Here is a 72,089-nt window from a genome sequence, read left to right as displayed (position 1 = left end):
CATTTCCTCTTCTCCCACTCCCTTCTATGTCATCCATGCTCATGGATTTGCATCCTTTATTCACCCCTCCCTCAGCCCCACAGCACTGATGTCCATATCCATCATTTAATTATTAATTCATATTAACATCGGTTTCCCTGTCTAGACTGTAAGCTCATTGTGGGCAGGGAACATATTTACCAACTCTCTTATATTTTATCCTCCCAATAGCTTAATGCAGTGTTCTGCATACAATGTGCTCAATAAATATGATTGATTGATTGGCAGTGACATCAATACACACATGAGGGTTTGGTTAGTGTGATGTCTTCTTAAGACTATTTTCAGATATTCATTTTAATAGCTTTACCACTTCTTACCCAAATCCCATCTTGTATAAGTAATATTATCATTATTATAAGAAATGTAATGAGAGGTAGTTACAACAAAATAACATGGGACACAGTCCTTTGTTCCACATGCACTCTCAGCTAAAAGAGAGAACAAGTATGTTATGCACATTTTACAGATGACAAAACTGAGGCACACAATCAGCAAGTGGTAGAGCTGGGATTAGAACCCAGGTCTCCTGGCACCCAGTTCTGATTTCCACTAGGCCTCTTTCAGAATACATCAAAAATGGTGTAAAAGAGTTCAAAAAATAAAGGAGTGGATTTGAAAGTTGACTATCTTGGGCTCTTGGGGATCTGCATGTTGAGAAATCTTCAGGAAAAGATATCCATCCCTCTGGTGGTCCTCTGCAATACAACTCGTGATACTTTTTCCATTTTCTCTGGCTCATTGCCATTCTGTTTCCCTGTTGCTACCTTGAGTCACACAGTCTGATGACCTGACCCAGATATTCTGCAATGTTCTGGCATGTCTGCTGGCTCACTGGCTCTTAAGCAGGCCTTTACTGGACACGTAGTTCATATTTGGGAAGAATCTTTTATCAGGTTTTAAGTGAAAGGCTGAAGTGATACAACCAGTATGGAATAGTTTGCAGATAACCTCTCTGGAGTTTACAGAAATGAGTGGGAATGGGAAACAAGGGGCAGATACAAGAACAGTCAGCAGCATGACCTATTGGAAGGAGCCCAGGCCTAGGAGTCAGAGGTCCTAATAATAATAATAATAATAATAATAATAATAATAATAATAATGTCATTTATTAAGCTCTTCCTTTGTACTAGGCACTGTACTAAGTGTTGGGGGTGGATACAAGCCAATTGGGTTGGACACAATCCCTTCCCATGTGGGGCTCATGGGCTTAATTGCCACCTTACAGATGAGGTAACAGGCACAGAGAAGTCAAGTGACCATAATCCTTTCCCATGTGGAGCTCATGGGATTAATTGCCACTTTACAGATTAGGTAACTGAGGCACAGAGAAGTCATGTGACTTGCCCAAGGTCACACAGCAAACAAGTGGCCAACCTGGGATTAGAACCCAGGTCCTTTGAGTCCCAGTCCTGGGTTCTAATCTCAGCTCTGCCACTTGTCTGTGGTGTGACCTTGGGCAAATCAATTCACTCCTCTGTACCTCAGCTGCCTCATCTGCAAAATGGGGATTCAATACTTGTTCTCTCTTCTACTTACTCTGTGAGCTCCATTTGAGACCTGATATCCTGCATCTACCTTAGTGCAATGCTTGACCTATAGCAATAACTTAAATTCCATAATTATATGAGATTATTGGACCATTAACAGCCTCTGTCCCACATGGGACTCACCGTTTAAGAGGGAGGGAAAGAAAGGTACCTATTGCCTGTTACATGATTAGCTTCTCTACCAACATCTATCCCCATACACATCTTCTATCATCCCTTCCCCTGAGTCTCATTCTTCACTCCACTTTGTTACCCATTCTCCGTGGTATCCAACTTCATCGAAGAAACTGGCAAAGCCTACCTACGCTTATTCAATTCTTTTTCCCAGCCCATCTCTGGGAGGACGGGCACCCAATCATTTGGGTTCTATGAGGATCTGCACCTTCCCAATCATCAGCCAATGGGCAAGACTTGTGCCAATAGCACAGAGTTAGAAAATAAAGAAATGAAGGAAAAAATACATGCACACAAACACCAAAGATGATAAAATATCCTAAAACCAAGGCAGTCCATGGATATATGATTATATATTTATCACGTTTCCCCTCATCCTGAAACTAAGACTAGCATTTGTTTCCCACAGTCGTGCCCAGAGTAAGCTCAAGAAATGGATTGATTAAATGATCTTAGAATTGACAACCTCAAACCACTGCTGTTACTGGCACAACTTGTTTCTGGGATGCTATTTCTGCCTTTGCCCCTTACTTATCTATGTGAATCCATGTCTCCCCCTGGGCCTGTTAATGTGGTTCTCTGATGTCTTGTATAGTTCAAAGTCTTCTTCTTTAGAGCAATTATTTTTTGTTTACCTGTAGTCCAAGGACATTTTTCATCTCTGTTGCTGTGGCTACTGCTGTGATTTTAGAGAGAGAAGACTAGAAAGCAAGGTTACTCTGTGACTGTGTATGGGTCTGGGTATGAGAGAGTGACTAAGTGAGTGAGTGTGTGTGTGCATATAAGAGAGAGGGGGAGGGAGAGAAAGAGAGAGAGAGAGAGAGAGAGGAGAGAGAGAATCTAAGAGAACAAAAAAGGAGAAAAAATAGGGTGAGTATGGTTTGCCAAAGAAAATTATTCCTCCATTCTGTTGCATCACATTTTAAAGTATCTGGTGCCATCTTGATTTTGTAACAAAATTGTTGATTGGTGTGACGTACTGGATGCTGGCCTCCTTGGCACATATTAAACAATACCAAAAGGCAGAGGAAAGCAGCTCAGTAGGCTCCTCTCCAAGAGTCACAAATAAGACCCTTGTTTTGGGTTTTTTTTCCCCCGCAACATTTGCATTCTCTTGTCCTTGCCAGACATGTTCCTGTTGGAGCAGGGTGCCACAATCCTGTGTGTGTGCAGCTGTGCAACACATTGTAAAGTGCACATGGGAATATTACCTAAAAAACCCAATGCTGTGCTGAAATGCCATAGGCTAGTAGGGTCACTATAACCACTGGGTAAGTACTTAGTATAGTGTTCTGCACACAGTTAAGTGCTCAATAAATACAATTGAATGAATGAATAAACTGGGGATTTCCCCATGCCCTGCCCCCTTAACTGGGGCTTTCCTTAACAGCTCAGGGGATCTCACCTCACACCCTCCTTGTTCTTATCCTTGACTTGATATTGTTCCAATATAAAAATTGCCCAGTATCAGCAAGGAGGAAGCATATATACAGAAATAAGGAATGTGTTGACTTAAGAGGAAGGGCCAGACTTTGGCCTGCAGGTTCCCTAATCACCATGAGCCCGTGCTGTAAATCTCTCTGGAGACCAAAGGTGTCCCTTTTTTGGCTTCTTATTTTTGGCTTCTTAGATGGGCCCGTTCTGCCCATCTACCTCCCAAGCACTCCATCCCAGGAAAGAGTGTTTAGGTTAACTTACCAAATGAGCCATGTTGTGCCATGTTGTGGCAAGAGTGCTGCTCTGGGAATCAGGACACCTTGGTCTTCATCCTGGTCTTGTCTACTGATCCTAGAAAGCTGACTACTGTTAACCTGTAATCAAGGAACCATGCATGGCACTACATGAGATAAAGGGGGCAAAGCAGGGATCCTGAAATTTGGCTGTCTCACATGGGTTGAGGAAGCCAAATCAGTTACCAAGGCGACTCTGCCAGCTGCCTGCTGTGTGACCTTGGGCAAGTCACTTAACTTCTCTGTGTCTTAGTCACCTCATCTATAAAATGGGAGTTGTGCCTGGATGCCCCATGTGGGACAGGGACTGGGCTTGTATTTGCTTCTATCCAACCCAGTGCTTAGTACAGTGTCTGACACATAGTAAGCACTTAAATACTACAATTATTATTAGCTTCCTGCCTGAGTCCTAATGCTACTGCACAACATTGGTCCTATGCTGCAGTTACTTTGGCCATTTGTGGATTAAAAACCTTTCAAGTGCACTTTTTTTAAGTACACTTCTTTGCACAGATTAAGTAGTAGTAATAATCATCATCATCATCAGTCGTATTTACTGAGCGCTTACTGTGTGTAGATCACTGTACTAAGTGCTTGGGAAGTACAAGTTGGCAACATATAGAGACAGTCCCTACCCAACAGAGGGCTCACAGTCTAGAAGGGGGAGACAGAGAACAAAACCAAACATACTAACAAAATAAAATAAATAGAATAGATATGTACAAGTAAAATAAATAAATAGAGTAATAAATATGTACAAACATATATACATATATACAGGTGCTGTGGGGAAGGGAAGGAGGTAAGATGGGGGGATGGAGAGGGGGACGAGGGGAAGAGGAAGGAAGGGGCTCAGTCTGGGAAGGCCTCCTGGAGGAGGTGAGCTCTCAGTAGGGCCTTGAAGGGAGGAAGAGAGCTAGCTTGGCGGGTGGGCAGAGGGAGGGCATTCCAGGCCCGGGGGATGATGTGGGCCGGGGGTCGATGGCGGGACAGGCGAGAATAAGGTATGTTGAGGAGATTAGCGGCAGAGGAGCGGAGGGTGCGGGCTGGGCTGGAGAAGGAGAGAAGGGAGGTGAGGTAGGAGGGGGCGAGGTGATGGAGAGCCTTGAAGCCCAGGGTGAGGAGTTTCTGCCTGATGCGCAGATTGATTGGTAGCCACTGGAGATTTTTGAGGAAGGGAGTAACATGCCCAGAGTGTTTCTGGACAAAGACAATCCGGGCAGCAGCATGAAGTATGGATTGAAGTAGGGAGAGACACGAGGATGGGAGATCAGAGAGAAGGCTGATGCAGTAGTCCAGACGGGATAGGATGAGAGCTTGAACGAGCAGGGTAGCGGTTTGGATGGAGAGGAAAGGGCGGATCTTGGCAATGTTGCGGAACTGAGACGGGCAGGTTTTGGTGATGGCTTGGATGTGAGGGGTGAATGAGAGAGCCGAGTCCAGGATGACACCAAGGTTGCGGGCTTGTGAGACGGGAAGGATGGTAGTGCCGTCAACATAGATGGGAAAGTCAGAGAGAAGGCAAGGTTTGGCAGGGAAGACAAGGAGTTCAGTCTTGGACATGTTGAGTTTTAGGTGGTGGTCAGACATCCAGATAGAGATGTCCTGAAGGCAGGAGGAGATGCGAGCCTGGAAAGAGGGGGAGAGAGAAGGGGCAGAGATGTAGATCTGGGTGTCATCAGCGTTGAGATGATAGTTGAAGCCGTGGGAGCGAATGAGGTTACCAAGGGAGTGCGTGTAGATCAAGAACAGAAGGGGAACAAGCACTGAACCTTGGGGAACCCCCACAGTAAGGGGATGGGAGGGGGAGGAGGCGCCTGCAAAAGAGACTGAGAATGAACGACCGAAGAGATAAGAGGAGAACCAGGAGAGGACGGAGTCTGTGAAGCCAAGGTCAGATAGCGTGTTGAGGAGAAGGGGGTGGTCGACAGTGTCGAAGGCAGCTGAGAGGTCGAGGAGGATTAGGACAGAGTATGAGCCGTTGGATTTGGCAAGGAGGAGGTCATTGGTGACCTTTGAGGGGGCAGTTTCCGTGGAATGTAGGGGACGGAAGCCAGACTGGAGGGGGTCGAGGAGATTGTTGTTGTTGAGGAATTCGAGGCAGCGCATGTAGACAGTTCGTTCAAGGAGTTTGGAAAGGAATGGTAGGAGGGATATGGGGCGATAACTAGAAGGTGAGGTGGGGTCAAGAGAGGGTTTTTTTTAGGGTGGGAGAGACATGGGCATGTTTGAAGGCAGAGGGGAAGGAACCAGTGGAGAGTGAGTGGTTGAACATGGAGGTTAAGGAGGGGAGAAGGGATGGAGCGAGAGATTTAATGGTATTTAATAATAATTTAATTTAATATAATGTAATTTAATTATAATTATTTAATTAATTTAATATAATATAATATAATTTAATAATAATGGTATTTGTTAAGCACTTACTTTGTGCCAGGCACTGTACTAAGCACTAGAGTAGGTACTAGAGAAGCAGCGGGGCTCAGTGGAAAGAGCATGGGCTTTGGTGTTAGAGGTCATGGGTTCAAATCCCGGCTCTGCCAATTGTCAGCTGTGTGACTTTGGACAAGTCACTTAACTTCTCTGTGCCTCAGTTACCTCATCTGGAAAATGGAGATTAAGACTGTGAGCCCCCCATGGGACAACCTACTCACCTTGTAACCTCCCCAGTGCTTAGAACAGTGCTTTACACATAGTAAGTGCTTAATAAATGCCATTATTATTATTAAAAGCTAATCAGGTTTAACACTGTTCATATCCCTCGTGGGGCTCACATTCTTAATCCCCATTTTACAGATGAGATAATAGGCACAGAGAAGTTAAGTGACTTGTCCAAAGTCACACAGCTGACAATTGGCAGAGCCGGAATTTAGAACCCAGGTCCTTCTGACTCCCGGGCCCGCGCTCAATCCACTAGGCCATGCTGCTTCTCTCTCTGTGGTGTGCTACACCCCCGGGCTCACCTCCTTGTTCACTGTATTCCTTGCAATGTGACAGTCAGGGATGAGAAAGAGTGGGTAGCACAGTGCAAATCCTTACCCATACTGTCAATTCCTCCATATAATTTTGCAGTCCTGAAGTCTAAGGACCTTCTGAGGAGTCTTGCCCCATTGTTTGTGATGGGAAATTCCACCTCCAATGCAATAGCAGTAGTGGCAGCAGTCAATCAATTGTCAATCATATTTGAGTGCTTCCTATGTGCAAAGCACTGTACTAAGAGCTTGGGAGAGTTCAATACAACAGAATTAGCAGATCTGTTCCCTGTCCATAATGAGTTTACTGTATAGGGAATGTTCTTGATAGACTAAATCCACTTCATTCCCTAACTCAGAAAGAATTGGTCAAGAAAGTCTTTCATCAGCTCCTGAAATATTACTTCAGTTTTTTTGCCGTATTTCCCAACTGTGAACTTGAAATGTTACCCCATGGTTCAATGTCTTTTATAGGATTTTTGATTGAAATGTGCCTTTGCACAAGTGGAAAGATAAAACCATCGAAAGGTTCTCCTGTCTCCTCCCCTTTTTTAGTGGGTATGGGTTGCAGTGTTGCAATGTGCCAGCAGAACTTTGACACGTGTTAAGTTTGTGTTTGCTTTTTGACCTCCTACCTGAAATACAATCACATATCTGAGTCTGACTGCAATGAGACTAAGAAAGTCCCTTGCATATTTTGTGTTCTTTGAATAAGCATGGAGATACTAGAGTCTGTCCAAAAGGGCAATGTATAAACAATGCAAGACTATAGATCCTGATGACAGAAGGTGAATAAAGCAGTGTGGCTCAGTGGAAAGAGCACGGGCTTTGGAGTCAGAGGTCATGGGTTCGAATCCCGGCCCCTACACATGTCTGCTGTGTGACCTTGGGCAAGTCACAACTTCTCTGAGCCTCAGTTACCTCATCTGTAAAATGGGGATTAAGACTGTGAGACCCACGTGGGACAACCTGATCACCTTGTATCCCCCCACCAGCTCTTAGAACAGTGCTTTGCACATAGTAAGCACTTAACAAATGCCATCATCATCATTAATATTATTATTAATAATAAAACCTAGTTGAGGGAGGTAGGAGAGATAGAAGGAGGTGGCCTAGGGAACTCTGGCAGACTGAGAAGCAGGAGCGGTGAAGAGAGATGACCATTGAGACACAATTTCCTAAGTCTGGGAGCTCTCTCTCTCTCATTAAAATTATAAATTAAAATTTTCTTTATTAAAATTGATGCAAGTTTTTTTTAATATCAAGGTGTTGAAAGAGATACCATAAATTCTTCATCTATTTTGGCACCCTGCAATTATGTATTGGATTTAAGACACTGCCAATTTTCAACAAGGTACTCCTTGGATGACAATTCTTCTGAATGCAGTGAAACTAACTCAAGGACACGAGCATCATCCACTTCAAAATTAAGTTGCCTCCCAAGTTCTAAAATTTCTATGTGAATCTGCTAGTGGTGATGTGTGTTTTTGTATATATATATATGTAGGGGGGGAGGGTCCTTTGTTACTAAAAATCTGACACAAATCATGCATAGAGTTTCCTCCAAGATTTGTTCACTCAGCTTCACAATCTGGGCTACGCTCTGTTCTAATCCCTTGGCCTCTGATCTCAAAGGGAAAACAGGCAGAGATGAATCATTTACAAATTACAGGAGACGTTAGAAAATAGATAATAGGTAGGAGCAAGACTATTTCAGGACAAAAGTGAATAAATACATATTCCTATTTGTATAAATACAGAGGATGGGGATGAACACACAACTTTTTTATGGTATTGTTTAAGTGCTGACTATGTGTCAAGCACTGTTCTAAGTGGTGGGGTAGACAAAAGTTAATCAGGTTGGACACAGTACCTAGCCCACATAAGGAACACAGTCTAAATAGGAAGGAGAACAGTTATTGAATCCCCATTTTGCAGTAGAGAAAACTGAGGAACAAAGAAGTTAAGTGACTTGCCCAAGGTCCACATAGAAGTCAAGTGATGTAGCCAGGCTTAGAGTCCAGGTATTCTGGCTCTGTGCCAACAACAAACCTCTCCAGGTATATAATAGCCTCTTGTTCATGCCCTTCTTCCTTCCTGGAATCCACCCTCCCTTTGTAGCTAGCAGATCACTGCTCTCCTAATCCCCAAGCCCTTCTTAAATCATATCTCCTCCAGGAGACCTTCCCTAATTCCTCACCTTTCCACCCTATCTTTTCCCAATTGCAATTTCAACACAGGTGCCAAGCCCATAGAGGTTATGGCTCCCCTTGATTTCAACAAAATTAGGGGAGGGAGGGAGGGAGGGAGTGGGAGAGAGGGAGGCAGAGAGAGAGAGAGAGAGAAGAGAGAGAGAGAGAGAGAGAGAGAGAGAGATATGCAGGCGTAGTGGGTAGAGCATGGGCCTGAGATTCAGCGGGACCTGGGTTCCAATCCCAGCTCCACCACTTGTCTGCTCTGTGACCTTGGGCAAGTTACTTAACTCCTCTGTGCCTCAGCTTCCCGTACTGAAAAATGGGGATTCAGTAACTGCTCTCCTTCCTATTTAGACTGTGTACCCTGAGGGGCTACACAGGGCTTTATGACTTAGCCCCATGTGGGACAGGAACTGTGTCTAACCCATTTTGCTTGTATCTACCTCAGCATTTAGTACAGTGCCTGGCACATAGTAAGTGCTTACTAATAACCACAGTTCTTATTACTAATGAGAGAGATGAATATACCTGTGTGGCTCAGTGAGTAGGAGAGTGTAAAAGTGGGTGCCAGTGGCTGAGTGTGTTGGTTGAATGCATGTCCTGGGCCCCAAGGGTGTATGTTAGGAAAGGCTATTTCACAACCCTGGATGAGGCTGAACAGCTGATTCTACTCAATCAAAATCTTGAAGCTCATCACTCTGAAAACTTCCTCACATTTGAGGTATTGAGAGAGGAAAGTGTTGGAATTCATTTACTGGCCTGATCAGATCAGGATTTGACCAAGTCTCCTAGGTCTTTATGAGGCAATGTATTTTCTTTAGCAATACTTTCTGTTAGACACCACCCCCTACTTTAGTCTCTGCCTTCTGGAACCTAGGCTAAACTGTGTGACCCAACTTAAAGATTGAGACAATTACAATAATGATTCCATGGACCAAGAGGTAAGAGCATACATTGGCCACAAAATAACCATTTTTCAAAACCTCTAGCACAATTTTCTCTCACTGGAGGAGTCAGTATTCAATTGATTCACCATTCACTTGAAAATAGGATAAAGAGAGGAGTGCAAGAAACCTCAGAATAATAGAACAATGGTATTTGAGGACTTAACCTTGTGCAAGACTCTGTGCAAGGTGGCTTGGGAGAGGACAATATAGTTGATACACAATCCCTGCTCTAAGGTAACTTAAAAATCTAATGGAAGGAGGTAAACACTAAAATAAAAAGGAAAAAGATGCAAATGAACATAAGTGCTGTGAGGTTGGGATGAGGAGGTGGAGAGGATACCTAAGAATTTAGGGGTTGGGATTAAGTGCTTGGGAGAGGCAGTGGGGAGGGCAGAGAACTTTGTCTGGGAAGACTTCCTGGAAGCAATGTGATTTCAATGGGCTTCTGAAGATGGGAAGACTGTTTTATATAGAGCAAACAAAGGAACAGGAATTTATGCTGGTCTTTTTTGGGGAAGTGTTTATCTTTGGAGACAGTGCATTTAAAACTCACATTCAGATTTGGATTTACAGAAAACTGTTGATCCAAAAGTAAGAGAAGGGCTCCTAAGGAATAAACTTTGTATTTCCATACCTATTTTAGATCCCTCCAACTCCTTCCTACCAGAGGCCTAGTGGAAAGAGCACAGGCCTGAGCCTCAGAGGATCTGCGTTCTAATCCCAGTTCTGCCGGTTCCTTGCTCTGTGACCTTGGGCAAGTCACTTAACTTCTCTTTTCCTCAGTTGCCTCATAGGAAAAATTGAACAAGGATTCAATACCTGTTCTCATTCCTACTTAGACCGTGAGCCCCATGTGGGACAGTGACTATGTCCAACTTGCTTGCCTTGAATCTACCCCAGCCCTTAGAATAGTACTTGACACATAGGAAGCGCTTAAAGAATATCATCAACATGTAGAGAGAGTGAAGGCAGTCCAGGATTTCCATTGGCCAGTCGTGTTGAAGGAGATATCAGGCAGGGTTCATTCTGGGGCTGGGAAAGCAAAGGTGAACTTTGAGCCACTGAAACAGTCTTTCGGTCCCAGTGAATCTTGGGGCCCTGAGTGGAGTGGTTCACTGATGAGCCAAAAAACCTGCAGAGTTAGCAGTTGCAGGCAAACAGGCAGGAAACAGCTGGTTGACCTGACCTTTCCTCTTGATTTCAACTGAGCAGTGGAATGTTACGAGCTGGATATTACTGAGCCAGATTCTACTAAGATGAACAATCCACAGGCAGGGAAGAAAAGGGGCTGTTACTATAGATTCCCCTTTTCCAGTTGTCGCTGTTGTTATAATGAGTCCTTTCATGGACGGACCCAAGGAACAGGGAACACTTTGAAGCCCTCGACTACTGGAACCCTGGGATGGGTGTAAGAAGGGAAATTTGACATGTTCTCAGGGACTCTCTAGGCTGAGAGGAAGTACCCCAGTTGAAAAGGACCATGGGAGATTCCTGAGAGGTGTGCGTGGGAGGCAGTCTCAGGGATGTTGATGGGCCCACAGGAAGGGGACAAGAGATTTCAGGGTGCAGAAATAATTTTCCACGCAGCGGCTCAACCCAAAAATCACTTCCCCCACCCCAGGACCTCGTGCTCATCGAGAGAGGTGGAGGCTGAAGGACATGTGGCCTGGGACCTTTTCCCTGTCCTAGACCCAGCTGAATCCTGGGAAATGGGGTTACAGGCCATTGACCCAGCTAGCATCTTTGTATGATCTTTATTTGTGGTTTCTAGTAGGTTCCCCTTTCTAAGTGAGTCATAAGCATGGATGTGACTGTTTCCTACTGCCATTTCCTGGATGAAAAGAATTTGAGTCCCTCACGCATGGAGCCGTTGTACCACCACAAGCTCTAGGGCTAGCCAACAGCTGCCCGGTGTCTGGAATAGCCTCCTCTCTTGGCCACCGCCAAGGGGAGACAGGCCCCTCTTCCACAGGCAGAGTGGAGCCCCCAGCAGTCTACCAGAATAGAGAGATTGCTGTGTAGCCCTAATCTTTCATAACCACGGAGTGTAGCCAGGAGCCACTATGCTCCCTTCTCACTGTCTTCTGTCACTATCTTCTTAATTTCAGAGATTCATTCATTCATTCAATCGTATTTATTGAGCACTCACTGTGTGCAGAGCACTGTACTAAGCACTTGGGAAGTACAAGTTGGCAACATATAGAGACGGTCCCTACCCAACAGCGGGTTCACAGTCTAGAAGGGGGAGACAGACAACAAAACATATTAACAAAATAAAATAATGATAATAAATATGTACCAAAAAAAATAGAGTAATAAATACGTACAAACATATATACATATATACAGGTGCTGTGGGGAGGGGAAGGAGGTAAGGTAGGGGGGATGGGGAGAGGGAGGAGGGGGTATCTCTTCCCAGCTCCCGCTGTATGCAACCTTTCTTTTTTCTTTCTCTCTCCACTAGGCCATGCTGCTTCTTTATTAAAACGTATCTCAGATTCCATGAAGGAGCGCAGAAGCCAAATAGCTCATCATTTTTGTTGAGCCTGTCTCCAGTCCCTTCTCATCCCTTATATTTTTAGATTGTGAGCCCCCAAAAGACAGGAATCATATCATCACTAATTCCCTCCTGGTCCTCCAACTCTCAGATCTCTGATTGGTCCACTACTCTCAAGGGAAGCAGCGTGGCCTAGTGGATAGTACACAGACATGGGAGTCAGAAGGGCTTGAGTTCTACTCCCAGCCCCACCAGTTGTCTGCTGTGTGATGTTGGGCAAGTTACTTCACTTCTCTATGCCTCAGTTATCTAATCTTTAAAATGGGGCTTAAGACCCCATATGTGATGGGGACTCTGTCCAACCTGATTAGCTTGTATTTACCCCAAAGCTTAGAACAGTGCTTGACATATAGTAAGCACCTAACAAATATCATTATTATTATTATTATTATTACCCATACCGCTTCTCAACTCAGTCCTGTTGCCAGTGCCGCAATGCATCGGAGACCTGAATCCCAACAATCCTGCTGCATGGGATTAGTTGTCTAGTGGTAGAGTCAACCCCATGGGAACAATAAGCCTGAAGGAGCACAAGGTAAGGGTAGGTCTTCCAGATGTGTCTCTGGTTAGCTGACCATCTCCGTGCAAGAAGAGTCACAGTTTCCTTTTGAAGTCAGGTATGCTTATGTCAGGCATCCATCACAAAGGAGGTCTTCCTGGGTCTATGCTATTTCCTTTGACTGCCCAAAACGAAAGTAAAATTCCTAGCATCTGTGGACGTGCACAAGTCCTCTTTTCCAGCGGTGCCTGGGGAGCACTTGAGCTCATGCAGAATGAAAGGGGATTTTTTTTAAATATTTTTTTTGTCTTCCCGTATTTCCCTCATTGTCAGAACAAGATACTTAACTGATGTTCAGGAAGAAACATCAGATCACAGACTCCCAGTTTTTGATGGAGAAATAATTTTTCATACATTATCCAGTCCTCTGCAAGAACATATTTTCCCTTTCTGAGGGAAATGTCAGGATGGATGCCAAACATATAGCAGGGTCCTATGAACCTGGGGATTGGGATCCTCAGAGTAGGAAGGCACACTTTTAGGGGTAGTTATTATAGGGAGGTATAATGACCTAGTGGGAAGAATGAGCATGGAACCAGCAATCATTAGACTTGTACACTAAATCCAGTTTTGCCATTGGCCAGCTGTGAGACCTCGGCACCAATCACGAACTTCTCCTAGATCACAACCTCCTTAGCAAGAATCGTGCCTTCCAATTCTGTTTTACTGTACTCCTCAAGCCCTCTACACACAGCAAGTGGTTGAAAAATTTATTTGATTGATGACTTTATTCTTCATCTGTAAAGTGGGATTAAGATACCTGCTCTCCCTATCCCTTAGATGATGAGTGTCATGCAACATATGGATTGTACATGACTGATTGTCTTGTATCTAACAATAACAACAACAATGATGGCATTTATTAAGCGCTTACTATGTGCAAGGCACTGTTCTAAGTGCTGGGGAGGTTCCAAGGTGATCACGTTGTCCCACAGGGGGCTCACAGTTTTAATCCCCATTTTTCAGATGTGGTAACTGAGGCACAAAGTTAAGTGACTTGCCTGAAGTCACACAGCTGACAATTGGCAGAGCTGGGATTTGAACCCATGATCTCTGACTCCAAAGCCCATGCTCTTTCCACTGAGCTACACTGCTTCTCTACCTGCTGCTCTATGACAGAGCTAAACACCTAGTAAGCACTTAATACAGATCAAATTATTAATGGCCCTTAGCCATTCTTGAACTTCCTTGACTAAAGAGTTTACCACCTTAGTAGTCTACAGGAATCCAACATGGTGGAAGAGTTTGCTATTTCAGGCAGACTACTAAAACTTTGTAATTATAGGGGAAGGTAAGGAGGATATAGATTTTGCAGCACAATGGGAAAGAACAGTGCTTGTTTCCTCTCCAGCTGACTAGACTTAGAAGGGAAAGGTTATGAAGGGGGAAGGTAGGAAGCAAACTCACAAGACTGTATTCACAAGCTAGTGCCTTCTCACTTGCTTCAAACAGCCTTATTCTACCAAAAGGGGTCTGGAGACCCACTTCATCAGCAGGAACTGAAGCAATCTGGAATAGGATGTGGGATGTGAACCGGGAGTCTCTCAGGACATTTGAAACTGTTCTTTTGTTTATTTTCCTTTGTGCCCTTAAGTAAATGTTGTAAATCATAGGTCAGGGGTCCTGGATGGCTTCCAAAAGGCAGCACCCTTTCACACTATGCACAAATACCAGGAGAACTACAGGGAGCTCAGAGGAATTCACCCATATATAGAAAAGAAAAACAGCAGCATATGCTCAGCCATAAAATGGTGACAGGAAAGGATTCCAGAACTATCAGAGCAGTAGAATTTGTTTTTCTCTTTTTGCCTTTTTGGAAATGAAAAGTAGAGCAGTAACAGTGCATTAAAACTAGGATTCATTGGAAAGTGTGATGTCTCCAAAATGATCTGGTTTAATGCTAAAAGCATGTCTTAAAACCCACATAATGATAATCGGTGAAAAACAAATGTATTGCTGTTACGAACACCTGACAAAAATACCCCTTCATCACACTTTCAATAAAAACACTGGTAAACTGACAAATAAGGGCTAATAATCAAGACTGTTAGGCCTTTTGAAGGTACCCAAAGAAAAATTAAAGAAGAAGTGCCCTAGATGTTTGTGTCTTGGAACCATTGCTGCATTGATCTTTTCTCAAGGACAGCCTTCAAACTGGGATTACTAATACTTTTGAAAAAAAAATAAATAAAAATTCCTTGAAAGGATATTGATAACGCTCTTACTCAAAGTCAGGGAGAGGGGAAATGAGTGTCTTTAGGCTGTATAAATAATCGGTTGCTTCCCTGTTCAACATCCTTTCAACCCTGATCTAACAGTTATCCTCTCCCATAGCCTACTTTTGCTGCTTCGGCATAATTTCCTGGTCTCTCATGGTAACTAATAATGCCATCTTTATCCAATGTCCATAATCACATTTCTTTATCCTGACTTCTAACTGAAGGGGGTGGGGTGGTGGAAATGGATTGGATAAAAGGGAGGTAGACCTATAGACACCTCAGCATGGATCTTTCTCCACCACCAGAGCTCTGAAATCTGTGAAAAAGGTTCACCTGTGGGTGAGACCACATAGGTGAGTTACAAGGTTTTCAAGGTTCAAGAAGGGCCAGCAAAGAAATGGCAAATGACTGCTCCATTCACTTATGTCAACGCATCTTGAAATAACAGACAATAAACAGTCACTTTCACTGCCACAAAGCTCCAGATTTGATGGTGATCATTTTTTCCAGCCCATCAAATCTGGTGCATGCTTTATCCACGAAAGTTGTAAAATAAATGTCTGGTTTGCAGGAAGCCCAGGTCAAAGGAGCCCCAGCTGGACATTACCAGATCAGATTTTCACTGCCATTCCTCATGAATCAGTCTCAGTACAAAGACCAGATGCTAGAGGGGGGATTTTTTTAAAAATGGCATTTGTTAAGCACTTACTATGTGCCAGACACCATACCAAGCTCTGGGGTAGATAAAAGACTGTCAGGTTCGACACAGTCCATGACCCACATGAAGTTTACAGTCTTAATCCCCATTTTACAGATGAGGTAACCAAAGCATAGATAAATGAAGCGACATGCCCAAGGTCACACCGCAGATAAGTGGTAGAGCTGTGATTAGAACCCAGTTCCTCTGATGTCCAGGCCCATGCTCTCTCCCTAGGCCACACTGGTTCCCTTGAGCCTGTTAAGTGTTGAGAGATCCTATTTGTTGTCACCCATAAGGTTTATGCTCATCCTTGCCTCTTTTCACTACATTTCGCTCTTAAGGTAATAAAAACTATTTACATCAGTTAAAGTTTATCTTACCTAAAAAATAGACATGATTTTAACTCTTTCTCCTGAGGAAGGTATGAGGGAAGGTCATGTGGCAATGTAATGGGGAGAGAGGATGAGGTGAGTCAACCCCAGATAATGAAGTGAAGGACTATGAAAATATTATTCCTAGGAAGGGGCTTGTTATCAGGAAACAAGATCTTATCTGAAACATCAAAAAGCATAAATCTTCCCTCTAGCTTCTACCATGACTTGGAAGATCATTGGGGTATTTGTTAAACACTTACTATGAGCCAGGCATTGTATTAAGCACTGAGGTGTATATGAGCAAATCAAGTTCAACATAGTCCCTGTCCCACATGGGGCTCCCAGTCTTAATCCCCATTTTACAGATAAGATACCTGAGGCACAGAGAAATGAAGTGATTTACCTAAATCCACACGGCAGACAAGTGGCAGAGCTGGGATTTGAACCCAAAACCTTCTGACTCCCAGGATGGTGCTCTATCCATTATGCCATGCTGTTTCCCCTAGAGTGTCCTAAATACAATTTTGCACACACTGATTGGTTAATTGATCCAAGGAGAAAAGCAGCCTATCTCAGAAAATTGGTATTAGCTATAACCTAACCTTCTGAGGGAAATAAGGACCTGGCCATCAGAGTCACAATGACAATGCCCTTCACTCCTACAAATCTGCAATACACAAATATAATACTTATTTCTGCTCTAATTTGTACTTCCATTACACCATTTAGTTACAACATGATCAAAGTGTGAGAGCCCGATCTCCCCACAACACAAGTTTGTTGTAGATAGATTCACAGGTTAAAATAAGTAGATTTGGGGTCAGACAAACAAATGCAATTCTTCTCTCTTTCCCAGTCTCTGCTTCAGCTTTACTGGATGGTTCTGAACAGTCCTTTTACTTGTGTTATTGTCACTATGCTGAATGGGAACCAAGCATTCTGTAGTTGTGAACCCAACAATAAAGAAATTGGTATTGAACATAGTCCAAATGGTGCCATCAAACCATCTATCCCCAACCCATTAATTCACAATGGTCCTGGAACAGAATTTTCTCATAATGTGGACTTTTCAGAAACACATACAATGTTTTCATAATAGAAATGACACTACCATTCAACACTTGAGATTTAAATCTCAGCAGTAAAAATGGAACAGCTACCCACAAGAATGATCAAACCGGTGAACCTACTGCGCTGGTCTTTGAAAGTATGAGAATCTTCACTGCTAACTCATAGTTACACTCCCTCAACCAACCATAAAACCCAAAAAAGCTCTCAGTTTTCCCCAACTCATTTGTTTTCCAAAGTTCTCAAAGCTAATGAATCTCAAAAAATAAAATAAAATAAAAAACAAACGAAAAGAACCTGATAGGCTCCCTTCCTGGCTAAAGGCCAGGACAGACAAGCACTCCACTGACTTCTGAAATAATGTGTGCATTAACAGATATTAACTCATTGCCCATTCAATACAGGAGGTGTTGGTACTTCTGATACAAGCATAGAAACAAAGATAGAGTCATTACCTGGTGATACTGTCAGTCTCTGAGTGCCCTTGTATCCCGATTGTGGAGTAAGACTCCAGTTTTTGCTTTCAAGTTCTAACACTGCTAAGTTGTCTTCCTCTACTTCACGTGCTCTGTCCATAAATGCACTTTCACCAGTGAATTATCTCCTCTGACTGTTGTATGGCCATCTTCCAGCCTCCAGGACCAGGTGGCATTGCTGATGGGTCCAGGGCCATGTATGGATAGAGTTGCACTCTATTTCAGCATTAGTCCAAGCCCCTCCATGTTTCCAATACCCCTTAGCCACAGTGCATATTACAGAACACAGGGCATGAAAGAGACAGGTAAACACAGTCTCCACTAAATCAGCATATGACCCAGTAAGATAAACAAGTTGAGGCAGAAATTCCTGAGGATAACTGCTGATGCTGATTCCCAGATCTACACCAATATAAATGCAAAGTCTATGCTATGATTCTTGATGTCAAGTATAGCTCTGCCTTTTCAGCATAGTATGTTAACCAATTACAATACTAGAAGAGAATGAATTATAGGAGTAATGTCCCCTCACCTATCAGCTTATCTCTGTCTCTGACACACACACACACACACACACACACACACACACCAAAATATATAGAGAGATATATCTAGATATACATATATACCCCAATCAATAGTATTTATTGAGCACTTACTCTAGGTAGAGTACTCTAAGCACATAGGAAAGTACAATAGAGTCAGTAGATACTCTCCAGAAGTTTACAATCTCCTGGGTTCAGATATCAGAAAAGGTGCGTGCCTGTAGTTTTAAGCAGCCTGGCCTAGTGGAAAGAGCACAGGCCTGGAAGTCAGAAGACCAAGGTTTTAATCCCAGTTCTGCCACTTTCCTGCTTCATCACCTTGAGCAAGTCACTTAACTTCTCTGTGCCCCAGTTTCCTCATCTATAAAATGAAATTAAGAACCTGTTCTCTCTCCTACTTAGACCGTGAATCCCATGTGGGAAAAGGACTGTGTTCTACCTGATTATCTCATATAATAGTAATAATAATAATAGTACTGATAATAGTAATTGTGGTATTGAAGTGTTTATTATTACCAAGCACTGTACTAAGTGCTGGGATGGATACAAGCAAAGCGGGTTGGAAATGGTCCCTCTACCACATGCGGCTCACAGTTTTAAGTCCCATTTTACAGATGAGGGATCTGTGGCCCAAAGAAGTGAAGTGACATAGCAGATAAGTGGCAGAAGCTTCTGACTCCCAGGCCTGTGCTCAATCCGCTAGGCCACACTGCTCCCCTACTGGACCACAGTGTTTAGTATAGTGCTTAGCACTTTGTAAGCACATAACAGGCTGTTATTACTGCTACAAAGAGTGAAAGACAGTCTCTCTCAAGACTCACCCATGGATTCAGCCTCTCCCTCAACAACACCATCATCAGGCTGAATTACATCACTACTAGTTCTTCCCCTCTAGACTGTAAACTCACTGTGGGCAGGGAATATATCTGTTATATTATTCCCTCCCAAACGCTTGGTACAGTGCTCTGCACACAGTAAGTGTTCAATACAGTTGACTGTTCCTAAATATTATTTTACTTTTTCCTTGGGAAGGAGAGGTCTAGGGAGCCAAAAGCAATAGTTGGGAAGTACTACAGACCTTCTATGGTTCATTTCGCTTTTGAAATTTTGTCTGTGTCCTAGGAATTCTTTTAAGAGCAGGTCAGTTCTAAAAGGTGTAGGAAAAAGATGTCTACTACAGGTCAGGAATTCACAACACATATTTTCATTCTTCAGATTCTAAAATTACCTCCTTTGTGAAGCAATGGAGGGACCAATGAGAGTGCAGTAATGAGCCTGCTTCTTGCCCCCAAGGGAACACACAAATATCCAGGAAAAACTGATCTTCCTCTGTTGAAAAACACTTAATAAATACGACTGACTGACTCACAAAGAGCACTATATTAAGCCCTAGAATGCAATACTGCAGAGTCAGTAGACACACTCCCTTCCTACAACAAGCTTACAGTGGGGAAAGAAATTAATAGAAATAAATTATCAATTTATATAAACATACTATGAGGCTGAGGGTAGGTGAATACCACCAAAGTTACAGGAAGGAGACAAGGCAGAAGGGAGAGGGAATTGGGAAAAGAGGGCTTAATCTGGGAAAGCTTCTTTGAGAAGATGTGGCCTTAAAGCCTTTACTGAAGACCCATTTAGAGCAACTTAAACACAGCTCTGTAATTGTTTGTAGTAGGTGAACACATTTGCTTCCAAATAAGTCTGGTTTTCCTGGGCTAAAGAATAAAATCATCATGATCTGGGACAAAAACACAAGACAGGGAGTCAGGACATCTGGGTTCTAATCCTCAACTCCACTTATTGCTTGGCTGCTGCATGATCTTCGGCAAGTCACAACTTTCTGTGCCTCAGTTCCCTCTGGAGAATGGGGATTCAATATCTGCTTTGCTCCTAATTACACTGTGAGCCTCATGTAGGAGAGAGGCAGTGTCTGACCTGATTATATTGTAATGATGATGGCATTTATTAAGCACTTACCATGTGCAAAGCACCGTTCTAAGTGCTGTAGCTGAGAAGCAGTATGGCCTAGTGGATAGAGCATGGGCTGGGGAGTCAGAAGGATCTGCCAACTTGTACTTCCCAAGCACTTAGTACAGTGCTCTGCACACAATAAGCGCTCAATAAATACGATTGATGATGATGATGATGATGATCTAGGTTTTCATCTTGGCTCCACCATTTGTCTGCAGTGTGACCTTGGGCAAGTCACTTCACCTCTCTGTGCTTCAGTTCCCTCATCTATAAAATGGGGATTAAGACTGTGAGCCCTATGTGGGCCAGGGACTGTGTCCAACCTGATTAGCTTGTATCTCCCGCAGTCCTTAGTACAGTGCCTGGCATGTAGTACAAGCTTAATAATGCTATTTTATCTATCCCAATGCTTAGCACATAGTAAGCACTTAAATATCATCATTATCATTATTTCACAAGTTTCCAGGTCCACTTCAATCCAGAATATTTGTTAACATCATTGCACTCAGTGTTTGGAAGAGTACATTACAATAGAGTTGGCGGACACAATCCCTGCCTTAAAGGAGTTTATAGGAGCTTAGTGAAATGGGGAGATAGACATTGAAATTAATTATAGATAAGGGAAATAGTGTATAAAGTTATGAACATAGATACTGTGGGCCGGAGGGTGGGGTGAGTATCCAAATGCTTAAAGTATTCAGCTCTAAGGGCATAGCTAAGCAGAAGAGGGAGTGACTAGAGTGGGGAGATGAGGAGTTAGGGAAGGCATTTGTAAGGAGATATGATTTTAGTAGGGCTTTGAAGAAGGGGAGTGTGATAATCTGCTGGATATGAAGTGGTAGGGAGTTTTTCCTGTCAGAAAGATGAGGGCAAGGGGTCAGTAGTAAGACAGAGGGAGATCAAAATGTGGTAAGCAGGTGGGTGTTAGAGCAGTTAAAGTGTGTGAGTTGGGTTGTATGGGATTAGTGAGGTTAGGTAGAAAAAGGAGAGCTGATTGAGTAATTCGCCACCTGCCTGGTTTGTAACCTTGGGCAGGGCACTAAACCTCTCTGAACTTCAGAGGGGTTTAGTTTCCTCATCCATGAAATGGAGATGAAATACCACTCCTCCCTCCCCTTAGACTGCAGGCTCCATGCGGGATAGAGACTGGGTCTGTTCAGATTGTGTTGTCTCTAGCCCAGTGCCTGATACTCTTTTGGCATATAGTAAGCATTTAATACAATTATTATTAGGTCCAAAGCCTCCATCGAGGCAAACAAGGAGTTCCAAAAATATGAAACCACCATGGAAAATGTTTTCCCTGCAATTCCCAGCAGGCTAAATCTACCATTAGCAGAAGCACAATGGTTCATCTCAACTGCTAACTGAGCACACAGGGGATAAGGTTTCCTCTAAAGTAGCTGGGCTTCTAAATCACTCAGGGATTTATATAGTATAAATAATAGCTACTTAGAAACAAAACTCTAGCTAGCTAAGGCTCTTGCATAAAAGAACCTGTTTGTATATTATGTTCAGGAAATGCTGGACTGACAAGGTTCTTGAACTTGCTGAGCTAGTTGGGGAAGACAAGCAAACATAAGAGTGCAAACACAGACAGAGATAATAGGAAAGAGGGGCAGTAACAGGACATCATAGCAAAGGTTGCAGCCAGGTGAGTGCTCATGTATCTGTATGGATGGTAGAGTCAAGAAAGAGGTGGCCTAGACAGGAGATCTGAGTTCTAATCCCACTCCACCACTTGTCTGCTGTGTGAATTGGGCAAGCTACTTAACTTCTCTGTGCCTCTGTTTCCTCATCTATAAAATGGATGGTTAAATACCTGTTCTCTACACCTTAGATTGTGTATCTCGCATGTGACAGAGACTGTGCCAGATGTGATGGTACTGTATCTACCTCCACATGTCATTGCTTAACAAATACCATGATTATTATTAGGTAGAAGACATTAATCAAAGTAGACTTCATTTAAGATGTAGAGTTGTAGTTAGGAATTATGGGAGGGGAGAGAGTGGCTCAGCAGTGAGGAGAGGTGGGGAAGAGCAGGGTCTGAGGAATTAACTAAAAGTGAAACAATTAAGAGGCAACCTGACCCAATGGAAAGAAGAGGCCTGGGAGTCAGAAGAACCAGATTCTACCCTTACCTCCTCCACTGCCAGTTGTGTGGGCTTGGACAAATTACTTAACCTCTCTGTTCTTCAATTTCCTCTCTATCAGATGGGGCTAAAATGTATGCTTTCCCTCCATCTTAGATTGTGAGCCCCTTGTGGGACAGGGACTGTGTCTGACCTGATCATACACTGTATATACCCCAGTGCTTAGTACATAAGCACTAAGTAAATACCATTATTATTGTTATAAACAGCAGAACAGCATGAGGTTTAGGAAAAGGTTGTGAGCTGGGATATAATAGAGGAAGAAAGCATCTAGTAACAACAGGTGGGTAGCTTTGCAGCTAATGGTCATGAACTTCAGTTTGACACCAAAAATTAAGAGTCCAGATAAGCAACACAAAGAGTTCTAAGTACACTCAAAAGAGAAATCCCCTCTATGCCTCACTTTGCTCATCTCTAAAATGGGAGTCTATGGCTTTTCTTCTCCATCAGACAGAGCCTCATGGGGGTTGGAGACAGTGTCTGATCTTGTATCTACCCTGGTGCTAAACACATAGTAAGTGCTTAACAAACACAACAAGAATAATTATAATAAAAAGTCAAGCATTCAGTGGCATTTATTGAGCACTTACTGTGTGCAGAGCATTATACCAAGCACAATACAACAGAGTTGGTATAGGGATAAACATATTTTAGCAGTTGCATCTTAAGCTATGATTCACCCATTTAGCTAGATAACCATTTTTCTGCTTAATATGAAAGAAGATTGTCTTTGCTCCAATAAATACTGAGAAAAGCCAGAGAAGACTAAACACTCTGAGGGCAGGGATCGTGTCAACCAACTTTATTTTACTCTCCCAAGCACTTAACATAGTGCTCTGTAATGTAGTGTAAGCGTTCAACAAATAACACTGATGGATATGGAGATACAAGCTAGTATGATTACTATTATTGTATTTACTTATGGTTACTCTGTCATAGTACTGAAAAATTATATACTGGGGTAAGTAGAAGTTAAACCAATAGGACACAGTCACTTGTCTCAAAAAAATTCTCTCTCTGATCCCCATGACAGAAAGATCTTTGGCAACAGAGCCATTATCACAAGATTTGAATACTCCTTACATACTTCCCATAATGACCTAATATTGGTCTTGGCTGTTTTAAATCAGGAAGTCTTTCATGATGTTTGCGGAAGACAAAATCATGTTTTTCATTTTTAAAAATGAACAAACCACAATGTGTATTTAAGGTCAGAGTACATTTTCTTACCATTCAGATATGCAAACACCCATCTGTGCATACTCTGCATACTCAACTGAAACACTCACATACAGATGAGCAAAGATAATGTTCCAGCACCTTCTGTGAAAATAGCCTCACCTGACAGAGAAAACACTGAAATTTATGTTTACCTATTTTTAGCAGGAGGCTCTGCAAAAAAGAACAAAGATGCATATGGTCTTCTCTTATTAGTTTGTCCCTCATCCCATTTTCCTTCTCTACCTATGCATTTGAACGCTTATCTCTTAGTACTAATTCCCACCCCCATTTATATGTAGTTCTTATTCTCTATTACACCACATACCTGTATTTTAGCCTCTGTCTTCCCAACTAAATAATGAACCTCTTGAGAGCAGGATTGTGTCTAGCTACTCCACTGTGTTCCCCCCACAATACTTAATACCATGCCCTGAGCACTGTAAAAGCTCAATAAATACCATAGGTTGACTGATTGAATGATTATTCTCTGAGCCATGAAGCAGGTTTCAAAAAGTATCCCTTTAATCAGGGTTAGGAGCACCTGTAAGGTGTTGATGTTTCACTTGGTTTGTTACTTTGTTGAACATAACTCTTTCACCTTGGGGTGTCTGATGGGTATTTAAGTTCAGAGCATATTTTCTTGCTACGTGACTATGCAAATGTCCACCTGTTTATACTCAAAGTTCTTGATTGGTAAGCAAGCTGTGGGTGGACAGATGAGCAGAGTTAGTGTTCTGCATTTTCTGGTCAAAGCAGAGTCACCTGGCAGAGAGAACATTAGAATATAAGCTTAGCCATTGATACTGCAGGCTCTGCTAGAAAGGGCAAAGATACGTATCAATCAATCGGTTAATGGCATTTCCTGAAAGCACATGTTCAGCAAACCAATTCTGCTCTTTCCCATTACTAACAACCAACATCTTAGAGGCTACCTAGTGGAATTTTTCAGAGAGTCACACGTTGTTGTCACATTGGTACAGGTAGCCTGGGTTTCATGTATTATTATCATTGTTATAGGATTCATCAAGCATTTGTGCCTAAATGTGGGTGTATTTTTGTTAACACCCAACCTGTAGGCCACAGGGGCATCCAAGTTCAATAGTGGGTGAGGGAGAACTAGAGACAGATTCACTGGGGGGGAAAAATGTTAATGAAAATGTAACTTGCAATATGTTCAAATAGTGCTGCTTCATTTTTATTTCATGAAATGTATTCACATGTCTTCATTTACCAGGAGTTTGACATTCAGTCCCTCTGTGATATGGTGACTTTTCATTAATGAAAATTTGAAAAATATTAGTTGATGAGACTAGGTCAAGACACAAACACACACACACACACACACACACTAACAATATGAGCATCCTCCCAGACTCACTATTGGCTCATGTTATAACTAGTAAAGATGCCACTGCTTAAATGTTGGGTATTTCCAACGTGTCTTTCAGTTATTGGCTACGATGAACAACCACTTCTAGACTTTAAGCTCATTGTGGGCAGGGAATGTATCTATTCATTGTTGTGTTATACTCTCCCAATAGCTTAGTACAGTGTTCTGCATATAGTAAGCACTCAATAAATGGGATTCAATGAATGAATGAATGAATGGTGAAAAAAAGTAGATATTTCTCAGATTCTGTGAGCATCAGGAGGCTGTGCTGGTTAACATACCAATCCCATGTTGTCCAACAATTTTTCTTCATGTTTCAGTGTCCCTGCCCCCCTGAGCATGGATATCGCTCATGAGAATCAGTTGGGATCCAACAGGCTGTGGAGAGCCTGACTCAATCTGCAGGCTGGTTGTCGTGGCAAAGAAAGTCTGGTGGGGATCAGAGGTGCCTCCAATCCATACAGGTGAAGGTCATTTTGAGCTGGACTCTCGGGATATAATCTCAGGAAAATTGCAAGACCTGATAGACTCCAGTCAGCGTTGGAGAAACTCCAAATGGTGAAGCAGCATGGTGTCATGGATAGAATATGGGCCTGGGAGTTAAAAGGACCTGCATTCTAATCCCAGGTCTGCTTGTGTCTGCCATGTTACGTTGTGCAAGTCATTTAACCTTTCTATGCCAGTTACCTCACCTGTAAAATGGGGAATGAGGCTGTGAATCCCATGTGGAACAAGGGCTGTGTCCAACCCAATTAGCTTATATCTATCCCAGAGCTTAAACAGTGCCTGGCACACAGGAAGAGCTTAACAAATACCATAAAAAAATCAAAATAATGATACTCCCCATTTTATAGATGAGGTAACTGAGCCACAGAGAAGTTAAGTGATTTGCCCAAGGTCACAGAGCAGACAGGTGGCAGAGAGGGATTAGAACCCAGGTCCTACCACCCAGCCCACACTGCTTTTAATTAATATTTAATTAAAAGTAAAAATGTCAATCCTACTGGAATGAGACACTGTACGAAGGCCTGGAGGGCAATCAAAGCAAGCATATGGGGAAAATATATATGGGAACAAAAAACACATACTCAACATTTTGTTTGTCAATGATATTGAAATGCATCCTGTCAGAAATATGGATTTCATCTAAAGAGGTCTTCAAAAATATTTTCAAAACTGGATAATATTCCCCCTCCCCTTATGTACTGCCTTTATACCAGTTTGTGTTTTAATGAGATATCTGCCTGAAGTAATTTAGTCTGATATCCTAAGGATGTGATACTGTAAACCCCATTCAGATTTGGATATTTTATCCCTGTGCACTCATAGCAGATCATAAAATAACTCTTTAGTCAAAACAGCACCTTTGGACAGGTGAGCAGAGGGGGTATTCTGGACTTCAGAATTGTGTTTGTCTGACACTGGGTGCTTGGACTACAGCTGGGCTCCAGTTTGTCATTCCCAAGAAGTAGAACATGGGGAGCAGAGTAAGTGTGGAGAGTAAGGAGTCTGCCAAGCGGTCAAGAGAACTTGAAAAGAAACTTCAGGAAGACGCAGAGCGGGATGCCAGGACGGTGAAGCTGCTGTTGTTAGGTAATATTTAAATAATTCTCCCAGATGGCACTGCTATGCCCAGTCTTACTCATTTCTATTTGTACTTTAAAATAAATGATGGTCAGGAGAGGTTGAATATGAGTCTTTTCTTTTCAAGTTGCCTTGACCGAGCTTTACCTGAACAGTTGAAATTGGTGTGTGAAGAGAGAGCTAAGTTGCTGTGGTTGCTACAGAAAGGTGACTTTTTGGAGTGCTTATTTGTGTCAATTCAGACTGATCCTACCTTGACTTAAAAGGTCTAGAATACTAGAAAAGTAGTAATAGAATAACCAGTTGCTGTTCTGTTTCTTTTTAATGTACACCCAACAATTTATTTTTTGTGCAAAATCTTGAAACCAGGAGATACAACTGTCAGTGGATCAAGAATAATCGTGATTCAGGAAGATGGAAATAAGATTATGAGCCCTTAAAATGCAGTAGTAATAATTGTGGTATTTGTTAAGTTCTTATTATGTGCCTAGGACTGGACTAAATATACGTTAATCAGGTTGGACACATTCCCAGTCAGTCCCACTTGGGGGTCACATTCTAGTTAGGAGGGAAAGTGGGTATTAAAACCTCATTTTACTGATGAGGAAACTGAGGTACAGAAAAGTTAAGTGACTTGTCCAAGGTCACACAGAAGGCAAGTGGCAGAGCTGGGATTGGACCCAGGTCCTCTGACTCCCAGGTCTTCGCTCTTTCCACAGGGTCACTCTGCTTCAATACTGAGCACTTTGTATTTTAAGGACAGATTTTCCAGAATTAATTTTGGACACATATAACACTTTAAGTATACATTCCAAATAATGTCCTACTTTTTGTACTTCATTCTAACCATTTAATAAGATTAAATAACTGCTCTTAAAAAGGCTACATTGACATAGTCCTATTATTTATAAGAAACATTTAAAGATATTGGTTTCTGCTGAAATGTCATGGAGATGCATAGAGGAAAAAATGCCTTCATGGATGCCTTTCATTGCTGTGCTGAAAAGTGCTGGGATTCATTTTAATGTATGTGATTTTTTTTCTTAAAAGGAAATGCTTTAAGATGATAAACAATGCAATACCAAGGAAAATGGGGCATTTTTTCTTTAATATTTTGTGCTTTTTAGATATAGATTCTAATGTTAAGCTCTTAGAAATAATAGAGATTCCATTCCCTGATGAATCTCTGTTAGGCCAATGCTGAAACAAAACTTTTGTCCCTTATTTGATAACCTGAGTATCTTATGCTTTTCTCATTATATCTGAGGAATCACAAATGAACCATCTGAGAGCTGTGATGAGGCAGTCACAAGATATAGAGACTACTTCCCGTGCTCAATTCAGAACACAAATATATATGGAAGAAAGGAATCCTATAAACACATACTTCTAGCATAGTCTGCTTCTTAGAAGTTTCAGAATCAATGGCTTTCAAGCTGAAAGTTTTTTTATGAGCTGGTTAACAAAGTCATTATTTTAGGTATTGCACACACTTTTAATCAAGTAGCAAGGCAAAATCTCAACCCCAATTTTTCTCAATAGGAAAATGTCAACAGGACAATAAAGAACACAGAAATCAAAGAAATCTGATATTTTGATGGTATTTATGTGCTTACTATGTATCAAGCACTATTCTAAGCACTGGGGAAGATACAAATTAATCAGAATGGACACCATCCCTTTCCCACATGGGACTCAGCCTAAGTAGGAATTGCTAATATCAGGGATTTAGTTCTTTAAGAAGCAAGAATCTTATGAACAAAATAGATAAAAGGAAAGTCATGGATTGAGGAAAACCCTGTGTTTTGATATTGAAGATAAACATAACCCTGGAACTTCATTTGAATTCCCTCTGAAACAAGATATTCATGGTCCCTGCTTCTCTCTTTTGCCTCAAAATTTGTTTTACAGAATCCCACGATTCCTTTCTTTCCCACAACAGTCAAAATAGTATGCAGTGAATCTAAGAAACTGACTATTTGAGGAATTAAACATACTAAGAGGATAAGAAACATATGGACTAGTGGATAAAGCACAGGCCTGGGATTCGAAGGACCTGGCTTCTAATTCTGGCTCTGCCACCTATCTGCTGTGTGATCTTGGGCAAGTCATTTAACTTCTCTTCTCTGCATACAATAGGTGCTGAATAAATACTATTGACTGCTGGAGGGATCCCCACCCTCTTCCTCTTTCTACTGCATCACATATGCAGTTGAGTTCTTACTTTAAACACTTAGGCACTCACCCCACCAAAGCCCTAATGTTCATATAATAATAATAATAATGGTATTTGTTAAGTGCTTAACTATGTGCAAAACACTGTTCCAAGTGCTGGGGTAGATACAAGGTAATCAAGTTGTCCCACATGGGGCTCACAGTCTTAATCCCCATTTTACAGATGAGGTAACTGAGGCACAGAGAAGTTAAGTGACTTGCCCAAAATCACACAGCTGATAAGCAGCAGAGTCAGAATTAGAACCCATGACCTCTGGCTCCCAAGCCCATGCTCTTTCCACTAATCCATACTGCTTCTCTATACTTATTTGCTTCCCTGGAACTCCTACATGAAACTCCCTCACTTTTCATATCTGACAGACCACCACTCTTCCCATCATCAAAGCCCTACTAAATTCCTATCTCCTCCAAGAAGATGGGAAGGAGCATGGCCTAGTGGATAAAACACAGGTTTAGGAGTCAGAAAAACCTGGGTTCTAATTTCATCTTTGCCACATGTCTGCTGTGTGATCTTGGGGAAGTCACTTCACTTCTCTGTGCCTCACTTACCTCATCTGTAAAATGGGAATTAAGACTGTGAGCCCCAAGTGGGACATGGACTATGTCCAACCTGATGAGCTTGTATCTACCCCAGCACTTAGTACAGTGCCTGGAACAGAGAAAGTGCTTAACAAATACCACTTTAAAAAAAAGAAGTCTTCCCTGATTAATCTCTCATCTCTCTACCCTATTCTCCTTTTACATATCATTATACTCTACTGCTTCCCCTCTTTTTAATTAAAGACTGTCTTCCCCACTAGATTGAAAGTACCTTGAGGGAAGAATCATGTCTACGAACTCTGTTATATTGTACTCTTCTAAGCTCTTAGTACAATGTTCTGCAGAGTAAGAGTGTTCAATAATACATTTGATTGATGGATTGCTGAGGTTTTCATAAGACAGTCCACTCTACATTTAATTTGGGAAGTTCGTTTCTCCCTATTACATGAACAGGGTACAGTGCTTTTGCAAATTCATAACTGTACATTAGTTAAGTACTAACTACATACCAAGCACTATTCTAAGAACTGGAGTACATACAAGATAATGAGGAGGGACAGAATCCATGTCCCACTTGGGAAACATAGTCCAAGGGAGAAGAAGTATTTAACACCCATTTGATAAATAAGGAAACTGAGGCTTAGAGAAGTTAAGTGGTTTACCCAAGGTCACATAGCAGGAGAGTGGCAGAGCTGGGATTCTAACTCAGGTTCTTCAGTTCCTGAACCAGTGCTCATTCCACTAGGCCATGATGCTCTCCTACAAAACATATCCTTTCTAAAGGCTTCCAGTTCTCTATGGCCACAGTTTCCACATTCAACCTTATGGCATCAGTCTGTTTTTATTCCTCAATACTAGATGTTAGTGAAGTTAGAGAAATAGCTTCGTTTCCTTAGAAGCCACAATTTACGACATCTGGCTGAAAGACAGAGGTCAGTGCCCCCTTATCCTCCCACACACCCCACAAGATAACCCATGTGGTCTGTCTCAAAGTCAGGGTGAGGGGACCTGATCCAAGCTTTCAGTTGGCTAGACTCACTGCCAATTAGGAGGGAAATACATATCCACTCACACAGCAGCCCAGGCCTACACATACAGGCAACACAGAAAAATCACCTAGAAAAAAGGGAGTCTTTCATTTGATCAAAACAAGACAAAAAATAGGAATTGCTACCAAGAAACACAGTAGTTACTTTTATTTGGGTTTCCAAATGTGGTTTGTGTTTTTTGTTTGTTTTTACCAGATACAGACTCAGCCATCAAGTGGTTCAATGTACCCAGTTATAAGCCTTCTGGCTCACACAGTACTAAGTGCATGGGAGGGTTTAATACAACAGATTTTGAAGACATGTTCTCTGTCCAGAACCTACAATAAGCTAAACACCTGCAGATTGACTGAAACAACTTTATGGAGCAATCTAAGTTCCAAAGCACACACAGAACACATGCCCTCTAGTCACTCTGCCATGCTTGAACCCATAAGTGGACAGTTCTGTGGCTTTCTTATTTTAATGTTTCAGAAATCTAGCATCACTACTTTCTTAATGTCTGGAGCACATACGTATTGAAGGTTCATTGGGCCAATAGATTTTGCTCTAATAGTTTACATGAAAAATTTCCAAATTAAAGTCAAATTAGTAATAATAATAATGATAATTTGCTAAGCGCTTACTATGTGCCAAGCACTATACTAAACACTGGGGTAGATGCAAAACAATCAGGTTGGACAGAGGCCTTGTCCCACTTGGGCCACACAGTCCAACTAAGAGGGAGTAGAATTTAATCTCAATTTTATAAATGAAAAAACTGAAACACAGAGAAGTTAAGATGGCCAAGATCACACAGGAGGCAAGAGGTGGAACCAGGATTAGAAAGAACCCAGGTCTTCTGACTCCTAGGCCTATGTGCTTTCCACTCGGCCATAATACTTCAATAAAATAGTAATAGAGAAGATAGTCAAAAATCAATGTCCTTTGCAAATCTTCTAAATTACTTGATTTATTCAACATGTCAGAGGAAGTACTCTTTAGCTTTGCTCTGTAATTACAGGCCACAGGCTTTAGTCCATAGATATATGCAAAGTCACAATATCCAAATAGAACTAGCAACATCCCTGGTCATTTAATTCACCCTTGAGGAACAGGACTCAACTAGAGGAGTTAATGCAAGGGTACTGACTGAAGCAGCTGAAGAGATAGCTTTTTATACCTGGCGTAAATTTGTGCTATTCCTCCTCTTGCTAATGTAATGGGTTTTATTTTGATATTTTAAAAAACTGTTCGACTCTTGTTTTATTTTAGACCTATCTTGATTTCTATCCCAATCTTGGCCTTTAGGACTGGCACTGATGGGATAAAGAGGTCAGTTAACAACCTCTCAATGAAACTGATTTCACTCAGTGGTTAAACCGGGCACATGAATCCTACTTAAAAACAGAGATGTGGAAACATTAAGAGTTTCCTTCCCATCAGAATTTCCCTACTTTATAAATTCAAAGGAATAGCTTTTTATATCTAGAAATTGAATCTGTCAAAGGCCATAGAATTGTGTTCAAGTCAATAATCTCAGGAATGTAGGGGATTTTCCAAGAGTTTGTTAACTAGTGACTGAGCCAGCTTCTCTTATGACCTTACAACACCATTTGTTATAGAAATACTCCCTTCAGAAAATAGGATTTGTTCTTCAATAAAAATAATTCTTATAACAAATTTATAAGAACTTTCCATCCAAAAATATAATTGAAAAAATCTGTTCATATTTATAAATAATCAGAAGGAATTTTTAAAAGTGCTGTCTTCTCATAGCCTTAAAGTCACACATAAAAAACTCAAACTGAAAGAGGTTCAGTATAGTCACAGCCTCTGCGATGTCCTTCAGTTTAAAAAGGGTTATCTCACCACATGAAAACATTGCTTCCTTTTAAATCAAAGACAGAATAACTACAGAGGGCTAAAGATTTTATCACAAAGAACAATCATGCATCCTAGACAGGTTAGTATGCTCAAATATGTGTCTTTAAATTTAAAACACCTTAGCTCCTCTCTAAGAATAATTCGTTCAAAAATGAGAAAGATTTGAATTGGGTAAACAATTTTGTTTGAAGCCTTCAATGTAACTAAGGTTAAGGCAGGTGAACTCAAGAATTAATTCCTATCTTGTTGAAACTGCTTCCATTTATTTTCAGTCAATCTGTGCTACATATTGTGGGAACAGTTGCAAGGTACTGTACCAGAAACCTGGTACTATCAATGACTAAAACTTTCTCAATTCAAATGAAGCTCTGTGGGCTTCATTCATTCATTCATTCATTCATTCATTCAATAGTATTTATTGAGCACTTCCTGTGTGCAGATCACTGTACTAAGCACTTGGGAAGTACAATGAAGGCAGAACCTTGGACTGTATCCTCAAACACCTCATGATCTAAAGGGAAAGAAAATGCACAATGGCAAGTTTAACTGGCTTTTATTTCCCTGTCCTTCAGGAGAAAGGGGAATTGTTTCCCTTCCTGAAGTGGAGGATTCATTTAGAGGGAAGGCCATCGACCTGAGAGACTACCTTCTGTCATGTTGGAAATCATATTTAAAAAAAAAATTATGAACTTGCTATTACTCTTTGTAAAACAATGCCCCTTTCTAAGTAATGGGTTGACAGTGATGATGCAGCTTGGCTCAGTGGAAAGAGCACGGGCCTTGGAGTCAGAGGTCGTGGGTTCAAATCCCAGCTCTGCCAATTGTCAGCTGTGTGACTTTGGGCAAGTCACTTAACTTTTCTGGGCCTCAGTTACCTCATATGTAAAATGGGGATTAAGACTGTGAGCTCCCTGTGGGACAACCTGATCACCTTGTAACCTCCCCTGCACTTAGAAAAGTGCTTTGCACATAGTAAGTGCTTAATAAATGCCATTATTATTATTATTATTATGAAGGTAATGGCATGATGATGATATTGCCTACTAGGAAATTTGACTTAAATTACTTGTTAGAAGCTTGGGTCAATTTTAATATTTTGAAATTACATTACATTTTTTTCTTAATATTATCAGTAGAGACCACATTCCTTGTAACATTAAGAAGTTGCATTAATTAATGGGACAATATTCATTCATTCAATTGTATTTATTGAGCACTTACTGTGTGCAGAGCACTATATTAAGTGCTAATTCTAATATTCCTGGCTGATGACCACAATGCAAGAAAAAAACCACTAAATGCCTGGATATCCCTCCATCTCATTCCATAAGTTAGATTCTTCTTTGATTTGATTCATTTTAATTCCAGATTCCTGGTCATCATATCCCTCATCTGTCTTCTATATAAGCTCATCCTCTAGACTGTAAACTCACTGTGGTCAGGGTATGTGTCTATTTGTTGTTGTATTGTATTCTCCCAAGCTCTTAGTACAGTGATCTGCACACAGTAAGCACTCAATAAATATGATTGAACAAAATGAATGAATAAATCTTCCCCTTGGAATAAAACCTAGATGGAGTTGGACAGTTCTTCTGCAATTTTATGGTTGGGGCTATTGAATCCATCTATGGCCTTTTTTTATGGTATTTGTTAAGTGCTTATTATATGGCAGGCACAGTTCTAAGCTCTAGGGTAGATACAAACTAATCAGTTTGGACACAGTCCATGTCCCACATGGGGCTCCACAGTCTTAATCCTCATTTTACAGATAACTGAAGCACAGAGAAGTTAAGTGACTTGCCCAAGGTCACACAGCAGGCCAGTGGTGGAATCAGGGCTAGAACCCAGTTCCTTCTGACTTTCAGGCCTGGGGTCTATCCACTAGGCATTGCTGCTACCCTTATTTATTTAGTGAGCCCTTACTGTGCACAGAGCACCATCCTAAGCATTTGGGAGAGTACAACACACCAGGGTTGCTCAACACATTCCTTACCCACAAGCTTACAATCTACAGAAAATTGGAAAACATTGTCCCAAGAATGCATGCCTATCAGGATAGACTCCAATCCATTAATGGGCACAGATGAATACAGCATATTAAGGAAGTGGGGATAGTCAAGCCATAAAGCTTAAAGAGAGGTTCTTCAGTCAATCAGTCAATCAATTAATGACATTTATTGGAGTGCTTACTGTATGCAAAGCACTTCGTACTAAACCCTCGGGAAAGTACAATGCAATAGAGTTGGTGGGTGTAAACTTCAAGAACACAAAAGCCATGTTAATAATAATAATGATGATGGTATTTGTTAAGCACTTACTATGTGCAAAGCACTGTTCTAAGTGCTGGGGAGGTTACGAGGTGATCAGGTTGTCCCAAGGGGGGCTCACAGTTTTAATCCCCATTTTACAGATGGGTAACTGAAGCACAGAGAAGTTAAGTGACTTGCCCAAAGTCACACAGCTGACAGTTGCCGGAGCCAGTATTTGAACCCATGACCTCTGACTGCAAAGCCCGGGCTCTTTCCACTGAGCTGCGATCACAGAAGCACCTACTGTACTGTGTAAAAGGCATGGAGACTTTGAGAATAACAAAACTTCCCCAAACGTAATTAGCTGTTTGAAACTTAGAAGTCTGCAAGTTCCATTTGCAACACTAATTATTTACAAAATTGTAATTATCCCCAAAGGAAAGCAGATGCCATCAAGTGGCTTTGCATGTTTATCATATCTTTGTTTTCCAACTGGCAGGCACAGTATTTCCCACTATAGACCCAGGGGAGTTTAGAAAACTGCTTTGCATGTAGTTGCTGTTTGTTGTGATTCATTTGCTTAAATGAATCAGCTCCATTTAAACATTATTGTATTTACAAAAAAATGCATCCAGAGTTTATTTGTAGTCTGTTCTTTAGCACTCGGCCAAAATGTGAAGCACAATTGGCAAAGTAAAAGGTACTTAATAATAATTATAGTGGCATTTATTAAGTGCTTACTATGTGCAAAGCACTGTTCTAAGCGCTGGGGAGGTTACAAGGTGATCAGGTTGTCCCACAGGGGGCTCACAACCCCTATTTTCCAGATGAGGGAACTGAGGCCCAGAGAAGTGAAGTGACTTGCCCAAAGTCACACAGCTGACAATTGGCAGAGCAGGGATTCAAACCCATGACCTCCGACTCCAAAGCCTGGGCTCTTTCCACTGAGCCACGCTGCTTCTCTGAGTATCCATATTTAAACATATATTGAGCATGTGTCATAGTTTTTTATACTAATTACATGAGATTAGAAATTCTAACATCAATCTTTTTGGACATTCAACATAATTATTCACTGAAAAATTGTGCTCATTCTTTTAACATGAAACTCTGATTTTTTTTTAATGGTGTTTGTTAACTGCTCATTACATGACAGGCAATGTGCTAAGTCCTGAGTAGATACAAGGTAATCAGGCTGGACACATTTCATGTTCCAAATAGGGCTCACAGCCTTAATCCCCATTTTACAGATGAGATAACTGACACACAGAGAAGCTAAGTGACTTGCCTAAGGTCACAAAGCAGACAAGTAACAGAGCTGGGATTAGAACCCAGGTCCTCTGATTTCCAGGCCTTTGTTCTTTCCACTAGGACACACTGCTTCTCAGCTGCTCCATATCAACCCTAGAGAACATTTTGGCTAGCTGCCCTGCAGTGCGAACCACTAGACTCGGGGTAATTGACACAGGCCTCAGAGTCAGTGGACTACTAGACTGTAAGCTCTTTGTAGGTAGGGAGTGTGTTTACCAACTCTGTTATATTGTTTTATTGTACTCTTCCAAGCTTAGTACAGTGTAAGTGCTCAATAAATATCACTGATTGATTTATTAACTTGGGGTCTAAGCTTGGCTCTGCCACTTCCCTGCTGTGACCTCGGGCAAGCATTTAACTTTTCTGGGCCTTAGTTTCCTCATCTATAAAATGGGGATTAATAAATATCTGTTCTTCGACTGTGAACCTCATATGAGACAGAAGGAATTCAGGAAACACAGTTTATTCATTGATTCGATGCCCCAGTGAGCTAGCACAGCAAGCATTTCAGATTTGGTTAAGAGAAGACTTCTTTTTTCATGTTTTCTCCAAAATCACAAGATAATAAGGAACATTTTAAGAATATGTATCATTTGAGGAAGCTGTGCTCTTAATAAAAAGTGTCATCATTGGTGACCAAGGCAACTAACTCTTACTATCTTGTTTGGAATGCTCTGAATCTGATTCTCCTCTCTGTAGTGGTGAGGAGAGAGGTTGGTGTGTGGACAGAGCAATCTCACTGTTTCCATAGCTGGAGAGAATTCCCTTCAGAAATGTGTTAAAATCTTGTAACAAATAGCACAACCTAGAGGGGTACATGGTTCCCATTTTCAGTCGGAAATACACTCTGTGCAGAGAGCTATCCTTTTTACCAGAGCTCAGCAAAGGAAATCTCTCCATGAAATAACCATGAAATATGAGCTTAACTCTTGGGGCCTTTTCTCAGATTTTTTCCTCATCTCTACTCTGTCCCATATCATGCTGAAAGTTGCCATTCTCAGCTCAGCAAATTTCACATAGCTAATTGAGAGAAGTAAAAAAGATTCTTATGTCCAGATCGACCCAGCTCTTGAAACTACTCTAGAATGCAATTTGCAAGGGAATCAATCAATCAGTCAATCGTATTTATTGAGGCCTTACCATGTGTGGGGCACTGAACTAAAAAATGCGTGGGAGAGTACAACATGATAGAGTTGGTAGAACATTCCCTTCCTACCTGGAGCTTACTGTTTAAATGAATGGTGAGTTCCAGTTACTTTCACCCCAGGACATGAAAGCACAGGCCTGGGAGCCAGAAGGATCTGAGTTCTAATCCCAGCTCCGCCACTTGTTGGCTTTGTGACGTTGGGGAAGTCACTTCACTTCTCTGGGTCTCAGTTCCCTCATCTGTAAAATGGGGACTGAGACTATGAGTCCCATCTGGGAAAGGGACTGTGTCCAACCCAAATTACTTGTATTCACCTCAGCACTTGGTACAGTCCTTGGCACATAGTAAACACTTAACAAATTCCACAATTACTATTATAATTATTAGCCTAATACAAATGACAATCTGTAATGGGACTCAGATCTATACAATTCCCTTTCCTCATATATAATTAAAAACTTTAACCTCGAAATTTACCCCTCAGTCTAACTCCATACTCTGCCCCCCAATTTTATGGCCTAGAGGGTAAAAACCATTGGATAAGAAGCAGCCAAGGCATGGCAGCAGCAATGGGTGAGCAGTGACTTCCACAACATTGGGGGCCCAAAAATATATGTTTCAAAAATAGAGTTAAAGTAGAGGGAAGCTATGAAGGGATCAGGAGCTAGGAAACTAACAGGGATGGGATGTTACAGGCTAGAAAGGATGGAAAGGACCTATTTTTTTAATGGTATTTGTTAACTTCTTACTCTGTGCCAGGCACTGTAACTTCTTACTCTGTGCCACGCACTGTACTAAGCACTGGGTTAGATACAAGCTATTCAGGTTCGACACAGTCCATGTCCCACGCGGGGCTATCTTAATCCCCATTTTACAGATGTGGTAACTGAAGTACATGGAAGTTAAATGACTTACACAAAGTCCCACAAACAAATCCTCTGACTCCTAGACGTGCTCATTCCACTAACCCACACTATCAATCAATCAATCAATCAATCGTATTTATTGAGCGCTTACTGTGTGCAGAGCACTGTACTAAGCGCTTGGGAAGTACAAGTTGGCAACATATAGCGACGGTCCCTACCCAACAGTGGGCTCACAGTTTAGAAGTGGGAGACAGAGAACATTACTATTTCTCTGGCAAATTAGCTCTAGTGATGATCCAAACCTTAACTGCTTGAAGTGGAAGTCATTTCCATATGGCTGATGAGGAAGCATACTGACCTGAAAACATGACAGGATCTGTATCTTTACCCGGGACTGAAGGTAAAGTTGGAACTCTATATTTACAAGAAAAGGGATCTCTGCCAATTGATTTGAGCTGTATTTCAACACGTTACAGATTAGATTTGACATGATCTATTCCCCTTTCCCATCTCTCAGATCAGAATTCATTTCAATCTGAAAAAAAGGACTATGAACTGGAGGAAAGCTTATAGGCTTGGGAGACAGGAGATCCAGATTCTAATCATTCATTCATTCATTCAATCGTATTTATTGAGTGCTTACTGTGTGCAGACCACTGTACTAAGCGCTTCGCAAGTACAAGTTGGCAACATATACAGATGGTCCCTACCCAACAGCGGGCTCACAGTCTAGAAAGGGGAGACAGACAACAAAACAAAACAAAACATATTAACAAAATAAAATAAATAGAATAGTAAATATGTACAAATAAAATAGAGTAATAAATCTGTACAAGCATATATACAGGTGCTGTTGGGAGGGGAAGGAGGTAGGGTGGGGGGAGGGAGAGAGGAATGGGGGCTCAATCTGGGAAGGCATCCTGGAGGAGGTGAGCTCTCAGTAGGGCTTTGAAGGGAGGAAGAAAGCTAGCTTGGCGGATGTGCAGAGGGAGGGCATTCCAGGCCAGAGGGAGGACGTGGGCCGGGGTCGACGGCGGGACAGGCAAGAATGGGGCACAATGAGGAGGCTAGCGGCAGAGGAGCGGAGGGTGTGGGCTGGGCTGTAGAAGGAAAGAAGGGAGGTGAGGTAGCACTGGCTTGCTATGTGATCTTGAATAAGTCATTTAATTTCCTGTGCCTCAAGTTCCTCATCCGGGAAATGGGACAATATGCCTGTTCTTCCTCCCTCTCAGACTGTCAGTTCCATTTAGAAAGAGACTGCGTCCAATCTGATTATCTATATCTACCTCACCACTTAATACATAGCAAATACTTAATAAATGCCATAAGTATTAATGTAATTTATCTTTAACAAAATTTATGTCAACGATTATTTATTAAACACCAACAGGATAGGTAGTACACTTCAAAATGCCAATGAAGACTAAAGTCCTTGGATGAACATTTCATTCTACTGGTCTTCAGAGTCAGATTTCCGGTGACTATCATCCATTAGATATTCAAGAATGAGGACTGAATATCCTACACTTTGATACTTTGATCTTACACTTACACTTTACACTTTGATTTTAAAGGAATAGAGTAGACATATTCCCAAAGAAAACCTGGTCCCAGTGCAGAGCTCAAGCATTTCTCACAGTTGCAATAAATAAACAAGAAAAACAAGGGTTTTCTAAATATAGCTGAACTCTCAGAAAATCAGCTATGATCTCACAAATGCAGTGTTTTATTTTTCCAGATGAGGGAAATCAGCATTTTTAACATGGCCTGGAATTCTGATCCTTATATCAACCATGATAAAGATACTATGTAATGTTATGCACAGTTATCTTCCATTATTTTTATTGAGGAGTTAGAAAAATGCAGGTAGAAATGACTTATACTTCCCAGAATGTCTTTTTATATTATATAATTAATTTCTAATGCAAAATGAAACATTAAAAAAAGTCATGCTTAGTGAAACCCAGGTTTATTCTTCTTTCATCATCATCATCATCATCCTTCTTATCCCCATCATTATTATATTCACCATCATTGTTATCATTATCTTTTTCAATTTCATTAACAGCATTTATTGAATGCTCCAACTGATTGAACACAGTACTCAAAGCATGAAACCACAGAGAAGAAATAAAAAGACCTTGCTAGAATTCAAGATCCTTCCAGAGAAGCATCATGTCTACTAACTCTATTGTACTTTCCCCAGTGCTTAGTTAGGTGTTCTGCACAGAGGAAGTGCTCATTCTGTTTGCCTTTGAGGAGTTTACTAATTAGGTAGATGTAAAGACATCAACTGATGAAACAGCAGAGCCTAAGACATATAGAATACACAAGAGATTACATGAATGAGTAATGAATACACAGTACTTACGTACATATCATTAAATCATATATTATAAATTATTGATTCATATCAATGTCCCCCAGTCCCTCATCTTGTCAGGGGCTGATTCTTTGATGGTTTCATTTTACCTGTTTTAGTAAATACCTTCTGGATATTTCTTAGGCACTTGCTGTGTGCTGAGCATTGTGCTAAGCAATTTCCTCTACTATCCCTTGGTCTTTAAGTAGCACCACTGATAACAACTGTTCTTTTTTCAGGAGCTGGAGAATCTGGGAAAAGCACCATTGTGAAGCAAATGAAGTAGGTACACTTCAATTATTCCATTTTGCTCAATTTCCTTACAAACTGGACATTTAGACATTAGACAATCTTCTCCCAGTTTTCCCTTCCACCACTACCTTGAGTTACCCAAAACACCTGCAGTGGATAATCGATCAATCATATTTATTAAGTGCTTACTGTGTGCAGAACACTGCACTAAACACTTGGGAGAGTACAATAAAACTGAGTTGGTACACACATGCCCTACCCACAATGAACTTAGAGCAGATAAAACAATGGATTAAATCATGGTTGGTAAAATCAAAAGCTCGTGGGAGAAAGAGGGTAAAGTTAAGAAGATTTGTGGTTGAAAATAAAAAAAAATACTAGCAGTTACAAAGCTGTATGTATGTAGTAAAAGGAAAACCATTCATAATAACTGTTCAGTGCTTGGTTCAAAATACTGGGTATTTGCATTCTCATAAGTCTTGCACTGAGAGTGAGTCAAAACAGTAGGAATGATTGTGGCATTTGCTGAGCACTATTGCATCCCACGTACTATACTAAACACTGAGGCAGATATAAGATAACCAGATTAGACACAGTCCATTTTTGAACACTGTCCATTAATGAACACAGCCCATTAATGAACAGAAGTTCACTAGTGTTCCACAGAAAACTGAATTTTAGCAGTAAACAGTTACAATTTAGTTCTCTGTATGCTGTTAATTGACTTCTGATGGAGTGGAGCCCAGAAGTAATCCATCAATCATTGGTCTTTATTGAGCACTTATTTTATACAGAGCAATGTACTAAATAATAATAATAATAATAGTATTTGTTAAGCACTTACCATGTGCCAGACACTGAACTAAGCACTGGAATGGATACAAGCAAATCGGGTAGGACACAGTCCCTGTCCCACATGGGGCTCATAGTCTCAATCCCCATTTTACAGATGAGGTAACTGAGGCCTATAGAAGTGAAGTGACTTGCCCAAGCTCACACAGCAGACAAGTGGAGGAGCCAGAATTAGAACCCATGACCTTCTGACTTCCAGAAGTGCTGTATCCATTACATCATGCTGCTTCTCAATACCACTAAATGCAGCTATTAAATGCTTGGGCTGGTATAACAGAGTTAATAAGCATGATCCCCAAACTCAAGGATCTAACAATCTAGCAAGGAAAATAGACTCTAAAGTAAATTACAGGTAAGGCAAAGGAACAGAGTTTAAAGATATATAATTAAGTACTCAGTAGGTTGAGGATGGGTAAGGCTACAAACATTGCTCCTGCCATGAATATTATCTCTCCTTCACCAAAAAAACAAAAAAAAAAACACCCCTCCATCTCCCACAATCCTCCTTCATCCATTAAAATAAGGTTTGTGAAATTTGTCTGGGTACAAAAATATCTCATTGCATAACTCGTTCCTAGAGTCAACTGGAGAAAGTTTAACCAAAAAATGGTTAATTCTCTCCCTGAGTGTGCTATAATTATAAGACCAATGCATCCACATGCCCACATATTAAACAAAAACAAAGGACTTAACAACAGAACCCAAGTGAATGTTTTTGTCAAGACCAAAGACAAACACATAACATTTAAAATTGGAAGCACACGTACACATATACTTTCCAAAATATCTTGACTGTTGGGATAAGGAATAATCTATTGCACTTATTTCCTGTAGGTATTGTACTACCCATTACTGTAAATGCTTCACTATCCATGCCTTTTTTTAGAATCACCAAGTCATTGGCAGAAGATTTCAGTGCAAATTTCCATTATTTCCTACTTTCAAATGGGTTGTTTATACAGACGTCTACCACAAGGGTGTATAGTCTTTTCAGCATCCCCCTCAGATAAGACTGGGAAGTTCACAAACAAAAGTGTTTTAAAACAAATAATTTAAAAAAATTATGAATTGGGTCAGAGATGGTATTATCCCCATTTGAATTGATACCCCTGGTAAGTTCTGATACCAATGATTTTTTTGAAAGAAAACTCCAAGTTTAGGACAGGGTTCTGCACATAAAGTAAATACCAGTAAATCAGTAAATAACACCGATTGATTGAATAAAACTCCTTCTTTAAAGTGTATAAAAGTCATAAAATCTTTTCTCTGATTAAATGACAGGATTATCCATAAGAATGGCTACACAGAGCAAGAATGCATGGAGTACAAAGCAGTTGTTTACAGCAATACACTGCAATCTATTTTGGCGATCACGAAGGCCATGACAACATTAGGAATTGAATATGGAAATCCCCAAAGTGCAGTGAGTATGAAGTGGGAAGAAAATGTTGGCCTTACTTCATTGTTCATCGTTATCATCTTTATCAATATTTGTTGAGTGATTATAGTGTGCAGAGATTACAATGTGAGAAGGAGCGGGGACTAGTAGATAGAGCACATCCCTAGAAGTCAGAAGGACTTGGGTTCTAATTTGAGCTCCACCTCTTTCCTACTGTGTGACCTTGGGCAAGTTACTTCATTTCTCTGTGCTTCAGTTACCTCATTTGTAAAACGGGAATTAAGACTGTGAGCTCCATATGGGACAGGGAATGCGTCCAACATGATTAGCTTATATCTATCCTAGAATTTAGTACAGTGCCTGGCACATAGAAAGTGCTTAACACATGCCATTAAAAAAAAACCTCTCTTAGACTCTTGTAAATGCAATAGAGTTGTCAGTTCATGCCCTCAAGGAGTTTATAGTCTACTGGGTCAGAAACTATTAATCAATCAATCAGTGGCATTTATTGAGTGCTGAAAATGTGCAGAACAACACTAATGATAAGTGGTATTTGTTAAACACTATGTGTGAGGCACTGTTCTAAGCACTGGGGTGGGTACAAGCAAATCAGGTTGGGCACAGTCCCTATTCCGCGTGAGGCTCACAGTCTTAATCCCCATTTTACGGATGAGATAACTGAGTCATAGAGAAGTTAAATGACATGTCCAAGGTCACATAGCATTCACATGGTGAAAGTAGGATTAGAACCCACATCCTTCTGACTCCCAGGCCTGTGCTAGGAATAGTGGATACAGCTTAGAATGCCATACTAAGTGCTTGAGAAAGTACAATGCAGCAGAGTTGGTAGAAATGATCGGTGCCCACCAAGAGCTTACAGTCTACCCAAATTGCCAAATACCCAACAGGCTAAAAAGGGTCTTGATAAGAGTATGTTACATGCAAAGTCGAATTTGTTTTGGGCCCTAGATCTCCAGGAGCAGGCTGTTGCCATGGCTACAGAGCCAACCTGAGAAAACGGGCTTCTTAACTGTGCAGTGTTTAAGGAATGAGTACTTGGTGCCTTGCACCACTGCCCTTCCTGCTTTGGAGAAGCAGTGCGGCTTGGTGGAAAGTGTATAAAAGAGTCAGAGGTCATGGATTCAAACCCCGGCTCCGCCAATTGTCAGCTGTGTGACTTTGGGAAAGTCACTTAACTACTCTGTGCCTCAGTTACCTCATCTGAAAAATGGGGATGAAGACTGTGAGCCCCACGAGGGACAACCTGATCACCTTGTAACCTCCCCAGCACTTAGAACAGTGCTTTGCACATAGTAAGCACTTAATAAATTACATTATTATTATTATTATTTTAGCAGTTTTGTACATATCTTTAAACTCTGTTGTTTTCCCTTATCTGTAATTCATTCTACTGACTGTTCCCTATGTTTAATCTCTTTGAGGGCAGGGATCATGTCTACTAATTCCATTCTGCACACTCAGTACATTGCTCTGCTCAGAAGAAATGTTCTGTAGATACTATTGATTGATTACGAGAAGCAGGGGTCATGGTACCACTCGTCAATCAACCCCATCCCCTTTGTTCTTGATGCAGAGCTAAGGCATTAGCTCTGGAGAAAGAACTCTGCCACTCCCAGGGGAAACGGAGGAGCTCCTTCAGATTTGAGGTCATTTCCCCAAACTGCCCTAATGGAAGAGGCAAATGGCTATCTGGTTTGGCCTAGCAAAGGCTCCTCGTAACCCCAACAGAGTTTTTATATGGGCAACATGCTAAGTTCCTCTGGTGATTATGGATTTAAAAATCAGATGTGGAAGTGGTGTTATCTTAAGAGATAACAGCTGAATCTGTCCTATTCAAAATCATGAGATGCATTTATCAGAAAGAACAGAGGATTAGGAGTCAGGAGACCTTGTTTCTAATCCTGACTCTGCCCCCTTAATAATAATAATAATAATATTTGTAGTAATTGTGATAATTATGAAGGCTGTAAGCATCAGTAAATGTCAGCCTCAGGGCGAGGCAGAATAGGTATTTCATCCCCATTTTACAGATGAGGAAGCTGAGGCACAGATCCTTCAAGTGACTTACTCTAGGTCACATAGCAGGTAAGTGGCAAAGCCAGGCTCAATCAGTGGTTTTTAATAACAATAATAATAATAATAATAATAATGGTATTTACTAAGCACTTGCTACGTGCAAAGCACTGTTCTATGCGCTGGGGAGGTTACAAGGTGATCAGGTTGTCCCACAGGGGGCTCACAGTCTTAATCCTCATTTTACAGATGAGGTAACTGAGGCCCAGAGAAGTTAAGTGACTTGCCTAAAGTCACACAGCTGACAAGTGGCAGAGCCGGGATTTGAACCCATGACCTCTGACTCCAAAGCCTGTGCTTTTTCCACTGAGCCAGGAGCATTCACTTTGTGCAGAGCCCCATTTTAAGTACTTCGGAGCGTACAATACAAATGGTAGACATAATCCCTTCCTTTAAGGAGTTTACTATCTGGCAATGTAGACTGGTATTAAATTACAAGTACGGGAAGTACTGAGCATAAGGGTACATACTTAAGTACTGTGGGAGTGGCATGAGTATGTAAGTACTTAGGGTGAGGGACTTGTCTGCTGCGTGACCTCTGGAAAATCACTTAACTTCTTTGTGCCTCAGTTTACTCATGTGTAATTTGGCATGAAATATCTGTTCCCCACCCCCATCCCCAGCCACTCCCTACCCCCGACACTGTGAGTTACTTGTGCACAGGTACTGTCTGATCTGATTGTATCTATCATAGTCCTCATCATATTTGTAAGTACTTTAAAAGCATGGGCATGAGAAGCAGTATGCCCTAGAGGATAGAGCACAGGCCTGGAAGTCAAAAGGACCTGGGTTCTAATCTCACCTCTGCCGCTTGTGTGACCTTGGGCAAGTCACTTCATTTCTCTGTGCCTCAGTTACCTCATCTGTAAAACGTGTATTAAGACTTTGAGCCCCATGTGGGACAGAAACTGTGTCCAACCTGATTTGCTTGTATCCACCCTACTGCTTAGCACAGTGCCTGGTCATATTCAGTGCTTAACAAATACCACAATTATTTATTATCATTTATTTATGATTGAAACTCAGAAGAGTTTTTCTTGTCATTAAAATCACACTTTAGGAAGACGAAAAGCAGCTCGGCACGATGGCAAACACCTTAGAAGATGGCACCATGACTCCCGAGCTTGCGGAAAGGATGAAGCGTCTGTGGAGAGACCCTGGAATCCAGGCCTGCTTCAAACGTGCCTCGGAATATCAGCTCAGTGATTCTGCTGCTTAGTAAGTGAATTCACTCCAGCCCCAATTCTAGCTGGAAAATGTGAAGAGAAAGATCTGGGGGGAGACAGTGGTTGCTGCCTTGATAGTAGTGAGGTAGATATGTGAAAAAGAGACCAATCAATCAAATCACATTAAAGGAAGCCCAGAGCTGACACACAGAAAAATGCTTTTTTTCTTTTTTAGGAAGAGGTTAAGGACAGGGAAAAATAAGAGCTAAATCTGGATTTGTTCTTGGGGTTTTTTTGGGTCTCACTTTTTCCTCTACTTATTCTTCCAGGAAATATGAATATGGCATGTTTATACTGGTTTAATTCATTTTGACTGTATTCAAATTCTGGTCTTAACAGAGAACAACAAAGACAATCCCAATTGCATTATGAGTGTCCCTGTTGATGAAAAATGTAGATTTAAGGTGTTGATTACAATTCTAGCAATATAATATGGAAACACCTCTAATGAGAAGCCTCTGCTTGAGTCCTCTGATTCATGTAATGCCCATTCATCCTTTGAAGATAATCTAATTTCTACATTTCTGGAAAGATGCTTAAAGTGCAGTGTAAAAGAAAGATTCAGGCTCACTTCCAGTGGATTTATGCCAATGTTTGAAATGTTGCAGAATTAGACACTGCTCAAAATATCAGTTGCTGTCATTAACAATAGAGGCAAACTCCTCATTTCATTAACTCCTACAGATTCTTTCGCAGTTCATAGAAACCATGCTTTTGCTCAGCAAGGGCTTAGAAAAGGAAGGTGTGGAAAGGTAAATTAGGAATGTAAAACTCACTGAGGCAAATTCTCAGAGACCATCTATTTTGGGCCCATTGTAATACCCTTAGATTTGGACACCCAAATCCTATATTTGTATATTAAAAGAAACAGGCTCTTAGGCAAATGTCACTATTTCATGCATCACATCTGAGTTTCCATGTTCCCATTTGTTATGCAGGCAAATGAAAATGTTTCTTAATGGGTTCTCAGGGCTGTTTCTCTAGGAGATATTTCAATCACCTAAAAAGCACTCTTCATTCTAGGAAGCAATGCAGGCTAATGGGTTCAGTGGGACTGGAAGAGGGAGTGGGGTTGATTCTGTCCAAACCATCCCCACTGTGGTAAAGTGCTCTGCACATAGTAAGCACTCAATAAATATGACTGATTGAAATTGAATACAACTCATCTCCATGTGGACAAGGTCAAAATGAGTGAGGGCTTAAATGTGTTATCCTTAATACGGCATTTCCAAAAAAGCAACCCTGGAGAACTCACACATGCTGGTTTTTCAGGAGTTTTCCACATGCTCCTCAAACTACTCATTTTGCTTTTCAGCCAGTCAATCAGTCATATTTATTGAGCACATACTGGTGATGCTGATGCTATTTGTTAAGCACTGACTATTTGCCAAGCACTGTACAGAGCACTGTACTAAGCGATTAGAAGAGTACAATACAGCATTAAACACATTACTACTCACAACAAGCTTATAGTCTACACTTCCTTCATGAGGTGAATGAAGCCTCTTCTGATTTCCAAATGAATGTTTACTGTCTACTGCTGAGACACATTTTCAGCTTTCACAATTGGTGATGATGTTTCAACCTAAGCCTAAGGCGCCGATAACTAAGCTTAACTGAGATCTTGTTTGGGTTTAATGGCTTCTTCACTATAGTTTGGTCCTGTAAATGCAGTGAGGATTAATGCGCTCATTTTCCTCAGTTACCTCAATGACCTGGACAGACTATCCGCCCCTGGATACCTTCCCAATGAACAAGACGTGCTGCACTCAAGGGTAAAAACCACGGGAATCATTGAAACCCAATTTTCCTTCAAGGATTTGCATTTCAGGTATGAGAATGAGGCCTTCCTGACCATGAGAGGTATTAGACCAGATTTTTTCCCTTTTTTATTAAAGGTTGAGGAAATTACAATCAGCGAGAGTTTGTGCTGTGAGGCAATTTATTTTATAGAGGGGTATTTAGTACATTTTATTGTCCTGTCCTCCCTCAGGTGAATTTCAAAAAGATATTTCAATATTTTGTTGGTTTCGAGGAAATGAAAATTATCCTCCTACTTTCCAAATTAAGTCAGTCAATCAATCAATTGACCAACCTATAGCATGGGTTGAACCTACTGTGGAAAGAGAAGTGTAATTAGGGCTTGGGAGTGTCCAATGGAGTAAAAGTCCCTTGAGGAGCTTGCAATCTAATGGGAGATTCACAAATGTATACAAATGGTGGGAGATTGAGGAAAATCAAAGTCACAGCTGATAATAACAAGAGTAAGGAAGTTTAAATAGATGCATAAATAAGTAAAGAGACAAGTAGAATACATAGATGGGCATATATGTAAGAGCTAATTCAATTGCAAAGTGCATTTCAGTAACATTGAAATTTGGTGCCAGTTTGGAAATTTGTTTGGGAGGAACTTCAAAGAAATCTTTAAACATATCACTGATAAGATCATGTTGTAAAATCCCTGCCACCAATCCCCCCACCCTAATGGCTGTTTGAGATAGGCTTCTGAAATTTGTTTGCATAAACCAAACAAGGAAATAATGAAAATATATTTACAGAAGAGTCTGATTTGATTATGAAAACAGTCCCTGAAAAGAGTAGTTTTTTTTTTTTTCTGACCCACTGTAGAATCATAGGTATCCTCATTAAGCAAAATCTGGACCCCAAACACTGGAGAAATCAGAGCACTAAGAAAAACATGAATCAGCCCATCAAAGGAGCTTTGCTGTGGAATTTCGACAGAAGTTATAAAATTGGTTCCATTGCTCTGTAGCACTATTTACTCAAGGAAAGGGGTGAATATCATTTACTGCAAGTCTTCATTTCCAAAAATAATCACAATTTTTAAAGAGCAGACTAAAGAACACAACTTCACTTGTGTTCACTTTTTTTTGATTTAGTGACCAAAGCGTTGGTTACATTTTTGGAAGTTGTAGCAGCTACATATATAAATGGATAATTTAATAAGATTTCATGAAATCTTTCAGCATTAGCCTTTATTCACAAAATGCTTATCTGACTAGCAATTCTGCACGTATCTAATGTCTATACAGAGCTGCTGAAACTGACTAGATACATAAATCAAACCTATTTTGAAAATCTGTAAAGGTGGATTTGTGGTGAGGAGGTTAGAATGCCCGTGACTGCCCATGCAGAACTAATTATGCCCACATAGCAAAAGCTCCAGCTGCTCCCACTCAGTACCTTCCCAGCTCCCACACTGTCCCAGTTGGGCCTCAGTTGGATGCAATACCAAAACTTTCTGGGCACCATTTCTTTAATAATTTTCTCCTCGGCTCCCTCTCTGTCGTATGGTGGGAACTTGCTGTGTAGTGCAGTCCCACCAGAGGAAGGACCAAGCCCTGGGACTGTTCAAGTCAAATGTTCAGTCAATTCAGTCAGAAGCAGCGTGGCTCAGTGGAAAGAGCATGGGCTCTAATCCCAGCTCCACCACTTATCAACTGTGTGATTTTGGGCAAGTCACTTAACTTCTCTGGGCCTCAATTACCTCATCTGTAAAATGGGGATTAAGACTGTGAGCCCCATGTAGGACAACCTGATTACCTTGCATCTCCCCCAGCGCTTAGAACAGTGCTCGGCACATAGTAAACACTTAACAAATACCAAAATTATTATTATTATTATTATTATTATTATTAAGTTGAAGCAGATTGGGCTGAAGCAGCATGGCTGAGTTGACAGAGCACAGGCCTGGGAATCAGAAGACCCTAAATTCTAATTCTGATTCCACCACTTGTCGGCTGTGTGACCCTGGGCATGTCACTTCACTTCTCTGTGCCTCAGTTACCTCACCTGTAAAATAAGGATTAAGATTGTGAGCCCCATGTGAGACATAGACTATGTCCAACCTGATTACCTTGTATCTATTCCAGTGCTTAGTACAGTGCCTTGCACATGGTTAGTACATAACAGATTCCATAAACAAAAAATGGCCAACTGCCCCACAACTACCCTGTATGCTCAGATACTGTAAGTCAGGAGGGCCACAGTATATTCTTTATGCTATGAACCTGTTTCCTTCATAATCCAGGACTTGCCTATACCTAACTGAGCCTCTGAATAAAAAAGTCCATCCATCTGAAGAGCCCTCTTCCTTCCCCTTCTTTGCCAAGCTAGGTCTCTGCTCTCCAAAGTCCTCTCTGCCATTTACTTATGTAGAAAGTCTTATAATCTATTTTAATATCTGTCTCCCCCTGTAGCTTTAAGCTCACTGTGGGTAGGGATCATGTCTACCTACTCTGTTGTACTATCCCAAGTGCTTAGTACAGTGCTCTGCCCCCAGGAAGCACTTAATAAATATTGATTTGTTGATTAACCCTTCCAATGATTAACCTCCACATGACTAAGTCCCCTTCAGGATCTTTGAAGAGCTTCAACTATGGATTGGTTTTGTCACTAATGTCATTAATGTTTTCCCTGTTTTCACCCTTAAAGTACATGTTTTTCCAAAAAATTCTTAATTAGTACTATTGCTATTATTACTCTTAAAATTTCTAAGGCTTTCTTGTACATTATTCTGAAAACCATCAAACATTGACAGAATATTAACATAGACTTACATTTCTTACCTGTGTATCAAGAAGTGTTGATGATACTAAGCTTTACTTCCTATATCCACAAAATTAAATGACAAAAAGTTTGAACATTGGCAGTTTCACTGTCATGAACTTTTATGACATTTTTTCTGCTCTTCCTCTTTTATTTCAATGTACCAGACCATGGGAACTAGGAAACTAACATCTTTCACTCCCCACCCTCCTCCCTCAGCCCCACAGCACTTACGTACATATCCATAATTTATTTATTTATACTCATGTCTGTCTCACCCCTCTAGACTGAAAGCTTATTGTGGGCAGGAAATGATATTGACTTTTCCCAAGACCTTAGTAAGTGCTCTGCTCACAGTAAGGGCTCAATAAATACAATGGATTGATTGATTGATAATGGCTTTATATGAGGCCATGTGATACCAAAGCCTCCAATCGATTGAGAAGATCAAATATGGTACTATTTTCCCTCCTGTAGTTTTATGTCATTTGTAAAGATGTATATGTTTCCTTCTTTATGTGATCTTTCCCTTTGGGGAAAAAAAAAGGATGTTTGACGTTGGTGGGCAGAGGTCAGAGAGAAAGAAATGGATCCACTGCTTTGAAGGAGTGACCTGCATCATCTTTTGCGTAGCCCTCAGTGCCTACGACATGGTCCTGGTGGAAGATGAAGAAGTGGTGAGTCCCGATAGAAAATGAACAGTAAGGAGGTTGTTAAGTTTCAAAATGCCCCCGGGTATCCTAGTCATTCCCTTGCATGATGGCAGTGTTAAAGGATTAATATCCACTCGGTATGTATTATTCCCACATATATCCAATACTTGGTAAGGAACAGTTAAAAACCTCTTTTTTTCCCTCAAATATTAACATTTCACAGAACAGAATGCACGAGAGCCTTCATCTGTTCAACAGTATCTGTAATCACAAGTACTTTGCTACCACATCCATTGTCCTGTTTCTCAATAAGAAAGACCTCTTCAAAGATAAAGTAACAAAGGTTCATCTCAGTATATGCTTCCCAGAATACAAAGGTAAGGCTCTTCTAGACCATTCGTCTAGGTGGGCATGTAGATATTGTATGGCAGTTATTGTATTTATAGATGATTCTGATTAGCTACCCGTAAGTGATTATATGGCCGAAAATACTGATTGATGGGTGACCAATCAATCAATCAATGGTATTTATTGAGTGCTTACCATGTGTAGGCCACTGTTGTAAGTGCTTTGGGGAATACAATGGAACAGAGTTGGTAGACACATTCCCTGCCCACCAAAGATCTTTTCTATTTCATGTGCTAATGAAGTAAAGTTCTCATTAGTGACCCAGAATATATCCCCTCAACTATGTCAACCAATAAATTGTAAAGTCAATGGCATTTATGGAGCACTTGCATTATGATTACATAGAGTTGGTACTCATGTTCCCTGTCCACAATGAGCTTACAGTCTAGAGGGGAATAGTGTGATAGTGCGGATAGAGGAGCAACATGGCCTAGTAGGAAGAGTGTAGGCTTGAGAGTCAGAGTCCGCCACTTACCCATTGTGTGATCTTGAGCAAGTCACATCACTTCTTCAGTTTCTCAGTTCCTTCATCTGGAAAATAGGGTTATAATAGCTGTACTCTCTCCTACTTAGTCTGAGAGTCCCATGTAGGACCTGATTATTTTGTATCTACTCCGTCAGTGCTTGGCCCGTAGTAAATGCTTAAAAAATACCACAATTAGCATTATCACTACTAAATCAGCCCTTCTTTGCCACACTCAATGCTCCTAACCACCTACAGAACTTCTGTACATATCCACTTATATATTCTATTACATGAGCACTTGCTTACCTACAAACACACATTACTTTCTTCCACCTATCTGTAAATAGTTTTAGTATCAATCTGAACTACTAGGTTGTAAATGCCTCGAAGAATTTTGTACACTAACTCTATAGTGTTCTTCCCAGTGTGTTCTACTCACTGTAGGTTCTCATAATAATAATAATAATAATAATGGCATTTATTAAGCACTTACTATGTGCAAAACACTGTTCTAAGTTCTGGGGAGGTTACAAGGTGGTCAGGTTGTCCCACGGGGAGCTCACAGTCTTAATCCCCATTTTCCAGATGAGGTAACTGAGGCACAGAGAAGTTAAGTGATTTTCCCAAAGTCACATAGCTGACAATTGGCAGAGCCAGGATTTGAACCAGTGACCTCTGATTCCAAAGCCAGGGCTCTTTCCACTGAGCCACGTCATTAAAACTATTGATTGATTAACTATTGGGGTCAACATTTTCCTCTGCATCATTTTATGATTGCATAATGTGTGTAACTGGAACTCTTCCCTGTGAATGTATCATAAGGCAAAAATGTTTAATTCTCCAGATTTTGTGGGGGGTCTGATCAGGCAAAAGGAAGTGGTATCTGGACAATTATGCAGGAATTGGATTAATGCAGTTTAATGTTGAAATGCAACATTCATTCCTCAAGGTAGGATATAGGCCTGAAAGATCTCTCTGATCCTCTTAATTGATCAAATGCATGAGATAACTGTCAAATCTTCACTTTCAAGTATATTCTGTTCTCCATAAGGTAAAGAGAGAGAAATAGATGGAACAAATATACGTGTTGAAATTGATGGGGGTTTTTGGTGGAAATCTTTAATTTGGCCCAAATCCCATCAGGCAACACTGACCCCTGGCTCCAAACTAATGTCTATTTGGAAAATCAAAAGCAGATGATGAAACTGTTTGGCAGCGGGACAGTACTGGTCTGATTTTGGGGAAGCTGAATAGGCATGGCCCAAATTTATATACATGAACAAAAGTATGCATATAAAAATGTATGCTCTGTAGTTTAGGATACAGAGTAGCTGTTGAAAGTAATATTATATATACTCCTGCATTTAGCACAGTGTGGGGCACTCTACACTCTAGGCCATAAGTACGTTGTGGGTAGAGAATGTGTCTTTTTATTGATGTACTCTTCCAAGCACTTTGTACAGTATTCTGCACACAGTAAGTGCTCAATAATTACAACTGACTAACTGACATATTACACAAGTACCAAACACTGTCATTATTGTTATTTCAAATTAAAACTTTATTCTGCATGCCTTCAGACTAAAATATAGCCAATAAACTATTTTATGTTTACTAATACATTGGCAAGTACTGCACATGTACCAAATACTGTCATTGCTATTACTATTTTGAATTAAAACTGTATTCTACAGGTCATGTGACTGAAATATAACCAGAGAACTATTTCATATTTACTAGAACATTAATGGTGTAGCTAGAATTGTAATCAGAGCATAACTTGGAAAACATACTTATATACAGGGGACCTACAAAATCTAATAGCCCTGAACCCAGAAGAGAATTAATCCATCATTCTCCCGACCCAATGCGAACACCCATAGCTATGTGGATATTATTTCAAAACTGTAAATTCTTGGCAGATAAGAAGAACAAAATGTTGGAACTTACAGCTTTCTATGAAGTCTGTGGCATCAACTGTCTAACCCACTAACACTGGAACTGCTCAGGAGTCAGAATGAGGACACGATCTCAGACGGGCAGGAATTTGTTAAAGGGCTGCCTGAGTGAACCCTTTCATCTAGTACAGTGATCCAGGGATTTTAGAGAGCCTTAATGATTGAATTCAGGAAAACTTCCTGGGTCATCCCGCTGCCAAGTGGCAGCAACAATAATTCATCCATTCATACAGGGTGCCCACTGCAGCCTGGATTTGGTTGGGCTGGGGGTGGTGTCTCAGAAAGATAATGGAGCTTAAAGATGTTGCACCCATACCAAAACACTGCAAAGTTCCTGGCAGACAATCAATCATAGTTAGTGAGTGCTTACTCTGTGAAGAGCACTGTACTAAGCACTTAGAAGCATACAATATAACAGAAATATTCCCTGCTCATAACAAGTGAAGTAGGATTCTAGCACTGACTAGGCTTCATGGTCAAGTGACCATCTTTTGGGCATGTGATGAGGGCAAGAATTTGAGCCTCTGGACCAAGAAAATGGGTGGGGAGGATGCAAGTAGAAAAGAGGCAGACACACACGGAGACTCAATCAATCAGTGTAATTTTTTGAGCGTGTATTCACTCATTCAGAGGGAGGTAGAGACAGAGATTCACACGGGGATAGAGAAGGAGAGACAGCAATGCACAGAGACAGAGTAACAGAAAAGGGCTTTTTCTTTTAGTATACGCTTCCAATCCATATTAGAGTGTGGTTTGTTTACACAGTAGAAGCAGGCTAACATAAAGGCAGAGAGACAGATGAAAAGGGGGATGGGAGGAGAGTCAGACACAAAAGAGGAAACATGGACACACCAACAAATACTTCATTTTCAAAAGTGGCCTTACTTGAATACGATCAGTCCATAATTGGGACAGTGTGAGTGGTTGAAAAGGCAGTTGTGAGCCTTATACCCAGACATACTGTTTGCACTTCAGTAGTAGAATTAGTAGTAGTAGTAACATATATTCAGCATTTACCTACTGTAGCGCACTGTAGAAGGTGATTGCAAAACACAGATTAACAGAGTAACATATTCTCTGCCCACAAGGACCTTGGGTTCTACTGGAGAAGACAAACAGAAAAACCTGTCTGCATTAATGGGGTTGTCCCATATAAAATCTGTCTTGGTACTTTGGATCTTTATGAAGTGTTGGCTGAAGGAGAGGAACCCTTCCTCTGATTTCTTCCCATCAGGCTATTCTGTTTGCTGCAGTGGTCTCCCAACTGTCCACTGATTGGTCACCTGGCTTGAGATCTGAGCTCTGGTTGAATGGTGAACTGATAGGGCATATACAAATCAGAGAACCTGGGTTCTAATTCCAACTCCACCACTGACCTCCTGTGTGTCTAGGAAAATCACCTAACACCTCTGTGCCTCAATTTTCTCATCTGTCAAATGAGGATCCAGTACCTACTTTCCCTCCTACTTAGACTGTGAACCCCAATATCTTTTTTTTTTAATGGTATTTGTAAATCACTTATTATGTGCCAGGACCATACTGAGAACTGGCATAGAGACAAGCTAATCAGGTTCTCCGTCACCAAAACCTGCCGGTCTCACTTCCGCAACATCGCCAAGATCCGCCCATTCCACTCCATCCAAACTGCTACCCTGCTGGTTCAATCTCTCATCCTATCCAGACTGGATTACTGCATCAGCCTCCTCTCTGAGCTCTCATCCTCCTGTCTCACCCCACTTCAATCTATACTTCACACTGCTGCCTAGATCATCTTTGTGCAGAAACGCTCTGGGCATGTTACTCCCCTCCTCAAAATCTCCGGTGGCTACCAATCAACCTACGCATCAGGCAAAAACTCCTCACTCTCGGCTTCGAGGCTCTCCATCACCTCGCTCCCTCCTACCTCACCTCCCTTCTAAAGCCCAGCCCGCACCCTCCACTCCTCTGCCGCTAACCTCCTCACTGTGCCTCATTCTCGCCTGTCCTGCCGTCGACCCCCGGCCCACATTCTCCCCCTGGCCTGGAATGCCCTCCCTCCACACATCCACCAAGCTAGCTCTCTTCCTCCCTTCAAAGCCCTACTGAAAGCTCACCTCCTCCAGGAGGCCTTCCCAGACTGAGCCCCCTCCTTCCTCTCCCCCTCCTCGCCCTCCTCAACCCCCCGCCTTACCTCCTTCCCTCCCCACAGCACCTGTAGATATGTATAAATGTTTGTACATATTTATTACTCCATTTATTTGTTCTACTTGTACATATTCATTCTATTTATTTTATTTTGTTAATATGTTTTGTTGTCTGTCTCCCCCTTCTAGACTGTGAGCCTGCTATTGGGTAGGGACCATCTCTATATGTTGCCAACTTGTACTTCCCAAGTGCTTAGTACTGTGCTCTGCACGCAGTAAGCACTCAAATATGATTGAATGAATGAATGAAAGGTTGAACACAGTCCCTGTCCTGAATAGGGCTGATGGTTTTAAAACACATATTACAGATAAGGGAACTGAGGAACAGAGAAGTTAAGTAATTACCCAAGGTAACACAGAAGACAAGTGGCAGAGCTGGGGTTAGAAGCCAGATCCTTCTAACTCCCAGGCCTGTGCTGTATCCACTAGGCCATGTTGCTTGGGACAGATACAAGGTAATCAGACCGGACACAGTCCCCCTCCCATATGGGGCTCACAAGCTAAGGGACTTTGTATATGTAGATGTCTTATCAACACTACAGTGACTCAAATTCCTAAAACAGGAACTTGCTTTGGCTTCATAAAATAATTCTTCATCCTCCTGGGGCGCCTTAAGGGTCAACTTTTAGGTCACGTTTCTTTCTTTCTTCCATATAGGCCCCAACACATTTGAAGATGCAGGAAATTATATCAAGAACCAGTTCGTCAACCTAAATTTAAAAAAAGAAGATAAGGAGATATATTGTCATATGACCTGCGCCACAGACACCCAGAACGTCAAATTTGTTTTTGATGCAGTTACAGACATAATAATCAAAGAAAATCTGAAAGATTGTGGGCTCTTCTGATTGCTGGATCTCTCTCCTTCTTGCATTGCCTGCTTTTGTGGTATAAGGGGAGATGCTGTGTGGCCTATTGAAAATTAGATGTGAATTTAGGAAAATGGTGGATTGCCTTGTAGGGTAAGGGCTTCTCTATAACTGTTCTGACCAAAAATCTCACGTACCACTTTTAGAAATTTCTTCTGATGCTTTATTAACTACACTTGGAGATGTTCTCTGCCCCCTTTAATGAGTGAGGATGGATGACACTGCAGACGGTGTTAATGAATTGCCAGAGTTTAAGGTTTAGAAGCTGAATTTTATTGTTATTCCATAAAGAGCTGCTTTGATTATGAACAAGCACTCTTCCCAAATGACCTGTTGCTTAAAGCACAGAAGTGACAGAGTGTACAAGGTGCTACATCTTTGGAAAGGGAAATTTTCCAAGGTACTTACCTGGATTATGAAAATGAACTTGAACAAGTGGAATTTTATTGGACAACTTCCTTTTAACTGGTCAAATGCATCTGAAAATTTCAGGCCTCATTTTCCAGGTGGTATGAACAATACTGGGCAGAAAGGCTACCTAATTGTCTATCAGCTTCATTTTGTTTGTTTTCTTCTGACACTCTACATTAATTGATAAAATTTTCTAACCTACTTGCTAAATGATGCAATCAGCAAAATAGTGGATTACATCCATTTAAACAGTTTCTCATCTGTTATGACCTTTGAAAAATCTGAAATAAGCATAAGACTCCTACTCTTAAAAGAGCTCCAGGGAACTTTATAAGTAGGCAAGGTGATATTCAATCATTTCTGGGGAAAATTCCTTAGCTACCCATGACAAAATTGTGTTGCTAGCAACAATCCACTGCTCTCATCTGTGTCAGAATAGACTGGTAGTGTCATGACCTAGAAGGGATTTGGGGAACATTGGATTGGTTGTAAAGAGTAATAGTTCATAAAGAGGCAAAAAGAAGAAATAAAATGCATTTGCATAATTTTAAAAGTTAAAAGTTGATTAATCATGACGATTTTTCATATAACCTTTGAAGTCTCATGAAGATTATTAATCTAATAAAGTTTAAAAAGTTGAAATTTGGGGGGTGAATAATTTTCAATTCAAATCACAATGTCATATTATCCTGACATTTTACCCCTCTTACCAAAGAATCAGATTTTTTTTTCAGAATCTGGCTGTCTTCCTATTTCTTTATGTACAAATTTGACAAAATTTGACCTAATTTGCCCATTTGGATCCTCTAAACTGAAGAAAATAAAACTTTATCATCTTTATTACAGATATCTCTTTTTTGGCTTCATTAATAATTACATTGCTCTTGAAACTTTAACTCCAACATGAAAAAATATCTGCAAAAATAATTTCATGTGAAATGGCTAGTGAGGCCTAGATAAAAGAGCAAGGGACCAGGAGTCAGGAGACTTTGGTTCTAGTCCTGATTCTGCCACTTGCATACTGTGTGATCTTGGGCAACTCAACTTTGCTGTGTGCCTTACGTGATGTTCATGATGGTATTTAAGTTTTCTACAATAAATGCATTAGCTCACAATGTACCAATTTTTCCCAAGTACTACATCAAATGCTCTAGTGAATTCATTAGATTATCTACAGGCATAATGTTGTTATTATTCCAAATCTCAATATTTCATTAGGTAAAGATTTAACACTCTGATTTAGACGGTGAATTTCTCTCCAACAGTGGTGACATACTACATGTTACAAACCTGTGTCTCTTTTCTTTTGGAGACAGAACTCAGCATTTCTGACTCAGTTAAGCCAACAACATGATTTGAGTGTCTTCTATGTGTGTGACACAGAGCTAAGTTGTGCTGAACAACATTTAAACTAAACAGACCTGGTATCTATGTAGCTTAGAATATGTTACAGATAATGAAAACAAAGTGAATGCCACTGTGTGGTAATACATAGAAGCACATATATATATAATATACACAAAACGTCAGTGTTTGCTTTTAAATCTTATTAAATTTTGGGGGTTGTTTGGATTCTGCATTAGTATGATTAATAATAATAAAAATGGAATATATCGTTTACTTTGTGTTAGGTCCTGTGATAAGCACTGGAGTAGAGACAAGATAATTATATTAGACATGGTCCCTGCTACACACACACATACACATATACACACACACACACATACAAAGTTCAGTATTCAGTGAAATCCAAAAACCTTGACTTCAGACTTCATAAAAAGTCAAGGGGTTTAATCATAACTTACCTCATTTCCCAAATAAGTCTTCATTTGATGTCTCCAAAATTTACCTTTTCTGATCTTCATTTGCAATGTCCCATAGGTGTCAACATGATTTATGTTTGCTCTTGGAGAGGAGATCTGACCATCACTATGTCAAGCACTAACAAAAAATCCTAGTCATTAAAAAAAACACTTACTTCTTTTCCACCTGCTTCCCGAAGCCTCTGTAAATACAGTCCTCCTCATCTAAATGTCTCTAAAGGATTGAGAGGCAACAGCAGAAGCATGAGTGTAAGTCAAATGGGTTGTGAGGTTTTAGGTAATAACTGTGGAGCATGATTAAAAAACTGCAATGATTCATGATTCTAAGTTAATTAGAAAGGAAACTTAAAATTTGGATGGAGTTTTGAGGCAAAACTCTCCCCCATTCCAACAATCTGCTTACAGAGCTAAATATCTTTCCCTCTATAATCACACATATAATAATAACAATAATGATGGCACTTATTAAGTGCTTACTATGTGCAAAGCACTGATCTAAGTGCTGGGGAGGTTACAGGGTGATCAGGTTGTCCCATGGGGGGCTCACAATCAATCCCCATTTTACAGATGAAGTAACTGAGGCACAGAGAAGTGAAGTGACTTACCCAAAGTCACACAGCTGACAACTGGTGGAGCCAGAATTTGAACCCATGACCTCTGACTCCAAAGCCCGTATCATCATAAACTGTCATCATAAAGTGTCTTTCACTGCATAAACATAATGTTATTATTTCAAGGCTTTTTAATTATTTTACACAGGCTCCTGAAAGATTGAGTACACTAAGGACTGAAAGTTTTATTGGCACTGTGACTTCTTAAAGCACTTACCGCTTTGAAAACTAGCAGCACACCAAACTGAGGAAACTAGATTATGAATCAATCCCGTGAGACAACCTGATCACCTTGTAACCTCTCCAGTCCTTAGAACAGTGCTTTGCACATAGTAAGCGCTTAATAAATGCTATAAAAAAAAATCTCATCATATTGGCGCCAGTGTGGAATCTTTTATCCCCAAGGGTATTCCAAATACGATACCTTGTATTTCCATGATGATTTCATTTTTACAAAGTGGTTTCATAGCAATGATCTCAAATTATCTTCCTAAAATTTCTGGAAAACAGAGAGAGGAAGGTATATCCCCATTCAACAGATGGAGAAACTGAAGCATAGGGGGGCTAATGGTGTTTCCTAGCAGTCCAGGGGCAGAGTTGGAACTTCAGCCCACACCTCCTGACACAGATAGTTCTTAAACTTTCTCTAAAGAGCTCAGTGAAGGTTAGTAAGTCATCACAATCCTTCCCCTAGCCAGGCACTCCCTCCCCCTCTATACAAGCCTGACCACCACTCTCTCCACCTTCAAAGCATTATTAAGGTCACATCTCCTCAAAGAAGCCTTCCCTGATTAAGCCCTCTTTCCCCCGGCTCTCTCTCCCTTCTGCATTGTCTATGTATTCAGATCTGTGACCTTTCAACATTTGCTATTCACCCCATCTCCAACCCCATGGCTCTTATGAACATATCTTTAAATTAAATATCATGAATTACTTATTCATTCATATTAATCTCTTTCCCCCACTCTAAATTTGTTACGTAAGCTCATTATGGGCAGGGAATGTGTTTGTTAATTCTACTGTATGGTACTCTCCCAAGCAGTAGAGTGCTCTGCACATAGTAAGCACTCAATAAATGCCACTGATTGATTGATTAATTGATTAATCACAATAATGTTTTGGGAAGCTTTACTTTAGCTCACTCATAATTGAAATGTCCATCATTCTCTTAGAAGGAACTTGTCGGAGGTAAATCTGTGACAGAATGCAGTCAAGGGAAAAGGAAGAGAGTTTCATTACAAAATCATTATTTAGGGCTTTCAGAATGAACCTAAAAAAAACTTGCCTTATGCAATCATTTTCAGATGTGAAGACCAGTTATACATATATATGTATATATATAAACACATACAACTTAAACTTGTTAAATCCTTCTCATATTTCTAAATCACTGTCGCATACTAATGTCATTTTATTCTTCTATCATCTCTAAGATGATGATGATGGTATTTGTTAAGAGTTAAGGAGGCAGGAATTACTGCCCCCACCCCCCCGGCCCCTCCTCCAAATTACGCATGTGGAAACAGAAGTCCAGAAAAAAAGTTACTTGCATAAAACCAAATATGTTGTTCAAAAAACAGTAAGCCAGAAAGTACAAACCCTGACTTCCACCTTTCCCTACCTGGCAACAAAGAGCACACTGCTTATCTCTCAGAGCCACCTGTAAAGTACTATCTCAGAGGTGAACTGTTGGCTTAGACTGGTGCTTAGTAAATACTGCTGATGGTTGGATAGTTCAGATTAACTGACACATTAGTCCCGACTACAGCCACTGTGGTGATCTCAATGTTCTAAACGTTGAGGTGAAATATTTTAGTCTTTGTACAAGCCCTTCCCATACTGGAACAGGGGCTGGGGGGCATTTCCTGGTGGCATGGGAGTGGGGCAGCCTCTCTTTCCTGCATGGTGGACCCCCCCCCCCCCCCAGTTGTCAGGGAAGCAGTGAATAGCTCTCACAGCTGCTGCCATTCAACTTAGCCCCTTGAGGACCCAACTCAGATCTTGGCATCTCTCCATTCCTCTGCCCAGGCTACTTTCTGCCTGGACAACTTCAGGGCTGACCTGTCAGCTGTGTGACCAAGGGCAAGTCAATTAACTTATCTGGGCCTGTACCTCATCTGTAAAATGGGGATTGAGAGTGTGAGCCTCATGTGGGAGAGGAACTTTGTCCAACCTGTTCAACTTGTATCTACCCCACCACTTAGAATAGTGATTGACACATAATAATCACTTAACAAGTACCATAATTATTATTATTACTCTAAACTGTAAGCTCCTTGTAGGCAGAGAATGTGTCTTCCAACTCTGTTACATTATAGTCACTCAAATGCTTAGAATAGTGTTCTGCACACAGTAAGTACTCAGTAAATATGATTGATTGATGTCCAACTACTAATGTCCAGTTCATCAATCACATGCTCAACCTTATTTACCGAGTTCTTAGTACAGTGCCCTACCCACAATAAGTGCTTGGGAGAGGACATTAGAACAGAGTTGGTAGATGCATTCTCTGCCCACAAGAAGCTCACAGTCTAGAGCATGAACTCACAGGTTAGAGCTCATCTCACTTAAGACTGAAAAACAGAATGCCAGCTGCTGATTATAATAATGGTGGTATTTGTTATGTGCTTACTATATGCCAGGCACTGTACTAAGCACTGGAATCAAATCAAGCTAATCAGGTTGGACACAGTCTCCATCTCCCACGGGGCTCACAGTCTTAATCCCCATTTTACAGATGAGGTAACTGAGATACAGGGAAATGAAGTGAGTTGCCCAAGGTGACACAGCAGTCAAGTCGTGTAGAAGGAAACAGAACCCAGGTCCCTTTGACTCCCAAACCTGTGCTCTATCTACTAGGCCACGCTGCAGAGTAGTTCTGGTAATAGTGGTGGTATCTACTGAGTGGACTCTTGGTGCAGTGCACTATACTAGGTACTTGGGAAGTACAGAATAACAAAGTGTCCCATTCTCTGTCCACAAGGAGCTTGCACTCTAACAGGAGAGACTGGCATATTTTTAAAATAAAGTAAATCTAATGAATAAACTATGCAATTGATTATATAAATATACATGAGACTGAGTGATGGTATAAATAAATAAGTATATACGGGTGTACCCCAGGATATGGATGTAATGTAACTTGCCCAAAGTCACACAGCAGACATGTGGCAGAGGCAGAATTAGAACCCAAGTCTGACCGACTCCCAGGCCCATGCTCTATCCACTAAACCACACTGCTTCTCAGTTTCCCTTACTCTCTCTCCTTTACTGTGTCACTTATACACCTGGATCTGTACCATGTAAACAAATGATATTCAATCCACCCCCAGAGCTATAGCTGTACATACCCATAATTGGATTTAATATCTGTCTCCCCATATATACTATAAGCTCCTTGTGGGGAGGGAACATATCTACCAACTCTGTTATATTGTGCTATCCCAAGTACTTAGTACTATGCTCTGCACATAGTAAGCACTCAATAAATATCATTGATTGATTGATTTACTTATTACAGCTAAGAAATCTGAAGAAATGTTTATTTTAAAAACAAAAAGATATTTTTAAAAGGACCAGTGTTGCATTATGGAAAAAGCACAGGCCTTGTAGTCAATGTTCAGAGTTCTAACTCCAGTTCTGGCAAACAATTATGCTTTATAATATTTAATGATAGTATTTATCAAACACATACATGTGTCAAGGACTGTGCTAAATCTTAAAGTGGATAGAAAATACAGTACACTTCTTGGCACATAGTAACATTTAACTAACACAATTATTATTACCCTAAGGAGATAAAATCAGTATTAAATTTTCCCAAATATCCTGGGGAATAAATTTAAAATTGTTCTCTGGTATGGCTATTTTCCAGGCGATTTAATCTAGCAATTTAACTGAAAGAAACAACATTTGTGGTGAGGTTTCCCAGAAGAATCTGCTTGATAAAAGAAGGAATACAAAGTACATCATGAGATCGATAAGGAGAAATCATACCTTAAAAAGTACAAGGAGACCATTGAAGTAGGTAGGACCTGAGCAAATCTAAAATGTCAAGGGACTACCCAAGGGACAGATAGAACTATTGTCTCAGCAGAGTGAAATACTAAGTAATGTTTTTTCTAAGAAAAGGAGGCTGGTGAGAGTCAGAAACTTCTGACCCAAGCAAAGCAGGAATCTGAGTAACTTTTTCCCTTTCTTACGGTATTTGTGCCCGGAACTGAACTAAGCGCTGAGGTAGACACAAGATAATCAGTTTGGACATAATCCATGTCACACAGAGGGCTCACACTTAATACTCATTTTACTGATGAGGTAACTGAGGCACGGAGAAGTTAAGTGACTTGCCCAAAGTCACCCAGCAGACTAGTGTTGGAGCTGAGATTAGAACCCAGGTCCTCTGAATCCTAAACCCGTGCTCTTTCCATTAGTCCACCCTGCTTCCTCAATTCAACTATCTCCTTCAACTCAGTCTGGTGAGATAGATCTTTACAAGATGAGGAATCAATAATTGCAAACAGGGTTGTGTACTAAGCACTTGGAAGAGTACAATGCAGCACAGTAAGATAGAGAAGTCAAAGTGTTGCTATTTAATAGAGCAGTTCCAGGCAACACCATGCACTGGAAAAGACATCACTTTTCAGGAAATGGACCAGAAGTACAAAATTAAGGGCAAAGGAGTGATTGGGGGAAAGAAATTAAGAAGTACAGCCTAATGGAAAGGGCACAGGTCTGCTAATCAGAGGACCTGGGTTCTGATCGTGGCTCTGCCACTTGCCTGCTGTGTGATCTTGGGCAAATCACTTAGCTTCTCTGTGTGCTTCAGTTTCCTCATCTGTAAAGGGGGGATTCAATATCTGTTCTCCATCCACTTGGTGATACAGGGACTTTTTCTGACCTGATTATCTTGCATCTGCTCCAGTGTTTAGTACAATGCTTGGCATGAAGGAACCATTTAATAAATTCCATGATGATTATTATTATTATAAAAAGAGAAAGATGAAAGGAATGTGGGAGGAAGGCAGGAAGGGAAGGAGGACAGAAATATCCATCCACCATCTACACTATTGAAAAGAAAAAGGAGAAGGTATTGAAAGAGGAAGAAAATAACAAGAAGAGGTGTAGGCCAACAAAGCTAGAAGGAAGAAGAGATGCAGGAAGAGGTGCACAAAGAAGAGGGAAACTATAAGCTCCTTGTGGGCAGGGAAAATGTCTACCAACTCTGTTACATTATACTATCCCAGGAGCTTAGTACAATGCTCTGCACAGAGTAATCGCTCAAAAAGTACAATTGGTTGACTGATTGAGATGGCTAGACAGCATCATTTCCACTCTTCCACCACCACTGCCTTGGGTTGTCAGCTGCTATTTCTACCACCCTGAGTAAAAATGGATACCAATAGACAACTTTCTGGTAGTTCCTAAGGAAACCAGTCCAGCCTAATGTGGAATATCTGATCCCATTCAACTAGGGCTCTTGAAGTATTCTCAAGAGAGGGGATTGAATAGGTAAGATACAACTAGGCCTTCACCCAGGCCTGCTTGCCCATACAGGTGACACAAAAAAGCTCAACAGAGCCTTTGGATGGTCACTCTACCAGCCATATCATAGTAGAGTAATCTAAGGAATTTTATGATCTCCTTAGGGCAGCTAGATTTGTTTAGAGATGGCCAGAACCCGGGAGTTTGATTAAAGCCACAGAGGCAACACAGGGGAAAACTCAGTTTATCAATCAATCAATCGTATTTACTGAGCGCTTACTGTGTGCAGAGCACTGTACTAAGCGCTTGGGAAGTACAAGTTGTCAACACATAGAGACAGTCCCTACCCAACAGTGGGCTCACAGTCTAAAAGGGGGAAGTTTATCAGAAAAGGACTCGATCCAGGCACTACAGGAAATATTCAGCAGAGTATACCAAGTCCTAAAGCTAGCATGTTACACCCAGTGATTTTCTGCTGCAGCTGAAAGAGTTACAAGACAGGCTTAAAGAAATCAAATCAGCAAAATAAAGCTGGGGGAGACCTATTAAATAGGAGAATGGACAAAAACTTGGCAGAAACTGGTCTGGGAGGAAAGAGGAATGATAGGAACTTGAACTCTAGCCCTCTTCACAGTTCCTCAAAAGTCATTTGACCTTAGATTTCTCTATAAGGGGTGGCTTTCAAATGTTCAGGGAAACCAGGCCTTGGGATGGGTAGAGGGCCAAAGGTTTCTTCACTCCAGTGGAATTTTGAGGAAGAAGATGAGAGATAATCAACTTCCATCCAGACTGGGAATCCTGGAAGAGATTTTCTGAAAGTGTCTTCTATAGAAGCGGTGTTGTCTAGTGGAAAGAGCATGGGCCTGGGAGTCAGAGTCTAATCCCAGCTTTGCCACTTCTCTGATGCCTGACGTTGAGCAAGTGACTTCATTTCTCTGTGCCTCAGTTTCCTCATCTGTAAAATGGGAGTTAAGTCCTACTCCCTCCTACTTAGACTGTGAGCCTTGGTGAAGCAGGAACTGTGTCCGCCTGATTACCTTGTATGTACCCTTGCAATGCGTGGCTCAGTGGAAAGAGCACGGGCTTTGGAGTCAGTGGTCATGGGTGCAAATCCCAGCTCCACCACTCATCAGCTGTATGACTTTGGACAAGTCACTTAACTTCTCTGGGCTTCAGTTACCTCATCTGTAAAATGGGGATTAAGACTGTGAGCCCCCCGTGGGACAACCTGATCACCTTGCAACCTCCTCAGTGCTTAGAACAGTGCTTTGCACATAGTAAGCACTTAATAAATGTCATCATCATTATTATTATTATATAGTAAGTGCTTAATGAGTACCATAATTTAATTTTAATTTAATGCTCTGTTATTGAGCTAGCTATTCTCACTATAGTGAGACTTTCACGAGTCTGCAGAAGTCTGTATCAAGAAACCTTGAGTCTTCAGCCCAGAAAGATCAGTAACAAGAATGCAGGCTGTAAGTTCCTTGTGGGCTGGGAACATGTCTACCAACTCTATTGTATTGTACTCTTCCAAATGCTTAGTTCAGTGCTCTGTACATAGCAATTACTCGATAAATAGCATTAATTGATTGATTGGAATGTCTCATCAATTCTGTTGTACTGTTTTCTCTCGAGCACTTAGTACAGTGTCCTGCATACACAGGGCTCAATAATTACCACTGATTAACTGAATGAATGCTCACAAAGCCCATACTATACTAGACACTTGGGGAAACATACAAAAGAAAAACTCCCCTATAAACACATGACATTCACCCTACTCTCAGCCCTGATGTAAGCCTTTGAATGCTTACAAAGCCCATACTATACTAGACACTTGGGGAAACATACAATAGAAAAACTTCGCTATAAACACATGACATTCACCCTACTCTCAGCCCTGATGTGGCTCAATGGAAAGAGCCTGGGCTTTGGAGTTAGAGGTCATGGGTTCAAATCCCGGCTCTGCCACTTAGCTGTGTGACTTTGGGCAAGTCACTTAACTTCTCTGTGCCTCAGTTACCTCATCTGTAAAATGGGGATTAAGACTGTGAGCCCCCCATGGGACAACCTGATCACCTTGTTACCTCCCCAGCGCTTAGAACAGTGTTTTGCACATAGTAAGTGCTTAATAAATACCACCATTATTATTATTATTATTATATGTACATATCAGTAATCTATTTTAACATCCACCTCCCTCTCTAGACTGTAAGGTCCTTCTGGGCAGGGAATGTATCTACCAACTTTGTACACCCCCAAGTTTTTGGTATTGAGCAGTAAGTGCTCAATAAATACCGCTGATTGACTGTCTAGGTAATTTTCTTTGAGAAGCAGCATGGCCTAGTGGAAAGAAAGTTTGAATTTGAATTGTACAATCCTATCAGAAGATCATCAGATGTCAAGAATCAAACTATGGACATCACTGGATGTTTTCTTATTTTCTGTCACCTGAACATCTATGCTCTTACTAGCCTGGAGCGACCCAACGAATGCAACTCAAAGAATGAACTAAGAAAATAATTAGTTGATGTTCCCGGCTGCAACATGTATGTCCTAGGGTGTGCTGCCCTCTTGTGGTTCAGGGTCAAATTGTTACCGTGTCGCTCTTCCAACTCCACAATCAATCAATCAATCGTATTTATTGAGCGCTTACTGTGTGCAGAGCACTGTACTAAGCGCTTGCGAAGTCCAAGTTGGCAACATATAGAGACAGTCCCTACCCAACAGTGGGCTCACAGTCTAGAAGGGGGAGACAGAGAACAAAACCAAACATATTAACAAAATAAAATAAATAGAATAGATATGTACAAGTAAAATAAATAAATAGAGTAATAAATATGTACGAACATATATACATATATACAGGTGCTGTGGGGAAGGGAAGGAGGTAAGACGGGGGGGGATGGAGGGGGGACTGGGGGAGAGGGGAAGAGGAAGGAGGAAGCGCTCCGCAAGAGCGCTTACTGTCTGCAAAGCACTGTACTAAGCGCTTAAGCCTAGGCCCTATACACTGGGGAACCGATAACAATCCTATTCATGGGACATTTACTCTGTGCAGAGCACTGTACTAAGCGCTGGAGCCACGTGGACAGCATGGGCCTCGGAGTCAGAAGGACCTGGGTTCTAATCCTGCTTCCACCACTTATCTGCTGCGTGGCCTTTGACAAGTCAGTTCACTTCTCTGTACCTCCATTAATTCATCTGTAAAATGGAGATTAAAACTGTGAGCCCCATGTGGGTCAGGGATTGTGTCCAACCCAATTATCTTGTATTTCCAGCACAGTGCCTGTCACATAGTAATAGCGCTTAGAACAGTGCTCAGTGCTTAGAACAGTACTTTGCACATAGTAAGCGCTTAATAAATGCCATTATTATTATTAATAATAAATATCATAAAAATCTATGAATTGGTATAAATGTTCTCTACCCACAAGAAGCTTGTAACCTGGCTAAGGAATGAATGTTATGACTTCATATTGTAATTCTATTTCCTAGCTCTTATAAATATCATTCATTCATTCATATTTATTGAGTGCTTACTGTGTGCAGAGCACTGTACTTAGCGCTTGGAAAGTACAATTCAGCAACAAATAGAGACAATCCTTGCCTACACTGGACTAACAGTCTAGAAGGGGGGAAAACAGACATCAAAACATGTAAACAGGCATCAATAGCATCAATATAAATAAATAGAATTATAGATATATACACATTATTAATAAAATGAATAGAATTATAAGTATGTACATATATACACACAAGTGCTGTGGGGCGGGGAGGGGGTAGAGTATGGCTCGCAATTTATGCATATCACCATTACTGACATTGATTTGACCACCTTTTGTGGCCATGGAACTGTATTAGGCTCTTAGATTGTGAGCCCCCCAAGGGACAAGGACCATGTATTATTTTCCAGAGCTTAATACTCAGTTCACACTTAGTAAATACCAGTAAGTCAGTCATATTTATTGAGTGCTTACTGTGTGCAGAACAAGCACAGTACTAAACACTTGGGAGAGTACAATATAACAATAAACAGACACATTCCCTGTCCACAATGAGCTTACAGTCTAACATTACCACTACTACTACTACTACTAAAGGGACGTTCAGAAGGAATGTAAGGGGGCATGATATCTGCTTTTGACAGACTTACAATCCAATGATGAAGACAAGACAGAATAAATGACCAGATGCTCAATACTGTAATCACAGTCTACATAGGGAATTATGCATATTTATAGACATATCAATCAATCAATCAATCAATTAATGGTATTAGTATTTATTGAGCTTCTGTTGTGTGCATATTTTTGTACTAAGCACTTGGGAATGTACAGTTCAGTAGAATTGGTAGGTGTGATACCTCCCACAAGGAACTTACAGTCTACAGGGGGAAGCAAACATGAACATACATTTCAAAATGTAGAAGCAGTGTTGCCTAATGAATAGATCATGGACTTGGGAGTCAGAAGGACCTGGGTTCTAATCCCACCTCCACCACTCATCTGTTGTATGACTTGAGAAAGTCACTTCACTTTTCTGGGCCTCAGTTCCCTGATCTGTAAAATGGGGATTTACACTATGAGTCTAATGTGAGACATGGACTGTGTCCAACCCAATTTGCTTGAATCTTACCTCAGTGCTTAGTACAGTGCCTGACACATAGTAAGAGCTTAACAAATACCACAGTTATCATTATTATTCCTGTTGCTATTGCATATTCCGCAGCACTTAGTACAGCACTTAGAACAGTGCTCAGTGCTTAGAACAGTGCTTTGCATACAGTAAGTGCTTAATAAATGGTATCATTATTATTATTATTATAAAGTGTCTGGCCCATAATAAGTCCTTAACAAATACCATTAAAAAAATGGTTCTTCACAGTTGGAAAAGAAGCAATTGAATTTGAAGTTCAGCTGTGTTTGCTCGTGTGTGTGGAAAGGTGAGTCCAAATCACACCATGCCCACATGAAGACAGACTTGTGCAATCGTGCTTATTATTTGCAGCCTCTGGAGATCCTTGTTCTTGTGCCTCTTCATCATCATCCCCTCAAAGCTTTTACTCAAAACGAGAATCCCTCCTTTGGTGATGATACTACATGTGATGAGTTTCTCTGCTGAAGTTATGTCCCAATTTCCAGCTCAGATGCATTATTGTCTGAATCTTTACTTGACTGCACCCTTAAAGTGATTCTTCTAGGCCCTTTGTTTTTGTTGCCAAATTCCAGTCCATCATATAGCATGTGTTGGGGTACCCTACCATAATTCACTCAATCAATCAATCAGGGTATTTACTGAGTGCTTAGTGTGTGCAAAGCACTGTACTAAGAGCTTGAGAGAGTACAACAGAATTGAAACATTCCTTGCCCATAAGGAGCTTACACTCTATATGGGGAGACAGACATTAATATAAATTATATGTACATATGTGCTGTGGAGCTAAGGGTAGGGTGAACATCAAGTGCTTAAAGGGTACAAACCTGAATGCATAGATGATGCAGAAGAGAAAGGGAGTAGGGGAAACGAGGGCTTTGGTGGGGAAGGCCTCTTGGAGGAGAGGTGACTTTTACTTAATAGTATTTATTAATAATAATAATAATAATAATAACAACAATAATAATGGCATTTATTCAGCACTTACTACGTGCAAAGCACTGTTCTAAGCACTGGGGAGGTTACAAGGTGATCAGGTTGTCCCACAGGGGACTCACAGTCTTAATCCCCATTTTACAGATGAGGTAACTGAGGCACAGAGAAGTTAAGTGACTTGCCCAAAGTCACACAGCTGACAATTGGCGGAGCCGGGGTTTGAACCCATGACCTCTGACTCCAAAGCCCGTGCTCTTTCCACTGAGCCATGCTGCTTCTCTGTATTTGTTAAGCACTTACTCTGTGCTAGGCACTGTACTAAAGGCTGGGCTGGATAAAATGTAATCAAGTTGGACACAGTCCAGGTCTCAAATTGGACTCAAAATCTTAATCCCCATTTTACAAATGAGGTAACAGAGGCTCAGAGAAGTGACTTACCCAAGGTCACTCAAACAATCAGTAGTATTTATTGAGGACTTACTACATAGAGAGCACTGTACTAAGTGCTTGGAAGAGTACAGTACCAGAATTAGCCGACACTTTTCCTGCTCATGCGTCACAAAGCAGATAAGTGGAAGGGTCAGGATTAGAACCAGATCCTTCTGACTCCCATTCATTAATTCAATTGCATTTATTGAGAGCTTACTGTGTGCAGAGCACTGTACTAAGCGCTTAGACCATGCTGCTTCTCATTCTCATTCTCGCTGTGTTGACGTGATTACAGCTTCAGTGTTAGGAGATTGGCCTAGGGCCGCATTGTTTGTGATCCCATAAGCAGCAGCATGGTTTAATGGATACAGCACAGGCCTTGGAGTCAGAAGGTCATGGGTTCTATTCCTGACTCCACCACTTACCTGCTGTGTGACCTTGGGGTAGTAACTTCACTTCTCTGTGCCTCAGTTATCTCATCTGAAAAATGGGGATTAAACTATTTTGCCAAGAATTCTCTGAGCACTTTCATGTTGCCACTCAATATTCTCCAACCTCTACCACCCTCCAGAGCCAGATTCCCCTGATGTCTTCTCCTCTCAGACAGTTCAGGGTCTATCAACGGCCCTCAGACCTTGTCTGATGCAATAACAGTAATGACAATGATACTCCTCATGGGCAGCAAATAATAATAATGATGGTATTTGTTAAGCGCTTACTATATGCAAAGCACTGTTCTAAGCGCTGGGGAGGTTACA

General features: G+C 41.0%; 1 protein-coding gene across 1 annotated transcript; it reads left to right on the top strand.

The window, feature by feature from the left end:
• The first annotated feature begins 26,318 nt into the window (after positions 1-26,318).
• GNAT3 (G protein subunit alpha transducin 3) lies at positions 26,319-56,957 on the top strand. Its single transcript, XM_038741360.1, has 8 exons — positions 26,319-26,436; positions 40,289-40,331; positions 42,435-42,576; positions 45,707-45,864; positions 47,575-47,703; positions 50,989-51,118; positions 51,318-51,471; positions 56,767-56,957. Exons 1-8 carry the CDS (start codon positions 26,319-26,321, stop codon positions 56,955-56,957), a joined length of 1,065 nt encoding a protein of 354 aa, XP_038597288.1.
• Positions 56,958-72,089: the final 15,132 nt, after the last annotated feature.

This window comes from Tachyglossus aculeatus (genome assembly GCF_015852505.1).
Source record: "Tachyglossus aculeatus isolate mTacAcu1 chromosome 12 unlocalized genomic scaffold, mTacAcu1.pri SUPER_6_unloc_1, whole genome shotgun sequence".
Classification (NCBI taxonomy): Eukaryota; Metazoa; Chordata; class Mammalia; order Monotremata; family Tachyglossidae; genus Tachyglossus; species Tachyglossus aculeatus.
The sequence above is the reverse complement of the archived record's forward strand: the minus strand, read 5'-3'. Positions and strand labels throughout refer to the sequence as shown.

Bases quoted from the DNA above. Each gene is read 5' to 3' on its own strand.
- GNAT3 (XM_038741360.1), top strand. From the start codon at position 26,319: ATGGGGAGCAGAGTAAGTGTGGAGAGTAAGGAGTCTGCCAAGCGGTCA. The intron at 40,332-42,434 runs GTAGGTACACTT...ATTAAATGACAG, and splicing joins ACCATTGTGAAGCAAATGAA to GATTATCCATAAGAATGGCT. The intron at 47,704-50,988 runs GTATGAGAATGA...GGAAAAAAAAAG, and splicing joins TTCAAGGATTTGCATTTCAG to GATGTTTGACGTTGGTGGGC.